The 72,089-nt window shown below is 36.5% G+C and overlaps 1 long non-coding RNA gene across 2 annotated transcripts; it reads left to right on the top strand.

Annotated features, from left to right (window-relative positions):
• The first annotated feature begins 31,950 nt into the window (after window positions 1–31,950).
• Window positions 31,951–51,129, top strand: LOC113843801 (uncharacterized). 2 transcript variants are annotated; one of them, XR_003497613.2, is made up of 3 exons: window positions 31,951–31,993; window positions 48,807–48,953; window positions 50,498–51,129. It is a non-coding gene; the product is annotated as an uncharacterized lncRNA (long non-coding RNA). The 2 variants fall into 2 exon arrangements; XR_011806600.1 differs by having other exon boundaries at window positions 31,954–31,993; window positions 48,737–48,953.
• Window positions 51,130–72,089: the final 20,960 nt, after the last annotated feature.

The following is a 72,089-nucleotide window of genomic DNA, read 5'->3' as shown; positions in this document are numbered from 1 at the left end:
TTTGTTTGTTTGATTTTTGGTGTTTGTTGTTGTTGTTTTGCTATGCATTTGGAGTAGAAGCTGAATGTCCAAGGATAGTTTGGCCTGTCTGTGCAGTTACCCAGAAGCAACATTATTATGAAAGTATGTGTGCATGTTTTTGCTGTGAATTCCATGCATTTCTGCCCTCTAATTCTCTAATTTGATTGTCAACTTTGAATAAATAGTAAAATGAAAATAGCTTATATCTAATTAGTTACTCCTTTGGGTAATAGAAGCTCACTGGAACAGGTGTGGTCCCCTACCATGTATGCATGTGGTAACATGCTCATCACACTGGAAGCCTCTAATCACTAATGTTTTACAATTAATGAGCAAGATTCAAGTGAGAGTTGAATCCAGGAAAACATCATCTATCCTTATCCCAACTCTGGATTTAATGGGTCTTAAACTGACTTCATATACAACAGCATACATCACTGTGTGGAGGTAAAGGTCCTGATTCTTCTGACTACATTCTCACTAACTTATGTTTTTAAATGAAATTCCAGTATTAAAATTATTGATCAAAGGTAGCAAAATTGTAATTTTAACCCCCAGATTAAAAAAAAATAAATACCTGAAATATCACGGAGAATGGGAAATCCATTGCTGCTATTCTGCTAAATCTGCTATTCATTCACTTTTAGTTGACTCAAATACTCTTCTACCTCCAATCGTTATTGGTTTTTGTCATCACATGTTTAAGAAAAATTCTTCTGGATTCAATGCACCAAATGGCTTATGATGAACATAAAATAAAATATAAATAATTGAAATATATATATATATAATATATATTATTTTTAATTTTTGTGATTTTATTGTGAAAATTGCATTTATTCATAAATATGAGTATTATATCCCTATGGTTATGACTTATTCTATGCTTATGACCATAGAAATCAGTAAGAACATTTTCAGAGGCTTCAGTGGTAAAACATTAGTCTGCTTCTCTTCCTTGGTTTCTGTAGACCTTTAACTTTTCTGTCAACTCTGAAAATACCTACTATTTAAGAAACCCCATCTCTTCAGAATTATTTCAAGCATCCAGTTTTATAAGTAGATTTCTCTTTATTTCGATTTTACCTCAGATATACATTCCTTAATTTCCTAATATGTGGTTTATTTTATATATAGTTCATTTTTCTTGTGTGCACATAAGATTCACTAGTGGATTTCCAAAATGCCTAGACAAGGTCATAGTTAGTCAGCAGCTCGTCAGCAAGAGGAAATCAAGTGGGGTTCTGGTGTTCAGATTATGGCATTCAACTGTCATAGCTGTCATATGGCATTCAACTGCAATAACCATGTTGGTTATTTCAGAAGCAAGGAAGGACTGCTGAAACTTAAGATAATGAATGACTCAAATCATGTCCAGAATCCCTCTGTTCCACTTTGGAAAGATTTAGATTTAGGAAGTCACTGCATACTAGATGTGAAAAAAAAAACAGAGCTTCCCTCTCCATCAACTCTTAAGATATCTTTTCTGAAGTGAGAGACTCTTCCTTCACGGATTGCAAAATTGTGAGGTGTGGTCTATTCCTATTCTACTGAAACACTTCTCATGCTACCACCCCAGAATAAACATAACAATGTAGCTGTATTTTTTCTAAATTCTATGCTTTGGTTAATGCTAGCATTAACCAAAAAGCATTTAATGAAATGGGGAAATGCAGAACAACAAAACATGAAACAAGCAAACAAACACAGAACAAGAATGTGAACATAAAAATACAGTATCTGTTAGCTAGACATCTACTTCTATCCAGCTATATAAAAGCTGCTGAAATTATAGATTAGAAAGACATTCCTCAGCATTTTTGAGTAATGCAAAACAGTAATATTAATAAAAACAATAACAGCAGTTAGAATCTGGCCTCCTATTATTCCCAAGGCTATTTTTACTTATGTTTAGGAAGCATTTGAGAATTTTTATTAACAGACTTTAGATTCCTAAAGGTTTAGATTGCCAATTCATTATATTAAGACAGTGAAAAAACAGAATGGTTCCTGGCTTCAGATTAATGTTTTGGGAATTCAGATCAGAGAAATGGGCAAGGCTGAGGAGCTATTATTTGATTTGTTATATGGTATATTTGCTAATGGCAGAAGTAATGCAGGAAACTTTCCCCACAATTCTGTGCAAAAGTAAAAAGTTATACAACTCTCTACATAGACTCATTTCAGCCTTTAAATTCTGACAAAGTTCATTTTGTTAGCTTTGAATACAGTCTCTTAGGACAGTTTGGTTTTGACTAGCAACAATATATGATCTCTCTTGCCAGAGCATTCAATTTGCCCTCAAATTAATTTAAATCTTCCCTTGTAATTTAAAATTTTTATTTGTCCTTGTCAATGTAACATCAATTATTTCTGGCTCTGCCCTCAATTTGGCTGCAAGAATCATTCTCTTGGTACTGTTTAAAATCTTGTTAGGAATTTTAGGAAGGGAGACTGAAGCAATCTAATGATAATTATTTTTGTCATTGTCAGCTTGAGTAATCATGTAGCATTTTTATTGAAGTCTGATAATAGCGCTTTTTTCTAGAGGAATATGGGTTGTATAAACTAAAAACATAAAATGTGAATTGGTTACAAGTCTCTAAATAAATACGGGACGTGAATTAACATATGTGGAAGTTCTACTTTGCAGGCAGGAGACTTAATTTTCATATCTTTGTTTTGTATCTCCTGAATATCAGAATATCAGAACCTCATCTTCTAATTTATCTTTTTTTTTTTTTTTTTTTTTTTTTTTTCCCCACGGATTGAATTTTCTTAATCATTTTCTTTCTTTCTCAGAATTTTTAATGCCATTGTAGTACATCATATTTTCATAACTATTTAGCAAGTGTTCTGATAACTCCAGTTCTCACTCTTGTCCACCCTTCAAACTCCATAACGTTGATGACCATATTCACTGCAGATTTACTACTCCCTTTGTCAGTTACTTTTCTTGAATATGGTTATGAGCACGACCATATATGCTAACTTAATAAATTATGGGCAGTATTATTATATGATTGCAGAATAAAATTTACGCTTAAATAATCTCAGACATATAACCAAACACAAGCTATGTACTAACTTGTACTAACACTCACTTGTACTAACAACCATACTAAAGAAAAGGTAAATGATTTCATTCTTTTCCATATGGAATAAATAAATAAATAAATAAATAAATAAATAAATAAATAAATAAAAAGTTAACATTGATGTATTCCTTGCTCAATGGGGACCAAAGTCTGTCAGCAAGTGCAGTCCTCCTGTAAACCCCACAAGTTTCCAATATTGCAAGATAAGGTCCCTGTGGTAAACAAGTTTACTGGTTGTTAATAAGCAGATTTTCAATGCTGAAAAACTAATGAGTTTACTCATTAACAATTAATAATACCTTTCCATTAAAGATAGATAGATAGATAGATAGATAGATAGATAGATAGATAGATAGATAGATAGATAGGAAGAAGAGGATAATAAAACAGTAACTTGTTCTGTATCATCAGGCCCATCTGTTTTTAAAACTGTTCAAATAGTCTCAAAAGGATTTCAGTCTAACTAATGGAATCATCAAAGAGGCTCGCCCTAAGAACTCAAGATCTTTCCAAACCGAGGACTTGAAGGTCATGCTCTTGTGGCATTGCTACATGAGAAGAAAGAGATTCTTTCTTAGTCCTTCTTTGGTGACAGGACTAAGTTTAAATTGCATCTCTTTTCTCAGTTCTTGCACAGATTTCTTCCAGTAAGCTTAAATAAGATAATCACACAAGGATTTAATGTTATTTTCCCACTTTTTCCATCAGTCTCCTAATTTGGCAGAGGAATTTTCTTTGTGAAGGTTTGTAATTGATGTATAACAAATTCAGAGCAGAGAAGAGAAACTTCCTAACAAGCATGAGTGATGAGATGGACAGATACTCATAATCTCTAGGTCTGGCCACTTTGCTCTAGTTTGGCACAAATCCTGTGTGATTTAAATTCTTGGCACATATATTCCCTTTACGTGGAAGTGCTGCTAACTCAGCAGTGTGCTTCTCTCCAATCAGTATTGAGCTGAGTGTGATTGTGGTTTAGGCATTCTGATAATTGTCTGGCTGGAAAGAAACTAAAACAGGTACTGCAATTTTCATTTAAATACATAAATGCTGGAGGACAATCAGAGGTCCTTTGCCAAGACTCCCTCTTTCAGAACTTTAAAGTAGATTTTTCTCTGTGATAGACTGCAGAAAATAGACTTTTTAAAAAGCCTTCTGGAAAAATGAAACCATTTAGATAAAAGTTAATTCTTCACGAGGTCATTCATGCGCCTCAGACAGTGTGAGAAGGAAAAAAGAGACTACTAGTGTTCAGAAAACAAACACTGTGAGGTAGGCTTTTGTGTAAGGTACAAGAGACTGTGGCATTAAAGGGGACTTACCAGAGTCCAGTGTTTGCCTGTTTCAGAGCTTTGCCAAGGACTTCACTGAGAGTTTCACAGCTGTCAGTTGTCAGTTTCACAGATATAACAGATTTGGAATTGCCATTGATAAACTTACTGCAATACCACTAATATATACTAACAGTGCTAACAAAATGCTATCCTGGATATTCCTCGCCAAAGGGTGAAGGTACAGATCTTACCAAGAAGGCATCCCTGTCTTGGTGAAGAAGAAAAGGAACAGCCTCTTCTAGGTTTCTAGGTTTCCAGTTTCTTCTACCCCCTTGCCCCCAGCTCTTATTTTTCCCTCATTCTAACTTCATTTTTTTTTTCCCTTTCTTCTTCTGCTATACATTTAAACTAGCTCCTAACACTCTATATCCTAACCTTATCTATTCCCTCCATGGGGTGATGTTTAGCATGATTTGGAGGAATAATTGAGTACTATAGTCCTATATATTTACAAAGTAAGCTCATTATCATATTCAAGGATGTGAACTTTGATAGGAACTTTAATATTCATTTTACACATAATGAAGCAAAAGGTTTCACTCGGGCACCGCAGTCCTCAAGATTCTGTTCTGCTGTCAAAACAGGGCTGTCCCATCAATATAAGGCTTCTTCCTCTCATTCTCCTCTCGTACCAACCTTATGGACCTCCATCCACAGATTTTGTATAATTTTTGATAAATGAAAACAACCTGCTCTGTTCTCCTTTGCCCAAGGCTCATGTTTCTCAGAACAAATCTGACTGTTCTCCACAGAGACAAAGACAGAAATAATTTGATGGGCATGCCAAGGGTAAGGAAGTCTGTAATATCATATCAAAATATTTTTCCGAGAACAAATATTGGTAGGTAAAAATGTAGCCCTGCTACATGATGACTACGCTCTCATCACTTGTATCAGGCCACAGAACCAGGAATAAGGCTTGCCATGTGTTTTCTGCAGATGCATTGGCTTACCAGGAGTTTTGTTTTAACTTCTTCAGGTATAACAGATATTTTCTAATGGGCGGGTTGCTGTTGGCTGATTAGTTTTAATTTTCCTTATATTAGTACAATTTTGCAATACTATTTAATGTATTTTTATAGTGTCTGTTCTGTGTAGAATGAAATATTATGCATAGAATGAAACACTTGTGACTCTAGAACAATGATTTAGTGTAGAAGACTACAGGCATGGTATGATAGTGGGGGTACAAGACATAGTGTTGGGGAGTAAAATGATAAGAGACATACAGATGACACTGGAGACCCTAGTGATATAAAAAACACACCTACAATCAGTTGAAGAAATAGAGATCTGGGAACAGCATAAGGCATTTTAGGGGTAACAAACAGAACAAAGAACAAATATCCAACATTCTTAAGACAGGCCATATTTAGTAAATTTAGATGTAACATGGAGGTGTGGGCCAATGAAGAAAGAGAATCATTAAATATGGAAGTAAATTTATTTTAAAAGCTCCATTTCTTTTTTATTCCTTCTCCCCCTTCTCCCCCCAAAAAAGAAACCAACAAACAAACAAACAAAAAATGTCATGCTCCTCCTGTCAAGGAGCTTGAGAAACTTATAGCTCACCCTTCCCCTCATGCCTGAAACCACAACCTTCGGATATACTCAGAAGCGTCAGAAGTGTGAACATAACAGAGAGAAAGGAGTAGGTACTGTAGGTACTAGGAAAAGGGAGTGTAACAATTGTAAATGCATTATTCATGAGACTTTCCACAATACTCTTCTTTCCTTCATCTTCTTTTTCTTTAATAATAAAATCTGTAGTAATAATACTTTGACTAGACCATTAGACCAAGATTTCACTTACACTAACAATGTATCTTGGCTTTACATATAAGATGTGTTTCATTTTGGCTCGAGATGATGGTTTGAATGTAACCTCAGTAAACAGTCTGAGTCAATGTTAGCACCTGGGATGAAATCTTTAACAGTAAAAATGATAGGTTAAAATACTTCAGTCAGGATCTCTGATTCTTGAAAGGTGCTAGTATAAATAGTTATGAGTAAGAGATCATTTTTAGAGTATTACAGGGTGTGTTATATATCAACATATGCCATGTTTATCAAGGGGAACTCCAAGGCACCTGCAAGACATCACATTATTCTGTTTTCAGAAGAGCTGTACAACATACTGCTTCAACAAGACTGAACATTTAATTACTCTGTTTTGAGCAATATGTATAGTAGTAAGTGGTAGCTCATTATCCTAATGCAAGCCCTAGCTCTGTGTCACTTCTTCCTTTTCTCTCACAGACAAATAATAAAACAGGTAAGTTAATGCAATATAATGAGCAAAATATGCATTACTGACAAAAATGTTTGAACATTCAAACAGAATATGAGGAACAGAGCTAAGAAACAAGAGAAACATTGCAGAAATATAAACATAGTTGCAAGAAAGCAAACTTCTAGCAGGCCACAAATGTAAAACATTTTTATTTTACAGCCCAATATGAGATAATAGCTCTTGGATTTTTCTGAAAGAAGAAAGGGAAATAGAACAGTGCTTAGAGAGAGCACTGCTCTCTTAGAGAGCTTATTCTGTGACTGTGCCTGAAATGTTCTACACTGTTGTTTGTTTAGTCCTAGAAGGAGAATATGTCACTTCCTATTTCTCTGTTGTTCTTTTTTGTAGGATGACATATTTCAGAAGAAGAATATTCCTGAGACCTGCAGGGTTCAATTATGTTCAGCATTAGCTAGGCTAGAAATAATGCTGCTGCCCAACACAAAAATTTTATGAGAGAGTTATATTGTTAACTGTCAAAACAATCTGCTGAAGTAAATGGAGATATACCATCAACCTCTTTAGAAACCCTGAACAATGCGAATTACAATGCTGTCTACTGAAAAGCATTCCATTATGTTAATCTTTATTATTAATATTTTATTTTTTGTCTTGAATAGTATTTTCCCATGTTCAGATTTCTTGCTGTTATCTCCTTATCACAGTTTCCTACCATGGGGAACAAATGCAATTTGACATAATGTGAAGCATTTAGAACATGGTTGGTGAAAACACCAAACTACTCGGAGCTGTTTTTTTTAGTTAAGCCATCTTTTGCTGAGTGGCTAATGTTTATTTCTTGGTTTTATGTTTTGTTTCTAATGATCTTGTTTATTTAATTACTCTGTTTACAATATTGTTGTTTAGTCTATGCTTGAGGCATTCATAACTAAAACTAAGATTCCTTCATAATCATTTCAATCACCATATACATCCTCGTCATAACACAGGTCTATAGGATCACAAATGAGTTAACTGACTTAGATAACCTACTGGTAGTTTTTCTGCCAACCACAATAAGGTGTACTAACTCCTCAGCCCTCAAGGTAGGAAAGAAGTGAAGAATGCTGTGACTAATGGAATTTAATAGATTTATATCTAACCCCAGTCTTCGGCTTCTCTGTCATCTTGTCTTCTCCCAAGCCCTCATGTCAGAGATGCTGCTTCTCGTTACATCTGTCACACTGGGCTCCTTGGCCTCTTCATAGTGGCTGTCACTGAAAGGACACACTATCAAACATGTTGAGAAAGGTTTTATTTCTGTTGCACAGCTCAGTGATTTAGCAGTTTTGGCAATGTGACATGGCTGAATCAGCTCTGCCACTGGTGTTAGGAGTATCTGACTATTTGTCAATTGGTTGAAAAGGTTATGCTACATCAAAAGGAAATTCAGGTAGTTAAGTAGCACCCCTCACAGTGAAGTGGTGTGAAAACACCAAACAATGTTAGTGCAATTCAATAGACATTTTTATCAAGCTGCATACAGTAACCCTTCCAGGGAAGCTTCCTTTTCAAATACTAATTGACCTCCTCAACAGGGCAGGGCAGGGGGAAATAAGATGATAAAGCTCCTGAGTCAAGATAAAGATAGGGCCATCACTTACTAATTACTGTAACGGACAAGACAGACTTGATATAGTAAGAATTAATTTAAGTTACTTCAAATTAAAATAGAGTTGGATGGTGAGCAACAAAGACACAAAATAATTCCCCTCCCAACTCCCATTTTTTCCCAGACTCAACCTCACTCCTTGATTCCCAGTTCCTCTATTTTTCCATTGCTCCCCTATCCAGCAGATCAGGGGGATGAGGAATAAGAGTTGTGGTCAGTCTATAACAACTCATCTCTGCCATTCCTTCTTCCTCACACTTTTCCCCTGCTCCAGCATTGGAGGACAGTCTAAAGTCCTTAAGAAAAAGAAAAAAAAATGAAAAAAAAAGCTCTAGTGTGGGCTGAGCTACATGGGCTGCAGTTCCTTCAGGGCATGCTCATCTGCTCCAGTGCTCTCCAAAAGATGCAAGGGAGTCTCTTCTCCAGTGCCTGGAGCACTTCCTCCCTATTGTTCTCTGACCTTGGTGCTCACAGGGCTGTTTCTAACTTTTTTTTTTATTATTATTATTTTTTTACTTTTTTTTTTTCCTCATTTCTCACTGCCTCTGTAGTGTTTTGCACTTTCCTAAATACGTTTTCTGCAAGGTGACACCAGTTTGTCTACGTAGCTCAGCTGTGGTAGGGCTGTTGGAGCTGACTGGAACTGGTTGTGTTTGGCCTGGGGGCCTTCCCACAGAAGGCCCCTTGGCATGCCCCCCATTGCCAAGAGCTGGACGTGGACATGCAGTACAGTAATGCACCACAAGGTAACATACTCACTAGTATGTTTCTGGTATACTGCAATATTATACTTTGAAAAATATGTTTGTACTCACATGAGATCTATATAATCATCACAAAACGGCTACCTGAGGCCAGGAACTCCAAAATCAGGAGTGATTCCTACAATAATCATACTTTTCTCAAGTGAGCTTCTATATTTAATGGTTGAATCATTGTGCAGACTGTGCTACTTAGAAGAAAAGGTGGTTCAAACTTTGCTGGAAAGGTAATAAAATATTAGAAAGTGCATTATCTGCAACCAGAATATCTTCGATTTTCATTCGTGTTGGTCTCTGGAGATGCATAAGATCACCAGCAAACTGAAAGTTGAAGGGTTTTTTAATTGCTTGTTGTCAGTTCATAGAGGTAGTATTCCAAACCAGGAATTTTAAGTTGTCCATCTTTCCTTTGTTTCCTAAATTATATGCATATACATGAGAAGGGAACAGAGTCAAACTGAGTTTAGAATCATGATAAAATCTACCTCAACTTATATACCATAAATTTATTTTTTTATTATTATTATTATGTTGTTTGTTTGTTTGTTTTCAGTTTTTCAACACTTGGCAGAGAATACTGCCTGTTATGCTACAGTTTCAGCCCAGTTCTCTCTTGGTGTGCTAATGGTGAACTAATATATCTTTTCTTTCTCTAGTCGTAATGAATCTTTTTGATGTACTGTAACACAGTTGAAAGCAAGTTCTAGCTCCCAGCTAGTGTCTTCTGGCATAAGTGAATTTAGTCAGCATAAACAGGTCTTAAAATAAACTTTTGACCTAAAAAGGGGGAAATTTCTGGTGGGTGCATTGTTTGTTTGTTTTTTCAGGGGTGGGAGTGGTACTAAAACAAAAGTTGCTTACTGTATTTCAGTCATCAAAAAAACAAACAAACAAACAAACAAAAAAAAAAAACAGCTGAGAGACAAATGAAAGCAATAACTAATAACTAAAACATGAATTTTCAGAGATAGATCAAATTCCCCAGATCTCTGGAAACAAGTACTATTCTCTCTGCTGCACTTACCTCTCCTGCGGTTCAAAGCTCAGAGCTATTGAATCCCCATGGAAACATGTTGGTCTTACTGTTCAATCAGGCTTCCTAACTTCTGAGAAAAAGAAAAAAAAAATAGGAGAAGTTGAAATAGTGTCCCAACTAATATCAGAACTCTGAAATCCATATTTTGGAAACAGCATTTCAAACACAGAATCCAGAGTTTTGTATACTAGTACATAGCTGTTTGAGTAACACTGAAGTGAACTCTCTGGAGACATCAAAAGGATAAAGGTTCCTAAGGCGAATCATTTATATATAATTTAAAATGAAACTAACATGTTAATTAAATAATTTCTAAATATTTTTGTTTCTTTTAGTCTGTTCTTAAACAACTTCATAAATAATGGGAGACTTAAATTAGGTGCAAGAATAAGAATCAAATTTATCTGTTTATTTCTTGGAGGGTTTTGGTCAAATTCTTATAAAAGTACATTCCCAGTACATGCTAGTTCAGGAAACTTACGAACAATAGGCAGCAAATCATAAAAAGTAACTCAGAGAAAGAAAGGCTCATATTTTAGTACATTTTCCAAAATTGAATGCCAAGTGCTGTTTGCTTTTTTAAGAGCTGTTTGAGTAATACAAAAAAAAAAAGTAACCCAATAAATAGTTTGATAAATATTGTGTTGACAGGTTCAGTATTAATGTACATATGCTTTATCAAAAACAGCAAGTATCTAGGGCATAAAGGAAAAAAAAATAAAGCTCAACAGGATCATAGCCTAAAATTCTGTGAAAGCCCAAGTGAAGATTTGATTATTCATAAACAATTCATAAACAATTTAATTTCAGCAAAAGCTGGTGTTTCACTTGCAATGCATATTCTGCTAGACCAAGTCAAAGCTGTAAACAATAGCCTTTCAATATTTCAACATGTAGAACTCCCAAAGATAAACACATTAGTGCTAAATACAAACCTCTCATTGGCAAGGTCATTTGCAGTCTCTTTTCTATTGCAAGCACAGTGCTAAGAATAATGAAAATACTGTCTTCCAAAATCAGTTTTTGGAAATTTGACATTTCACTGAAGATAATATTGGAATAATCTAAGTTGTTGTCATTAAAATTCAGCATATTTCTTTAGATCAAAAAATAATTTTTGCAAAGTCATCTTTTAGGATATGTTGATTGTTTCATAGAATTTTGTTAAATCTGCAGTTTCATGGGGGTGATTTCCCAAAAACTGGTATGACAGTCTTGCATAATTAATCACACCTAGATTCACATAGTAAATATTTTTGTTTGTTTGTTTTGGTTTGATTTGGTATTCCACCAATTTGAATGCCTTCTGTCTCATTCTTGGGGGAAAATAAGCAAGATCCCTTGGATCTGTTTATTGCACATGTAAATACTGGTGCATTTATGTTTATAATGCCCTGACTAGAATAGCCTGTATTTTTCTGTATGTGTAAGAAATGACAGAGAATTTATAGACATATGTTCCAGATTGCACAAACATAATTGCTAGAATGTACAACTGTAAGTAACATCAGTCATCGAAGAAACTGCTTGAATGTAAATGATTTTTTTTTTTAAAAAGGAAGAAAGTACATATTATTTGTGAATGGTTTTATGCTCCACTAGATGATTAGATTAGTTCCCCTTGAAACCAGTCTTCTAGTCAGGATATTACTTGCTAATACATGTTTTAAAAACTGGTATTAAAGTTAAGTGCTGTCCTTTCAGTAATTTTGACAACAAAAGAGAAAAAGACAGCATCCGTAAAATGTTCATATGTTCTCTTGTGCACTCAAGAATATATGTTACACAAGAAAAATAACCATTTGATTTTCATTATGGTGAAAGGAGAGTGTGTACTATTACTACATTCAGTAGTACCTGAGAAATCCAGGTACTTGTAAATCCATTATAAATCCAAACTATAGATTATAAATCCAAAACAGAGATCCAAATTAAAGATCCAGCTTTTCAAGTTCTATTTTTTACTTAGCTGAAATATCATGAAAGTTTACTTAACTTTCTTATTTTAAGTCTATTGGTCTCTAATGGGTGGAGGATAAGCAAAGAGAAATTATTTAGTGAGATACATTTGATAAGCAATGTTTTATGTACTTGCAAAATGTTTCTTTTGGCAGTATTCAGTGAAACTTTCAGTGGATGTAAACAAAAAATCATGCAAGATGAAGAGTAGGGCATCCTCTTTTGCAATAAATACTGTTTATTCCTTGTGGAATATGTTTCATTGCCTATATATAAGTGGGTCATCATGCCAGAATGTTGCATTTCTCAAAAAATATAGCTTAAAGGCAAGCCATCAAGCTATTTGATTTGTTGCTTGCCTAGCCATTGAGTTAGAATCTACATTACTTCACATACAAACTTAATATTCATATTCACCTTTTTGATAACTTCTTGAGTTTTACCTAAAAAGCCTACCTAACAAGTATAATTTTCCACATAAATTTTCTGCTGACTAGAAATAATGACGCAATTTCATGTAATTTCACTAAGTGAGCTACTATACACACTTTTTTATTTTATTCTCTACTGGAAACCCTATTTTACTGATACCTCCTGAGAGTTTTCTGTAAGAAAAATGATTACCCTGTTCCTACAAAAGTAAGAAAATTTCATAATTACGTGTACATTCACAGCTGTCATTATAGAACTACAGTTAAGTTCTGTTGTTAATGTTTATTGTTTTTTATCGACATTATTTTTTTTTTCTGTGACTACATTGAAAATTTACCTTACATAACCATTTTGTCATGGTACTCCTCTTTCAGTTTAGCAATATGTACATAAGTGTATATATACATATATATATAGTTTGCTTCCAGTGTATATTTCTCTCTTGACAAAATACAGTGTAAATAATTTATAGCCACAATTTATTTCAAGATAGAAATATGCTGATAAAAAGTACTGAGATTGCCTTCTATCCAGGGAAAAGGAATATAGTTCCCAGTGTTGTAATAAACTGTATATTTTGTTAGGATAGATATTTTATTGATTTATTTTTCACTTGTGCATTGTAAGTTTTCTATAATTCAAATCCTGATAATTATTTTTGATATAATAGCTTAAGTTACCAGAGGAGGAAATTAATTTTTCTTACTCTTATCTTTGCTGTGAGCTGTCCTTAAATGTGAGTAAAAAGTCTGTACTAACTGTGTAACAATCCTCCATTCATGCTGAGTTAGCGAAGAGAAACAGGGTATCTGTTCAGACATCAGCCTGCCTGATGCCCTTCTCAAAAGGAAATATGTACATAAATATACATATTTTATGTGTATGTAATATCCAAACTCATATATAATAAACATATATATAATGTTTGTGTGTGTATGTGTGTATATATACATATCTATATATATATTTATAGATATATATATAGATATATATATATATACACAGAAAATCACCTGCTTGATATTGACCTCCACATGCTAAATCCCTCTGCAGGCAGACCTTAAGAGCCATTTATCTCTGACAAGCCCCTGGTGACAACTTTCCTGGAGGGGAGAAAGAAACATTTAGCAATATGGGATGTTGCTTCCTCAGTAATTAGCAATCCCCTAGGCAGACTGGTTCAGCTTTCTCCCTCAGATATTCCTGGGCATGGTGACCTGCCTTCCAAGCCCCAGCAATTGCTAGCCCTGGAGGTATCCAAGCCAATGGCTGCCTTCCAGGCAAACATGAGCAGATACATACCTGTCTGAGAAATATTCCCTTGTGGGTGATTTGTCTACAATGCTGTTCTTAACAGTTACACACCTAGAATTCCTTGAAAGACATTCCATTCCTATTTTGTTTAATAAATTGTGCTATTAACAGTTATTATTGAATAATAACAATTGAATAAAGCACGGGTAAGAAATATATGTGCAATCTTAAACTTCAAATATTCTGAGAATACAAAAATACTAAAACTGCATTTAAAAATATCAAACCTGTATCAAACCTACTGCCCTACATAGGATTTACACTTGTATAGAAACAATTAATTTTAGTGAAAAACGATGATTTCCTATAGATTTAAAGAGTATCAGAGACAACATCTCATTTATATTTTACTAACTTGACTTGAATTATCACTCAGAAATGAAGTCAAAGTAGTAATGGAATAATATGTTCTCCAGTGGTTAGCTGAAAAGAAGTAAAGCATATATGCAATGGAAATCATATTTTTTCAGCATGCATAAAAATATAATATATAAAGAAATATCTTTGAAAAATAAAGTTGTACATATTTAATTGCTGATCAGAGACGTTTGGGTCAAAGATACATTGCAAAAGAAGAGAGGTAGTACTAGAGAGAAGAGAATCGTATTCTAGCTGGTCTCATATTCTGCCTTGCAAAAGAATGTGCTGTAAAGGTAAAGCACCATTTATGCCCTTTAGTCTCAATAAGAAAAAAATAAAATAATAATATAATTGTATATTTGGATTCAATTATGAATCACAGAATCACAGAATTTCTAGGTTGGAAGAGACCTCAAGATCATCAAGTCCAACCTCTGACCTAACACTAACAGTCCCCACTAAACCACATCCCTAAGCTCTACATCTAAACGTCTTTTAAAGACCTCCAGGGATGGTGACTCCACCACTTCCCTGGGCAGCCTGTTCCAATGGAAGCGTCATAACACCCTATGGTGTGTTGTGTTGTTGTTTTTAGCTGACTGCCCTAATGCCTCAAAAAAAAAAAAAAAAAAAAAAAAAAAAAAAAAGTCTACTTGGACTAGAACTCTCATGGTTGTCTCATTTTAAAAATCATTTTAAAAATATACTTGATATTCATAGGAACAGAGATTTCAGATGCTGCAGTTATATGTCCAAAGTATAAGGACATAGTATAAAGTAGTCATTCAAGAATGATGTCCATCTCTTTCTCACTCTTGATTTTCAAAATAGGCATTGGTTTCATTACCACCAAGGTAATGGCTGAAAATCTTCTGCAGGTGCCTGTCTTTGGAGGGAAAGGATGTCAGTTCAACTCATTCCCTTCTATTAATCTCTGTCTTGGCACTGCACCTTGTCTCTTCAGAAGTGCTTCCTGCAAACGTCAAGAGGAACAGAATATGGGGCCTTCAAGAGAGTTACCCTTTTAGACTCCCAAGAAAGGTGTTTTTATCTGGATTATGAATTCCAGTAATGAAAGTATTAAATGGTTAAGTATTGCTGTACTTAACACTGGATCAGCTATGCATACTAGAAGTTTTACTGCTGAACAAGCAATCTACATAATCATCCAATATTCTATAGAAGTATTGACTTCCATTTAGTTTGTACAGCACTTCACTCATTAAGAGTGCATGTTTTTTAAGGTTCATTCTTTTAACCACAAACATCTACATCTTTCTAAAATGTGAACTCTACACCGTGTTACAGATCTACTCTGTATGTTTCTTCTTCTGTTAATTTAAAACTTACTCTGAAGTAGAATCCTTCAGAGTCTGGAACTCTTCCAGGTTTCTCAAGTTTATGAACTATTAATGAGCATATAAGCAATTGGAAATGTATATATTTTCAGGGGATGAGTTTCCAAGCCTATTATATCTTCTCTCCTATCTGCAGTCTTGTGTCTAATTCTGAGTCTTTGAACAGATATTGCCATGCTAGGCAGATAGTCAAAATAGAACATTAGAAGTGCTTATAGGAAAATTAGAAGTTCAGGAGTAACTTTGTTTCACACCATTCCACCTTTGCAGAAGCTCTGGAGTATGCATTTTAAGTGCTAGACAGCTGTACAACTATATATCAGCCAGCTGCAAACACCATTTATATATAAAAATATGCAGGATAAAATTTAATTAGAAGTACAATATAAGTCAGAAAAATACCAATTGCCTAAATTAAAATTGTTTGTACCAGCTTAATTTGGCTGCTGTGTGCAAATGCATTATGATACAGACCTAAATTGCAGAATGGCAAACTAATTTTCACAGAACTCCCCCTACATTCACTGCTCTGAATATCTGCTCTGTTAATGAGCAAATAGTCAATATTTTGTTTTCTCCTTTTTGTTTACTTAGAGGATTCATTGCCCATTTATTGCTCACTGTCCAAACACTGCTTACTGTAGAATTTCTGATTCAGAAAAAGACTCTTCCTAGTTTCTTTGCAGACACTTCTTTCATAAACACAATTGTATCTCTGTAACATTCTCATAGAAAAGAAGGGACAGGATATAGAAAGTTTGGTGTAGTTGACATTTGACAGACCTTGAAACCTTTCTTTCAATTCCTACTGTCCTGTGAAATGTTACACACTTCCTAGCCTCCAACAGCAAAAGTTGTAGGGATTCTACAGTAAAGAGCCTTTACAGTAGTAAAGGCTTTACCAATGCAAAGTCAACCCTGCCACGGGTTCTGTTACATTTATGGAACAAATGGTTCAGGGATGTTACAAAACAGTGACCAGAACAGTGTAACAGTTATACAAACCACTGATATTACAACATATACTGGAACAAGACATGAATCACAGAATCACAGAACTGCAGGGGTTGGAAGGGACCTCGAAAGATCATCAGGTCCAACCCCCTTGCCAAAGCAGGTTCTTCAGAGCAGGCTGCCCAGGTAGGTGTCATTGTGTGGTGAAATCTTACTTGAGCATTATCCAACTTTTAAGGACATCTTTGCTATATAAAGAATGTATACTAATGCTGAATATATGTATACATACACTTTTCTACTATGTGAAATAACAAACCAAGGAAAAAGTGAACAGCATCACAATACATCATCATTTTAATTTTGTCCACACCAATACTGAAAACTTCTACTCTTAGGCTTCAGCTGCTTGAGCTAAGTGACATAACTCAATGACAATTGTAGGTTATCAGTGTTAAACTGGGACATTGCAGAATGAAACAGGAATGTTTTCCCATTTGCTGACAGCTGAAGAGTAATGTTACATGGATATTTGGGGCTCTGGAAGGAAAATTACTTTAGCAGATCTCCTGTTCACCTGGACTTCCTGAGTTAGTGTATTTGCAAACAGTTCCAGTCTTGATTATACTGCATCATTATCCAAATTATGCTTCAACATACAACTCCATGTATCAGCTTTTGTCAAGCCTGTTTCATTCAATTCCAGCTACCATTCCTCACCACCATGTTCTTTACTCTGACTTTATAGAAATAGAGCAATAGAAAAAGAAATGCAAAATCACTTATTTTAATAAGTGATCACTTATTTCATCATCTCCCGAGAAAAATTAACTCCTGATGTTAAAACCTGAAACATTTTAGTTTTAGCAAAACTGTTCTATTCTGTTTACTTATTTAAACCCCCAGACATATACAGGAAGTATATACAGCTGCAAGACTACAAGCTTGTTATATTATGTGTAAGCACATACAGCCTTGGAGGTTACAAGTAAGAGGTATATATTGAAGGTGGAATCTTCATTCAAAGTTTGGGTAAAACCCAGTTTATGACAGCTACTCATTACAATACTTACCTAGGTTATAGGAAGTACTAATCTAAATGCAGATGTGCACCAAAGTAGGTAGGTGTATATTTTTTGTTTGTTTGTTTGTTTTTTATTTATTTATTTCTACTTTAAAAACAAAGAAGCAAACAAAAATATCTGGCTTGTATTTCATTCAGCCTCACCTCTGTCATCTTTCTACTTCTTCCTTGCATACATATAACTTCCTCCTTCTACCTCTGAGCTAGCAACTCCCTGCCTGTTTAAGCATCAAGAATGTCTATGCACTGCTGTTCTTTCAAGTATCATTTCTTCTGTGAAGACTACAAGAAGAATAAGTTCAGATAGCCATAGTAAAAGGAGAAGGTGGGAACACCTTCTTACCTTCTGTAAGGAGGTAAGAATGATCACTGCACAGCACTAAATAGGAAAGAGCATTGACTAATGCTGCCTTTTGTGAACACAAGGAGGCTCACAGGAATGTCATCTAGAACACTTTCATCTTCTGACAGTGATGTATCACTAATGAAAGAGTCCCTGTTGTGAGAGAACTTCCTCTGAGGATGCTGTCAAAGGTCATTCCCCTTCAGCAAATGTGCCTGTGGATCTGCATCCATCACTGGAGTCCTTAAGTTTCAAATCCACAGAGGGAACTTCGTCTGTTTTAAACTGGTATCTCAGTTTCATCATTAAAGAAACTTGTTTCTCATTCCCTGCCAGCTGCTGCCATCATTTGGCTAGACCTTTGCCCATGAGAATCTGTAGGGAAGGGAGCATGATCAGACATAGACCTGATTGATTTTAAATTGCACATACTGTTATCTAGTAACTAAGTGGTCCGTTAAGGGTGATGTTGTTCTCTGTGGGACAGAGAACTATGATGAGAAAGGCAAAGTAGCAGCAAGAAAATAAATAGGGTATTTCTCTCAAGATTATTTATTTTATTTATTACCTCTCAAGATATCAGCTTTCACTTGCTTAACATCTTCCTTTGGGTGTCACAGCAGTGCATGTACACATGAATCCTATTTCTTCTGCTTTTGAGGATACAGTGCAGTTCAAAGTTCCTGAATTGCATAAATTAATCTTTTCCTCTGTCTGCATACCTGAGCTTCAAAAAGAGAATTGAGTATTATATAATGTTAAATGCTTACTCTCTTTTTATTCCTTAACCTGTGATTGTATTTCATTGTTGTATAAATATGCCTGAAATAAGGAAAAAAAAAAAAAAAAGTAAGATGAAAGAAAGAAGGAGAAAGAAAGAAAGAAAGAAAGAAAGAAAGAAAGAAAGAAAGAAAGAAAGAAAGAAAGAAAGAAAGAAAGAAAGAAAGAAAGAAAGAAAGAAAGAAAGAAAGAAAGAAAGAAAGAAAGAAAGAAAGAAAGAAAGAAAGAAAAAGAAAGAAAAGAGAGGAAAAAAAAAAGACATAGCATGAAGGTTAACCCAGTTGATTTAACTTGTGAAAACTGTTTGGGTAAGGAGGACTGACCAAGGAAAAAGGACAAGTAAGGCAAAACCAAGCAAATACGTTTAATTTGATTTACAGGTACTAAAATATTCTTTGCTGTAAAGTAATAGTGTTGTAAGTAAACACCATTTGTTTATTTGGCATTTGGATATACAAAAGACGTGACGATACTATGCCATTTTACTCCTAAGTATCAGACTCAGCATTCAGGTTTCGTAAAACATATCTTCCCTAAACTTTCCCCACTCACACTTTGATGACAGAACAAACCTGTTAAAATTTTGCAAATAAATTCAGCAATTAGCTGTCAAATTAGAACTAATTTAAAACTTTAAGTATCAAAATTTCTGTATTGTCAGCCCACTGTCTTTCCCAAGTAGTATTAACTATCAGTTAAAATCATCTGTTGATTTTTCCAAGGAGATAAAATTATTGTCATTATTTACCTTAACAATATTCCAAGAAAGTGGACTATAATAAAGCTAGCTATTGGTATTCATTATATTTAATGTCTGTAGGGATAGAAACTACATTTGAAACAAGACCTTGGCTAATTCTGAAGTGGTTACCTTTACAGAAAATTCATGCAATCAACTGACCTTGAGGATTACCTTGGATGTAGAGTACCCTTCTTGCAGTTTGCATATAAAAACATTCTGTTGCTTTTGATGATTCAAAGGAAATTGGTCCCATATGTTGGAAAGTTTTATTAGTGAGCAACTAACAGAATAGTAGCTGCATTTTAAAGTGCTTTTGTCTACACATTATTTTGGGAAGTATCCCCCTGGTACTGCATTTTTAAACAAAAACAGTGCTGGGAAAATAAAGCAGTAGATGAGACAGCCTGTATTGTTCCATAAGGGAATAATACATGTCTTTAGATATCAAATAAGAGTACAAGAGAAAATTCCATAATGCCTCTTATGTTGTTATTCTGTGACATCATGACTAAGCAGAGCTAAGGTCGAACCGATGGCTTAATTATACGTCATTCTTAAGATATTGGGGCTCTCCTTACATTTCAGATCATGAATTTAGGTTTAGCTATTCCTTTTATTGTTACTGCAATTTATATGGAAATGTTTCAAAATTAAGATACTAACTCCTTTTCTGATCCTTGACTTTTGAAACCACATTGCTTTGCACTGTTCTTGTTTGTAATATTAAGTTCTGAAACTCAACTACAACAATCAATACTTTAATAACTCCAGTAATGTCTGTCTGAGGTGTTCCTCTGGACTCTACGTACTGTGAGTAGTTGAGCTGGGCACATAAACCATTGTGGAGATTTTTCATTAGATTACTTGATAACAGTCCAATGTGGTACAAGGATCTCAGAAGTTTAGCAGTATTATTTGCATAAAAGCTTGAAAGGTCCAAGACACACAGCACTTCTGTGATCCCAGTGTTTTAGGATAGCAATGTGTTAGTATTTTCAGACTATATGAGTACAAATTTGTCTTAGCTGGAAGATTGAACAATATATGGATGCTTTGTACATATGACACTGACCTCCGTTGGTTGGAAGAATACCTTAGCTCTGCATTGAATAAGCTGAAAATTGTACCTTTATAGCTGTAAATTGTACCAAACAACACCTAAACTCAATTTTTATCTAAAACTGTAGAAGCATTCAAGGAAGAAATTTATGATTTTAACCTCTGCTGTTACTCTGAAAAGACGAACATATTTTTCATATTGGATATTAGGAAAAATTTCTTTGTTGAAAAGCTTGTGAAGTATTGCAACAGGCTGCCCAGTTGAGTCACCGTCAATGGAGGTTTTCAAAGATGTGTAGATGTGGTGCTTAGTGACATGATTTAATGGTGAATTTGTCAGTGCTAGGTTAAAGGTTGGACTAGATGATCTTGGAAGTCTTTTCCAACCTAAAAGATTCTGTGATTCCATGATTCTATACAGATACAGCTACTACTGAGTATCATTACAATTTTACTTTATGCTTCATATATGACATTATGCTTCATCATTAGCAATTCAGAAGAACAGTGAGAAATAAAAAGCAAAGCTGAGTTTCAAGATAGCAATTTTTGATTCTGAGAGCTTAGTTTAGAAAATGATATAGCACATTGTTCAAGTTCAATGTCGATAAACTTTTTAGAGTTTTTACTATGTGAAAATTGCAAGAAGAAATAGTTAACAGGACCAGCATCACTTGAAAATTATAAAAGAATGCTGAAAATGTTTTCACTTAAATTAATTATGTAACGCAAAGTATAGAAATTCAGTGGGAAATTAGACACAAACAAATCATAGAATCATAGAAACACAAGGTTGGAAAGGACCTACAAGATCATCTAGTCCAACCACTCTCCTATAACCAATACTACCCACAAATCATAACTCAAAAGAAACAAGCAATTAACTGTTCAAAGTTAGTGTGATTTTTGTAATAGAAAACAATATTTTTTTTCTGTATATATTTTCTTTAAAAGGCCAAAAATTTTTAGTAATTATCTAAGCAAGCATGATTAGATAAACCCCGTAGATTAGATAAGCCCCTGTAGAGGATACAAATGCATGGAAATCATTGCAAATATGAAAAATGATTGTGTCCATTATTCAAAGTACAGGTGTATGCAGTGTTGTACTTCATCTTCAAAATATTTTTAAAATAAATCCTTTATTCACAGATGAATATAATAATAGTAATAACTTGTTAAATAAATAAATAAATAAATAAATAAGTGAACATTTTTCACTTCTTAAAATGTGATGAATTTTTATACTTCCAGAAACTTAACCTATATATTTACAGGAACTACTTTCAGTTCTTGTAAGCTTGTAATTAGACCAAGCCGCTTTGTTTGGCTAGTGCCTTTATGTAAGTCATACTCTCCTTTTGCTCAACCTGCTGCTCTGCTGTTGTAAGCCAGCAGGGCATTCGAACATGTGAACCATGCACACAGAAGACATCAATAGCAAGCACTGGACAGCAGCTGTTTTGAAGGAGAAAAGACTGGCTTCTAAAAGTTTCTGTGACCTATTAATGTTGTTTTATTTAGTTTTTATTTCTTGGCAATTGTTTCCAGGTGAAGAAATAAAAATATTCTGAAAAATAAACAAGGAGCCATTGCAGGTGCTGTGGTGGAAAACAAAGCTCTATGTTCTGACTTTTTGTTTTGTTTTGTTTTGTACTTATGGTGTATCTTTATTAGAATAAAAGGAACATAGAGGGCAGTAGCTTTTGAGGAAGTGTAGACATTACCTGTTTCTTTTCAGAGCTTGTTTAAAGGGCATAGCCAGAGGTTTCAAAGAAATCAGTCAGCTGAGAAAGGGCATGGGGTGAATATTATAGGTCTCTGCCATTATTTCTGTTTATCCTGATTTTACTTACATGGAAATGAGAAAAAAAGAGAAGTTTGAGTGATCCCAAACAATTTCAGGCATGAGAAGGAGCAATTCAACCATACAGAGATTTTGATTAATTTAACCACCTCGATGTGAAGAACATGTTATAAAAACATAGACTTGTATTTCTCATCTTCTGCAATGTTAGGGCATATACTAATACTATTTTGATTTATGAAAAATCTCATTCATTTTCCTATGTGTTATCATTAGTTTTAAGACCTAGAATTTTACAGTCCAAAAATATTTCCATCCAGACATAACATTACAATGTATTACACTGTCTGGTGAATCAGGCCAAACTTTATGAAAGTAACAAATCTCAAGGATCCTACTTCTGCAGCTGTTTTATAGCTCAGATGGATTCTTTTTTATTATTGTGTACCTGTAAAATAACATGTTGTATATCTAGGGATGTTAACACTCTTCAAACTTGTCCTCAGAGCACCATGAGATATTGCCTTACCTTTCCCTCCTCACCTACACTAGGGGTTCTTAAAAGCAACCTTAGTTAAGTGCTGAACCCAGACTGGAAGGCATAGCTGACAATTTTTTCCCAAAGGGCAATATGTGTCTTTGACAAAGCAATCAGTAAACCTGGGGCATTGTTGGCATTGTTCTTCTATTTTTTCAAACATCTGTGGACTCCTTTCGCTTACAATTTCATGTAATTTAAATTTTTATATATTTTATAAAACACCTAGGGCCCAATACCATTCCTTTAAAAACACCTCAGTGATTTATTTAGGAGGTAGATGCCTTCCTTGATAGTGTAAAGAATCATAAATATAATTTTGATCTGAAGAAATATCCACTTTGTCATCTCATATAAGCCAAAGGTGGAATTCATAAGAAATATATGTAGATAAATGAATTATAATTCGGTGCAAAACATATTTCTCAATACTACTTTCCTCAAATTTGTCTCTGAGCATGTCTGTATTATACTGAGTTATACCAATCTAATAAAAATATTTTGGAACGGCTCTTGTGCTAGTGAACCAGGAGCAGCGTGTTTGTATTAGGTTCATTTGCTAAATGTAAAATCTATCTAGCAAAGTTTAGAAATTCTTTGGATAATAATTGAGCTAGGGTTTGTGTTAACCTTATCTTTTAACATGGGGGAGATATAAAACTGGTCCCAAATTTAGTTTCATATTTTCAATAAAGCTCAAACTTTGTTACTGACTTTACATTACTCTTTGTAAGGTAATTCACACCTGTGTGAAGTGATTGTCACCACTCCTTTTAATCCCACTTTGGACAAGTGCATAATAGATCAAGGCACTACAGGAATTGGTTGATGATATTCTGGAATCCTGAAGATAAAAAAGAAAGGTGTGACCTTTTTCTCTTTATCACAGTAACAGGTATGTTTGACCATGTTTTTTTTTGTTTTTCATGAAAGAAAAAAGTTTTGGGTGCCTTCAGTTTACAGTGAACTAACTTGAAATGAAGGAAAAATAATACAGACCTTGCACTGTCCGAGGAATTAGGGGAAAAATATGAAATTATGTTATGTCTTCAATGTGTAAAGTACAAGTCCTTGGCCTAAAACCTAAAATAAATCACAAATTATATTCTATTGAAAACTACAAGTGAATCTTCTGCTTCAAGCACAAATGAAATTCTTTCTTTTTTTCAAAATAAAATCTTGTGCTGGTCCATATGAATTAACACCACATTGCCCAGAAGAAAATTTTACCCCTCAAGCAACTGAGGATTAGGAAAAGAATAACTACTGCAAATCACCTTAAGGCCTAAGATCACATAAAAGAATAATAGCACTTGACTTTGTGTTTTCTATTGAGGAAAGACAATAATTTTGAAAAACACCCAGGCTCTACTGAGAAGTGTTACCAAATCACTGTAACATGTTTTCCAGTCCTGGATGTACCAAACACACCAAAAATACTTACACAAGTAAAGCAGCTCCTCTTCCCCAGTTTAGTGGACAGGTTAACAACAGGAAATCTTCAGACTCATATTCCCTGCAAAATGGTTTCCTTCATTGCTCCGCTAGGTATGCCATCTCCCAGAGATTTGTTTCATTTTTCATGAAAAGTAAAATCCACTCTCTGGTAGTCTGCTAAACATTCATCGGTGTACCACACATGAAGTAATGAAACGATTCTCTGAAGGAGTATTTCTCTCAACAGGAGTAAACGGCATGACAATGAAACCCAAAGCAAACATATTTATACTTTAACCTTGTCAGATTTCAGACCATATTAATAGAAGTGACACTGTTCTGAGAGTTACAGGTCACATTTCATATTAGGAATGTCTTTTATTTATTTATTTATTTATTTATTTATTTTTTCCCCATGATATGAAGATATTTTTTCCATGATATATTTTTTATGATATGAAGTATCATACTCTGCTCCTGGTAACCACCTTATCTCTTAGTATGCATCAGAAGATGAATACAACAAAATTGAGGATATTTGGCAAACAGAAAGGTTTCTCCCAACTTAAGAGTAACAACCTGTGAGCGTGATTCATACTTCCTGAAAGTATGCTGTCAAATTGTGAGAGACCTTTTCATTTCACAACTGATTATGCAGGTGGAGGAGTGCTTGCAAATTCTCCTTAAGAATCCAGCCGCAGCTTTTACAAGAGTTTGGTCACCAAAATGCTTCACAACTGAGGAAAAATCAGTCTTCAGAATAATTCCACTTAGTATCAAGGACTCAAGGCATAAGGATTGAAAGACATGGCCTCAAGTTACACCAGGGGAGTTTCAGGTTGGAAACTAGGATACATTTCTTCTCAGAAGGAGCAGTCAGGCATTGAAACAGGTTGCCCAGGGAGGTGGTGGAGTCACCGTCCTGGGGGTGTTCAAAGAAAGTTTGGACATGGTGCTTAGGGACACGGTTTAGTGGGTGACATTGTCAGTAGGGTTGGACCAGATGACCTTAAAGGTCTTTTCCAACCTTGATGATTCTATGATTCTATATACCACTGGGAGAGTAAGGCAGGTGCTCTTCAGTGGGCTGGTCAGAGAAGAGACATAATATGAGTCCTCTGTTTTAGGGTCCTCTGCTTTGGGGTTTCTGTTGACTACAGAATCAGGTCTACGCTATTATCTTCCTCTTTTGGTAGGTCCAGGTAGTTCAGTGTTAATGAATGCTTCTGTGTCATTGGATGTCTGTGTCCAGTGTTGCAGGGTGTTTTGTGTGAGAAGAGGCCAGGGCCTGTCTTGTGCTTGACACAGACAGTTCCAGCCAGCTGCAAGGCCCCACCACAGCAAACAGCTGAGCTTATCAGTCAAGCTGGATGGTCCTCTGTTAATAAGTAGTTAAGAAAGGACAAAAATGTTGGAGACAAAAAAAAAAAAAAAAAAAAAAAGGTAGGAGACACAACCTTATGGACACCAAGGTCAGAAAAGAAAAGGAGAGGGGAGGTGTTCCAGGCATCAAAGCATAGATTTCCCTACAGCCCAGTGGAAAGAATCACACTGAAGCACATATCCACACTGCAGCCCACGAAGGACCCCATGCCAGAGGAGGTGGACATTTCCTGAGGGAACTGAAGACCACAGAGCCCATAGTGGAGCAGGTTTATTCTGAAGGACTGCATCCCATGAGAAGGACTTATGCAGTGGGGGGATACTGTGAGGAAAAAGGAACAGCAGAGCAGAGTTCTTACAGACTGATAACCACCATTTCCCTATTTCCCTGCACCCTTTCCCCATTCTCCTGAGCCACTTGGACTGTGGGAGGTAAAGAATTTGAGAATAGAGTGTAACTTAGCCTGGGAAAAAGCCTGGGAAGGCGTTTTAGTTTTTGTATTTATTTCTTGTCAAAATCCATTCTAATTAGCTTTTCCATCTTTTTTTTCTCCCCCTGTACTGTTGAGAAGAGGGAGTAGGAGAGAAGCTGGGTGGGCAGCTGGCAGCTGTCCAAGGTCAACCCATAGCTAATAACTGTAGCTTCTGCAAATTTTAGTATTATTTTTCTTGTTTCAGCATGATGGTATTTAAAAGCCTGGACTAATACCAGTTAAAAAGACTATAATAACAAAATTCTTAATAAAAATATAAGTAAAGAGAGGAATTCATCAGACCTTGCCATTCCTCTAGCTCAGACCAACCCCTTCAACCAAATTTCCGGGAGGTGAAAATCTATTTTTAAAAAGAGATATAGTATGTATGAGTATGTAGGATTCATGAGTATGAGGATTCACTTAACAATTATAGGTCTTTTTTTCTTTTTTTTTAATTTCAGTAACTTGCATCAAAAGATATTGTTGTCTGTCCTGTCCAGAGGCTATACTTTTTTTTTTTTTTTTTTTTTGGTAATTATTTAATGTGTTTAATCTAAATTGGGATTAATATTATGCATCCATAATTCTCAAGGTCTTTCATTAACTTTCTTCTTGACAAATTTTTTAAGCTAGATTACTTTCTCTCGAAAACAGAGGTTGGACTCGATGATCTTGAGGTCTCTTCCAACCTAGAAATTCTGTGTGATTCTGTGAACTTTGATTTTTGATACTGCTGAAACCTGTCACAGCAGCTTATTGCTGTATTACTTAGACACAGTGAACTCCATGGTCTAGACTCCTGTTTAAGACACAAATTGGAAGCAGGAAGAAACAATTTGTCAAAGCTGTATGCTAAACTATTGATTGCTGAATCTGTACTGTATAGTGATTTTACTATTGCACTGAAATGTATAACGGAACTTAAATACTATTCAGGTCTTACATGAAGATATATTTCAATCATAAGAAGAGGACAATTTCTTAACTCTTTTATAGACTTTTTTTTTTTAATAGTCTCTCATTCACTTTTGCTGTTTTTGACAATTGCATCTATAACACAAAGAAAAAGCAGAAAAGGCTTTGCAAGAGTATGACTGAAGAAAAGTGACTAAAACTTTACCAAGAGAAGTTGTTGAAGATGCTGAACATTAATCTGTAGAATACTAAAGGAAGGCTTTGATACAGTGAGGAATAACCTGCCATGTTGATTTTGCCACACAGTTGTGCTGAGAACTAAGTAGAGAAATACTGAAGATTGTACAAAGTTGAGTCCCATGGTTTCCTGTGCCAAAAGAAAAACAAACAAACAAACAAACAAAAAACTCCCCTGTGGTGTAGCCTCTGTGGAGAATGCTGCGTGGAGTTATAATTCAGTGGAGTTATAATGCAGTGGAATTATAATGGTTTTGTTTAAACAGTGTGATGATGTATAAACACTTTCCTGATGATGATGCCTAAACACTTTCTTGATTCTTTTGTGGTATGACATGGCTAGAAAGGAGGAAATTACATTAATGATAAGAAGGAAGATGTTAAAACATCTTTTTGGTACTGTTTCAAGTTGATACATACATTCCAACGTATAAATAAAAATACAGTTTAATAATTTAATGTATTTTTTTATTATTATAATGCAATCAGCAGTGACTTTTAACATATCTTGTACATGAACTGAACTGAACTGACTGTAGATCAAGAGAACGTCCAGATCAGGAGCTAGGTCTTAGATGCCTTAGTGACTTAGATGTTTTACTGCTTAGTTTCACGTGTTTTAGTTGTTTTAGAAAACCATGAGTTTTAACTAAAACTAACTAAAGCTTCACTTACAGAAATTTTAATTAAATTTGTAAAAATGTAGCACTCTATGCTACAACGTGGCCTTGGCTAGGCTGTTAATGATGCAGAAAAAGAAACCTCAGCCAGATTGAAATATACAGTCTATATCTGTTCCTTCCACAAATATTCAGATTTCTGTGTCAAACTTTCACAGTTTTGGAAAAAAAAAAAAGAAAAAAAAAAAAAAGAAAAAAAAAAAAAAGGATGACCACTCTATTTTGTACAGAATTCCCTTTTTTGCTTTATCCTTATGCAATGAGCACTAGATTAGATGTCTCAATAGATTTTTTGGATTACTTTCCAAGAACTGTTTTGATGATGTTACATGATGGCATGTTTAAAGTCTTCCCTATGAGTTTCATAAAATTCCCATGAAATTCTGAGTGTCCCTGAGTTACTTTACAACAAAAATGAGAGAAAATAGTACCAAAAATCTGTTTACTTGGGTGAGGTAAATCAGTACATTCAGTGAAACAGTGAGAAAAAATCTCTATAGATATACAGCATCTAAAGACATTTGAATCCATATTTTTACCTCTGCTTACAAGCATTACAGATCTTTTAGTAGCAATGAAGACCTATAGGGGAAATGTTTTTTTCAAGGACATATGCTAAACATACATCATTTCAAATGATCTTCCAAACAATTTACCAACCAAGAATTATTCAAATAAATTATCTGAATAATAATTTCAAATACTGAATAAATTAGAGAAAAATCATAGTCACTTCATAGAAAAATCATGCATGGAAGAGAATAAAATTTGCCAGATAAATAGCTAACTGTGAATTAATTGTTCAGCTCAAGGCCTAAGTAATATTTAAGCCCTGTAACCAGACTCCTGAACAATGCAGTTAAAAACAGCAACATTTGCATCAAATGCAACTCAACATCTTTCTCACTTGAAGCTAGAAATAAGTTCTATTTCTTGAGTGCTTACAAAAAACACATTTTGGGAAACCTATAGGTTATTGAGCTCATCCAAACTCTATTCTATTGCTGTGTTCTTTTTGCCTCAAGACACTATTTAATTAATCTTGAATTATCTTATTTGGGATATGGCAGTCATTTCCTCCAGGTTCATTTTCCCTAATTTTATTTCTGTCCCCTTATCCTGAACCACAGGTAGTGAGTGGAAAATAGCACCTTGAGTTAAAATCATTGTTAGTGTTAAAGATTTTACATGCAATTAAATCTTTTCTTAATATCTCATTCGACATTCAGTATTGTTCTAATTTGCTAATTTGATCTTTTACCTTCTTTTTCTTATTTAAACTTATTCTTTTTTTTTTCTTTTTTTTTTTTTTTTTTCTTTTTTTTTTTCTTCTCATTTTTCATATATTTATTTTCTCTCTGAGCCAGGTTTCATGCAGTTTTCCAAAGAAATATAATTTAGAGGTAGGAAGATATAAGAGTTAGGAGGCAAAAGACCAGACTCCTCTGTAACATTAAATGGCTGGAAGTGTATGTGCTCTTAATAATCCAACCCCCAAAATGAACAACTAATAAAGTGTTTAGTTAGGTCATATACAAAACTTTTCTCATTTATGGTAAGGTCTAAAATGTTTTGGTATGTGCCTTCACACTTTTTCCCCAACTATATAAACTAGGAATTAATTCCTAGCTCGTGAAGTTCAAACACAAGCCCAGTTGCCAAACTTGTGTTATCTCTGTGCTGGACCACCTCAGGTTCATCTGCCTCATCTTCCTGCTACACAAAGAGCTGGGTGGAGACTGTAATAATGTAAGTTACTCTAAACTCTATCAAGCTATCAGTCAGATATAGTTGGATTTATGAGCTTGGTTTCAGTGTCTGAATTGACATTAGATTAAAGAGAAACTAATGGCAGTTCGGCAGTTCAGAGTGAAAAACACCAGAAATCTAGGAACACCCATAGGTCTGAAGGGAAAAGGAAGAGAGAAGGAGGTGACATGGATTCTGATGCACAAAGATGGAACAAGGAACTGAAGCTGGGGAGGGACAAAATACTGACAGATATCAGAACTGACAGACTCAGCAGGTGTGAGCTGGAAGTCAAAAATACCATCCGAAAAATTTAGATTTATTCTGGTTGCGTTTGCAACTTAGAAAAACTTGCTAAGTGAACCATGCATGTTCATATAGTTTTGGTCAACCCCATCCCTTGATAAAGAATTTCATCTCTTCCTTTTACTCAGACAATTTGAAACTCATTTCATAGTGTAGTTAAACATATTTTTAACATATATTAAAATCCTATATGCTTCTTTCTTGCCAGAGAACAACACACCAACTCAATGTGAGCTATTAAGCTAAAGCAAAAGTTATCTTTCAATAATATAGCATGAAAGAAGCAGAAGCATAGACTTGTTCATGTTGAAAGGGACCTTAGGATATCTCTTGTACAACTGCCTGCTTTAAGCTCTGAGGTCAGACCAGGCAGTTCAGGGTTGTATCTGACTGGGTCTAGAAAACCTCCAGGGATGCAGAGAGATTAGACAACCTCCCTGGGCTGCCTGCTTGTCTTCAGAATTTTTGGCAGAGCCAAGATACTTCTCTTCTCCAGGCTAAACAAGCCCAGCTCCCTATTCCTCTCTTCAAAAGGAAGAAGAGAACTCCTGACCATCATGGAGGTCATCTGCTGAACTGTCTAATCACTTCCTTTGACATTTTGGTTATGCTTTCATTACCATGTTACTGAAAGAAAAAAAAATAATAATACAGGTATTGAGAGGCTTTGATGATGCAAGACACACATACTTCACATGCTGCTTTCCCAAGTGTTTTTAATAAAACAGAGATACATTTGTGATGTAAGTGCAAAGTTCTTTACTGTTGTATGTTGTAATGGAGGAAATGATTATATGGTACACTGGCATTGCAGTGTGAGAAATTCAGTACTAAACCTTTTCCCAACATCAGTTGACAAGTATTTTTTCCAAAAGTCTGAAATAGCAAGATGTATTCCTTATAATGGTTTATATACATATAAAAAATGTTAATTTACCTTTCACAGTTACACAATTAAATGCTTTTTTTTTTTTTTTTTTTTTTCCTATACAAGCATTTACAGATAATGTTGCCATGGCATTCTCTATTTTTAGAACTGGGAATATTATATACAACCACTTCTTCATTGTTTTACAGACAGTAGTCTCAAAATTCATCTGCTCTTTAATACTTTCTTTAATAAACTGGTTTTGGGGGAGGCTTTTCAAACACCTTCCAAAATCTGTTGAACAAAGTTGTAACATAAAGCCAATCATATTTCTGTTAAGTTTAGCATACATACCCTAGGGAAAATTCTCAAATATTAAATAAAGGGATATTAATCCATTTCATTGTATGCAATATGTTTCCACATCTGCAGCTTGAAGGAAGTAACAGGCCTTATTTTTTCAATCTCACATAAGATATTTATAAAACTCAGTCAGGAAATATTACTTACACATTACATTACACTACATTAGTTTCTAAAAGTAGATTACTAAAAAATGTAGTCTGAAATTTTGGAATAAAAAATACAAAGTTAATTATTTTTATTTATGTTTATTTAATATTATTCAAATATTAAAATGCTTTTGAAGAGTTATGGATTTTTTAATTCTTTGAATCTTCTAATAAGAGTAAACAGAATTCTAGAAGATGAGCTGTCCTGGTTTCAGTTAGAACAGAATTTTCTTCCTAGTAGCTGGTGGAATGCTGTGTTTTGGCTTGGGATGAGAAGAGTGCTGATAACACCCCGATGTTTTAATTGTTGCAGAGCAGTGCTTATACCAAGCCAAGGACATCTCAGCCTTTTGCTCTGTCCTGCCAACAGGCAGGCTGGGGGTGCAGTAAGAGCTGGGAGGGGACAGACCCAGGACAGGTGACCCAAACTAGCCAAAGGGGTATTCCATCCCATCTGACGTCATGCTAAACAATATATAGGGGTGGCTAGCCGGGGGGAGGGGGCCGGACTGCTCGGGGTTAGGCTGGGCATCGGTCATCGGGTGGTGAGCAATTGCATTGTGCATCACTTGTTTGTACATATTAGTAGTAGTAGTACTATTATCACCATTGTATTATTATTATTATTATTATTGTTATTGTTATTGTTATTATTTTTATTATTATTTTCCTGTCTTATTAAACTGTCTTTATCTCAACTCACGGGCTTCACTTTCCATTTCTCTCCCCCGTCCCAGAGAGGGAGGGGGAGGGGGAGTGAACGGCTGTGTGGTGTTTAGCTGCTGGCCGGGTTAAACCACATCATGAGCGCTGCACAGAGTTTGAAAAAAGGAGTTGCTTTTAGGTAAAAACTAAACCATTTCCAGTGTGCAGTCATCGGTGAAGGCTTGAACTTTCTAAAATCACACTAGTTCCATAACAGCTGAATAATAAACAACAAATATAAGACTGGAAGAAATGAGGAATATTTTACTAAAGAACGCTGCATGTAGTGCTTTTTGAGTCAAAAAAGTTTTGAGAAAATGGTTTAATACAACAGTGGCAGTGTAATGAAGAGAGGCTATGGAAAACTGTCATTGAACTTTTATATCAATGCCTTGTGTATGAAGAAGAGACATAATCTGACAAAATTGAATGTCAAAAGATACTAGATTTTAAATTACTGCAATTTATGGTCTTTCTTCAAATAATACTTTTTGTTGTTTTTAAAAATAATTATATATATTTTCCAGATTCAGTTAAAGAACTGAAATCAAAAGCAAAAATGGGATAAGTCAGTTTTTGCTTTATTTTCATGTCATAGGATTTTTTTCTTGTTAAGACATGAATTATTTAAACAATGCACAGAGCACCTTTAAATTCTTTTAAAGCAAAAAAGTTCTCCCCGTTGCTCATGGAGGAGGGGGAGTGAGAGAACGGTTGTGGTGGAGATCGGCCGCCCACCCGAGTAAAACTACCACAACTTCAATAAAAGAGACTTGGAGCTTGATTTTCCATCTTATTAGTAAACCTTGGAAATGAGTTTAAAGCATGAAAGGCATATTTCTAGGTTGCTATTAATTAATTAATTAATTAATTAATTAAAAGAGAATTGTTATAAAAACCAGTGACTCACTAGTGTTGGGAAATTGTGAGTATTAACAGCAAAATTTAAAGTGTTCTCTGTTATTTCTCCACATTCCAGTAAAAAGTTAGACTTTTAATAAAAAACAAAAAACAAAAAACAAAAAAAAAAAAACAAAAAAAACATATTTTGAATAGGAGAAAAAATTTATAGCAAAGGAAGAGAAGTAAAATATATACTTTGCAGTGTACCTGGGGTACATTTACATCAGTCAATGATTCAGATTGCTTTTGTTTGTAGGTTTTGTTTTTAATCTGCTTGCTTATTAATCTGACAAAAGTTTAGTGTTGACATACTCTTAGAAGTCCATGACAAATCAACTCAGCAGCTTTCTGGAGAAAAGCTCTTTTCTGTTGCTGTGTTGTCTTTCAGATTGCTCAGATCCTTACAAGTTTGACTCAAAATCTAACTCAAAATCTAACTATCCCTTGCCAGATTTTCAGTAAGATATTTTCACTCTACCAATCAAAGCAGTAGTGTTTTGTAACTACTGCACAAGTGAGGAACAAGGGGACAATAAATTAGGTTACCTGTTGCATAGGTAAAATAACTATTAATGCATAAAAGTGATATTCTTTCTATACTATTTGCATGAACATTTTTACTTACAAGTAAAATAAATGTTACAAGAGTAAAGTACTGCATTGACTGTCATGCCCGACCCTCTTGTGGATCAGGGGCTTACACATCTTTTAGGCAATTAGAGCTGAGTTACAACATGCGAGCATATCCAAGAATCTGACCCAACAGATTTTCTAATTTCTGCTGGAAAGTTTTATTTCTAACAGCTAAAGCAATAACTTAAAGTTTCTGTCTCCAGATTAGTCTATATACCATTATTATTTTATATATATGTTTACCTCTTTACCAGTCCAGTGACCTTGGATCAAACATTATTTCTTTTCTTTTAAATGGTAAATTGTTTTCTCGTATCATTGGAAAATAAGATGCTAAGGTAGCTTAAAAAGAATTTAGGTAGTTTTCACCCTTTTTATGCTAGCTTATTGAACCTTCAGACACAGGTAACTAGATGAATGATGGAGGAATAGTATGATTTTCCAAAGCATTCCACATGGGCCTAATTTGTTGCCAAACCCATGAACAATCCTGATGCAATTCAGTGGAAGGAAGGTCAAATTAAGAATTTCATACCATTTCGTTCATTAACGTCACAGTCCTATAAACCTTAAGAAGAAATAAATTTGCTGTTGGTTCTGATGGAAGTAATATCAGGAGTTCAGTGAAAGCTTTCACTTTTTTCCACAAATTTATCACTGAGATGATAAAGCTTAATTTCAACATTAGAAATAGGTAGTTTACCCTATAAATACAGTTAAAACACTAGCAGAATCTTAACTGTATGTAATTTTAGCAAGAGTGAACTGATAGATCATTTCCCATTTAAATTTTTGCTTAATCATAAACATACAGTATTTACCAATGAAATGCTTGATGTCTTCCAATCCTGTTATTATACCTTCCTTGGTTTTCTTATGGAGACATCAACATAAATAATGAGATTCTTATCTTGCATTGGTCAAGATTAATTGATGACTGACTGTTATGGATTAACAAGCATCTCATTAATTCTGTAATATTGCAGTATTGCTTCAAATTATGGGAAACAAACAAATAAACAAAAAACGCTTGATTTATTATTTCTCTCTTAGGAAAAAAAAACTTCCAAAGAAGGGAAAATACACACACCATGCAATCAAGCTGAAATTATATTGCAGTTATAATTTACAATTCCTGTAAACACAATAACATATTTGGAGTATCTCAGTAAAATTACAAACAAATAAGTAATCATCAGTCACTAATATTCCTATTCCAAACCAAGTCCAAAAAAAAAAAAAAAAAAAAAAAAAGTAATCTCATATAACTTCTACTAAAAATATATGACTCTTTGTCATATGCCCCTAAATGCCTTCTTGTCTCAAAAGCTTTATCTGGTCTTCATTTTCAAAAAGAAAGGTATGTCATTCACAAAACATGAAAACATGATTGCATAAATATTTTAAAATCTCCATGTCTTCAAAGATTTATGTTGTTTGAATATGAAAGAAATTATTTAAAAGAGGTCTGAGTAAAAATACAAATTAAAGAAAAAAAAAATGCACTATTTTTTTATTAATCTTGAGTTCCATAAGTCTTAGAATATACTACTTTTCTTGGGACTTTCTGACAAGAAAAAACAAGTTTTATTTTTATTTATTTTTATTTTTATTTCTATTTTCATTTCTATTTTTATTTATTTATTTATGTCATTATTAGCAATTTATTTTAAATGCCAATTTAACTGATCATAACCCATACATATCCTTTCTGGGTAGCCGTAAGTCTGAATGCAACAGTTCTCCAAAAATCCATTATGTAACCTATCTTCTGTGGTACTAAGAATAAACTGAGCCTCTGAAAAACGGACATTTGTAAAAGCTGATACTTCCAATCTTCTTCTTGAAGATTATTCTCCACACATAATTCTACAATACTGATCCAAAATGTAAAGTATAAAATGTATATCCTCCTCTGCAAGGACCACTTTGTGGTCTTTTGTCTTTCTTATGTGCCCCTATCTTATCAAACATTACCATTTACAAGTTTGGTTGTTTATTTTGTTGTCGTAAGTAATGAATGTGCCCAAGTAGTTGGAGCATATACCTTGTAGATGTTTGTGGTTGATTCCTGCATAAAGTTCATTCACACTTCCCAGCATTAGAATATCCCAAGCAATCCCAATGAGGTAAACAGCTATTCTAACTTGCTGCCTGGATATTATTTTATGTTATTCTACTATATAATATAAAATATTATATAGTTCTCTGTTATATAATATAAAATATTATATAGTATTTATTTATGTTTAATTAAAATATACCCAAACCTGAGAGCATAATACTCCAACTAATACTCTTTTTTATTTGGTACCTAGTAGATCAAAAATATTTGTTAAGTAGATCAGAGAAAGACAGAAAGACAGAAAGAAAGAAAGAAAGACAGAAAGAAAGAAAGAAAGAAAGAAAGAAAGAAAGAAAGAAAGAAAGAAAGAAAGAAAGAAAGAAAGAAAGAAAGAAAGAAAGAAAGAGAGAAAGAAAGAAAGAAAAAAAAAAAGAAAGAAAGAAAAAAAGAATTCCATCTGACAATTGCTCCTGTTATTTTTATTTTTATACTCATAAGCACAGAAAAAAATGACTATAAGGGGTTTTGGTGAAGTGAAAATTCTTGTATGTCTTTATGTCAATGTAGTGAGTAGGAAATGAGTAACTGTTGAGGAATAAGCTGACAGAAAAACAAACAAAGAAACAAAAAAATACACTAGGGTGAGATTACAAGTGTAAACAATGAAGGGATTCTGTCTAGGGCATTGTTGTGCTTTTATTGAGTTGTGTGGTTATGCAGATAATTTTCGTTGTGATTAAAAGTTTTTTAGTTATTTAAGGGCTAGAGCAAGTAGTGTTCTTGTTCTTATAATGCTTGTTTTAGGCCAATCAGTGTATTTTAAAGGAAGGATGCTGTATTATTTATTCAGGAAGGTAAATGTTTTGTAACTTTTTATCAGAATTTGCTAAATTATAATCTCAAAAATAGGGTAATTTAAATTATAACTTTTCCTTGTGCTACACGTTTTGGCATATGCACTTCACAATGTAACCCATAAACAGTCTTTATATATCTTGATTTAAAGTACCAAAACTCCCTTACTGACTAATTATATATAAAAGAATGAAAGAATCTGTAAAACACAGAGGGACACATTCCCTGTGTGAGCTGAGAAAAACTAGGTGCAAAACTGGATGTAAAGACTGAGTGACTGAATGAGTGACTGAAGCTATCATTGTTCTTCAGACATTATAAGGGAAGGGATAAATTAAGGGAAATCACATTGGGCAGTGGAATTAAAAAAAAAAAAAAAAAAAAGTACAGTGACATGAAATATGAATATAAAGATGTGTAAAACTTTATTAATTCTGTTCCTCTGGTTCCTCTTACAAATTTAAAAGAAAAAAAAAAAAAGTATAGGAAGTATTTATGTGTGGACTAAATAAGTGGACAGTGGGGTGGACTGAAAATTTGAAAACTGGCCAAATTGTCATGCTCAAAGGGTTTTGATTGCCACAATGTCCAGGCAGAGGCCAGTCATTCGTAGTGTACCCCAGGGATTAAGACCAGTAATAACACTGTTTAACATCTTCATTAATAAGCTGGGCAATTGGATGCCAAGCACACCCTCACCAAGTTCTTAGGTGACACCAGAAGATTCTGTTGCCATTCAAAGGTACCTAGACAGGCTGAAGAACCAGACAGCAAGGAATTTCATGAAGTTCAACAAAGGGAAATGTTGAAAAGTTCTACACATGGCATACCCCCATGCACCAGAACAGTCTGGGGGACTATATGACTGGAAAACAGGTTGGAAGAAAAGTCCTTGGGGGTTCTGGTGAATGCTGAATTGAAAGTGATTCATAAATATGTTCTTTTGTATACGAAGGTGACCAGCCTGCTAGGGTAAAATAGGCAGAGCATTGTGAGGTGGTCAAGGTAATTCTTCTCCTTTGCTCATCACTACTGAAACACATCTAGGGTGTTGTGCCTAATGCCAGGCTCCCTAATACATGGGAAGACATGGACACTGGACAAACTCCAGCCAAGGGCCGTGAGAGTGATACTGGAGTGTCTTACATACCAGGGGAAGCTGAGAGCTGGAGACGAGAAGGCTCAGGGATCTAGGTAATGTGTATAAATACCTGATGGAGGGGCAGAAAGAAGATGAGGCCAGACTCATTGATAACCAGTGATAGAGCAAGAGGCAATAGGTACATATAAGAACATTATAAGACATATAAGACATAAGAAATATAAGACATTCCATCTGAACACAAGAAAACGCTTTTTTTCTATGAGGTTTTTCAAACACTTGATCAATTTGCCAGGAGAGATTGTGGAGTCTCAGTCCTTGGAGATGAGTAAAACCTAAGCGGACAATGTGCTCTGGTGGTCCCTAGTTTGATGAAGAGAATGCAATGAGTTGTTTTCTAGATTTCTCTGCCAACCTCAGCTGTTCTGTGATTGTGTGATTCTATGCATTTGAACACTTATATATGTATTCTTTGGAAACAGTATGGAAGAGCATTGTTGTTTAGGGACCCTTGCTTTAATCTGAAGGCTTTTTATATTCTTGAATTTCCTTGCAGTCTGTAAAGAACTTTTGACTAACAGAAACAACTTCAGCCATATAAAATCTGCAATATTTTTAGATCATGTTTCATTGTCTCTCCAAATCTTTATTTTTCTAATGGATTTTTTCTCCTTTAGATTTATGGAATGCCATCTGTGGAGTAGCAATAATCTAGAACTTTAATTCTGGAAATCAAATTACTCTTCATTGTTTTGCATAATGATGTTATTGAGACATTGTATAACTGAAAAATGTTTGGTGTTTCAGTTAATCCAGGCCTTTCAGCACACGATCTTGAAACAGTTATTTATCTGTGAGAATTCTGGAGTTGGTAGACTAAGGAAACATCTGTTATCTGACAAATAAAATGTCATGATATATTAAAAAAAAAAAAAAAAGTAGCATAAACCGTAGCATAAACCACAAGAAATATAAAGAGGAGGGGAGGGGGCTATTTTTGTTGTTGTTGTTGTTAGGAAATTATGGACCGTGTAAGGTTACTGAAGAAAGAATTTGAGAGAAGGCAGTGAGATTTTACTTATTCTCCACTATGAATAAATCACCATACTCCAAAATCAAACATTTATTCTGTGATTGGCACTGCACATCCATTGCCTATGTATTATTACTATTGTTCATTCACACATTTTTTTTAATATATTTTTTTTCTTAATTTAAGGCTGAACTGCAGGTTTGGTGAAGAATTTCTCAATGAGACATAGCATTTGATAGAACTGTTTACTACAGTGATGAAGCAGTGGGCTGACATTGTACAGTGGGCTGATAGGAGGCTCCAATTAATCCATGCCCCAATTGCTTGAAAGCCAAAAGTCATTAAAAATGTTAAATTTGTACAAACAAACCAATTATTGAAAGCAGTTAAATACTGACTTTGCTTCTACTCTGTGCTTATAAGGGTTGCTAAATTGAAACAGACATATGGTTTTCTGTATCTGATCACAAAAGTCTTACATTTTCTGCACATACTTTATTTATTTTGTTTCTGTAATAAAGAACATTTTGGAGAATTCTGGTTTCACTATCTCTTTCCACCAAGGGAAACCTTTCTCCCAGCAGAAAGGCAGTAAATATGTATGTATGTATCTATCTATCTATCTATCTAAAGAAACCAGTTATAGTTCCTGTACAAGTTATTGTTTGTTGTTGTTGTTGTTGTTTTTTAACTTCCATTTTAATGCTTATCTTCTCTATCTAGATGATTTTTCTTATCTCTAGCTGCCTGTTCAGCAGCTGTTGGTATCCTGTCACTTTCTGTTCACTTTTTGATGAGACGCTTAATTCTGAATATTCACGAGTTCCATCCAAATGTTTACATAATATTTTGCTACTAATTAAACTTCCCCCTCTTGGACTCTGCACTCTGACAGTGTCTCTTTATTTTCACATCCCTCTTGGTTCTCTCTTCTGCCATTCTTTGTCTTGGCTATATGCCTGGAATATATTTTCTGCTCAGATAGAAGCTATCTCCAAACTCAACGAAACACTGTGGTGCAGTATTTGAGTCCTCCGTTTTTTCACCAAAGTCATCAGTGTAGCACATGCTCACACATACCCATAGCTTCACAGCCCACCCATTAACTTTGCAGCTTTGTCCTCTTCTGATCATCAATATCTCTATAAAAGCCTCTTCAGCAGTGGTCTTAGGTTTATGAATAAACATGCTGAAGGATGTGGAAACTGCTTTTAATCCCATATAGTGTTTATGTAAATTGAAAGCTCTTAGTGGTGAGAAATAAAATTTTGGATTTTCTTTTTCTTTGAAAGAAAATCCAGAATCATCTTAAGCAGTTGGTAAGATACTGCTTAAGGATCTTATATAATATAGTTTTAAAATAAGAACTAACAAATTTGTTTATGATGTTTGTGAGGATGGAGAAGAACTGTTTTCTGTTCCATTCTTACAGGAGCTTCAAAAATATATCTTCTATGAACTGTAACTTTTAGTACAGCTCAGAAATGATTCAGTATTTCCCATTAGTCAAATTAAAAGACCATTCAGCTAATTCTTCAGTGCACTTGCTGTATTTCTCGTTTGGATGTCAGGGGAATAACTGGATTTGCCACCCCAAGAAGGAAAAGTCCAGTTTCTTCAAGTCTGTGGGAAAGCATCACAACAGTGTTTCAGTGTTACTATGATGTTACTCAGTTCTTCCTGGTACAGTTTCCTGGGCTTTTCCCTTCAGAAGCCATGTTTTGCAGTTGACTTTTACTGAAAATTGTCTCCTATGACAGCAGATCAGGCCTAAATCTCTTCTAGGGCTGAAAAGTACAGTACCCATTACAATTAGAGTGCCATAGCACACAATTTCCTCGTTAACTTTGGATGATAAAATTATTTTTACATGTACCATACACTTTTGAATACATTTTCAGGATTTTAATATTTAAAGAGCACTTTCACTATGACACATTAATATACTCTGAATTAGAAACTCATACAAGTTTCATTAACTCTTCTCTTGTCAAAATTTTATCAACAGTTATCTATTCTTTGGTGTATGAGAAAGAGAAAACTTGTATATAAACTTTTTTTCTCTAATGTTGTACTTTTACACAAGCATATGAATTGCCCCTTCAATGTCCATTTACAGTAAAGACAAGAGAAAATTAATGTAATCATCATATAATTAATCTTGAGACAGCAACATAAGTACTGAAACTGCTATTAGTGAACTGCAATGAAATATTACAGCCTTAATTCCTCTTCCCCTCCTTCTCCTCCTCCCCCCCCCCCCAGTGCCAGAGTGTACTTAACATTTGTCTTACGCAAGCATTTCTAAATTCTGTGCTGTAGCTTTGCTCTTACTCAAATTACGCTGAAACTAAACGTAGTACAGCAAATATGTGCTTTACATACAAATAATTCTGAAAAAAAAAAAAAAAAAAAAAAAGGAAAACTGGAAAACTTCAATTTGTAATGTAAGGAGGATACTTCTGCTAGTTTTGTAATAAGCATTAAGAGCAATTGTTACTCTCTCTACTTTTGTGGAAAGAGAAGATAATATTCCAGGTAACAATTAACAGTAGGTCTATTTGAATAAAAAACATTTTGTCTTACTCTAAGACCATAGCTGGCAGGGAAAACAAGTGAGAGATACTGGCTTAAGGAGGTATTGTCTCCTCTGAACTTAAAACCTCTAAGTCTCTGGATCTGTCCTTCCTTGTTTTTACTGTGTGTAAAAATGTTGTACATTTAATTTTTTTTTTTTTGCTGTATCAGTTGCTGATACAGCAGAAAAAAAGTGAGCCATAATTTTTCTAAAAGGACTGTGTGTTCTGTGGAGAGTCAAGGGAGGAGAATATATGTGCCTAATGTGTATTTTAAATAGAGACATATTCTTCTTTAGCATGGCTACCTAATATATGGTATCATATTGCATGTCTTCCAAAAAAGCAGGCAAACTGAAATGGCAAATTTTCTGATTCTTCCTTACTGAGGTTATTAAGGAAAACAGCAGAGCTGACATCAAGGACCAATGCCTCCAAGACAGGAGTTTAAGAACCTGAGAGAACTGAGCAAAATGAATAGTAGAATCACAGATGTGGACTCCAGGAGTGCAGATTTCAGCTTACGCAGGGATACATTTGGCAGTACCTTACTGGGAATTCCTCTGAAGGGAAAAGAAGTTTGGGAGAGATGAATGATAAAAAAAAAAAAAAAGACGACTCCTCAAAGCATAAGAATCATCAGTTTTGATATCCAGTAAGTAAATCAGCGATACCAAAAGGCCATTACCAATTTACTGATGAACAAGGAAATCATGATTAAGCTAAAGTTCAAAAAGAAAATATGCAGAAGAAGGAAGCAAGGACATGCTTCCTAGGACATCCCCCTGCAGGGAAGGGGTTAGGAAAGGCAAAGTTCAGTTGAAGTTCAAACTAGGAAGAGATGGGAAAGACATAAAAGGGCTTCTAAAAGTACCTTATCAGCAAAAGACAGGCTAGGGAAAATGACAGTGTGAAGGATGTATCACCCACAGGAGTGATAAAAGAGTTAGGAGCACTTAGCGAAACTGGACATATTACATGGCCATGGGATCAGAAATGTTGTATCTGAGTGTACCGAGGAAAGTGACTGATAATACAGGGCTGTGCTTTGTCATTGTTAAAAAATTGAGACAATCAGGAGAGGTTCTTGATGTCTGTTAAAATGCAAATATCATATTCATCTTTCAGAAGAAGATCTAGGAAACTATAGGCTTCATTCTGTAGGAAGATTGTTGTAAATGTTATTTACAGAATTAAGTCTGTGAATGACATCAGCCTAAGGAGGTGGGAAAGGGGATCAGTAGCCTGGGAGGGAGGAGTACTATTCAAAGGGATCTTGACAGGTGGAGAAATGAGTGGACAGAATTCTCATGAAGTTCAACAAGGCAAATGTAAAATCTTGCATCTAGGGTAGAATAACGTCGTGACAGTATTGATCGGGGACTGACTGGCTAGGTCAGAGCTCTTCAGAGAAGTATTTGGACTAATCACTTAGGGGGTTGTATTAAGATGAATGTGACCAACAGGCTGAAGGATATAATTATCTGCTACTCTTGAACACTCATGAGATGACATCTAGAGTACTGTATCTAGCTTCGCATTTCTCAATAAAAGAAAGTTATTCATATACTGGTGTGAGTTCAACAGAGGGCTACCAAGTGGAAGATCACCTCCCTTGACCTGCTGGCAACACTATTCCAAATGCACCCCAGGCTACTGTTGGCCTTCTTGGCCACAAGGGCACATTGCTGACTTGTGGTCAGCCTGCTGTCCTTCAGGACTCCCATGTCTCTTTCTGCAGAGCTGCTCTTCAGCAGGTCAGCCCCCAGCCTGTACTTCTGTTTTGGGTTATTCCTTCCCAGGTGCAGGACCCCACACTTGTCTTTGTTGAACTTCATAAGGTTCCTCTTGGCCCATCCCTTCAGCCTGTCAAGGTCCTTCTGAATAGCAGCACAGCCTTCTTGGGTATCAGCCACTCTAAGCTTTGTGTCATCAGCCAACTTGCTGAGTGTGCACTCTGTTCCATCACCAAGATTATTGATGAATAAGTTGAACAACACTGGACCCAGCACTGACCCCTGGGGGACACCGCTAGCTACAGGCCTCCAACTAGACTGCATCACTCAGCACAACCCCCTGAGCTCTGCCATCCTCACTCATCAATCCACCCACTCATTCATCTAGCCCACACTTTTATGGTTTGGGGATTTGGTTGATAAGAAGGTCAACATGAGCTGGCAATGTGTACTTGCAGCCCAGAACGCCAACTATATCTTGGGCTGCATTAAAAGGAGAATGGCGAGCAGGTTGAGGGAAGTGATTGTCCCCCTCTACTCTGCTCTCATGAGACTACACCTGGAGTACTGCATTCAGCTCTGGGTCTCCCAGCACAGGAAGAACATGGGCATATTAGAATGAGTTCAGAGGAGGTCCATGAAGATGATCAAAATGCTGGAACACATCTCTTATGAAGAGAGGCTGAGGGAGTTGAGGTTGTTCAGCCTGGAGAAGAGAAGGCTCTGGAGAGATCTCATTGTGCCCTTCAAATACCTAAAGCAGGGTCTACAAGAAAGCAGGAGAGGGCCTCTGTAAGGGAGTGTAGTGATAGAACATCGAGTAATGTTTTTAAACTAAAAAAGAGTAGGGTTAGATTAGATATTAGGAAAAAAAATCTTTACTCAGACGGTGGTGAGGCACTGGATCAGGTTGCCTAAAGAAGTTGTGGATACCCCCTCCCTGGAAGTCTCCATGGCCATGCTGCATGGAGCTTTTAGCAACCTGGTCTAGTGGAGGTGTCCCTGCTCATGGCAGGGGGTTGGAATTAGATTATCTTTAAGGTTCCTTCCAACCCAAAGTATTCTGTGATTTTATGATTCTATGTATTTCTCAGAAAAATCTGACTTGCTCAACAGGAATCAGTATCTAGATAGTGCACGGATGTCTTAAGTCTAATAAAGTTACTATCTGTATTTCCAACTGCAGTACTACCCTGGGCTAATTTTGGAGTGTGTTTTTTTGTTCTGTTTTGTTTTTGTTTGTTTGTGTGTTGTTGTTGTTGTTTGTTTCTGTTGTTGTGTGTGTGTTTTTTGTTGTTGTTGTTGTTTGGTTGGTTGGTTGGTTTGTTTTGTGTATGGTGCTTTTAGAGGGAAAGTTAGATGCACCCAATATTTAATGATTTCATTTATTTTCCAACATGTGCTTTCCACTATCATATCTACATTAACTAGGTTGATACTGGTTAGGAAAGGAAAGTGAGGCCCTTCTTTGCAAAACCCATGGTATTTTTTGCTCTAAGATATTTTGTTACCATAGCAGAATGTTTATGCAGGCTGCTGATGTGATAGGGATCCCAGAGATACCAACAACATTCAGAATGCTTTTAGGACCTCTGTAATATGTCCTCTCATTTGAGGAGTGAGAAATAGAACTGATGGTACACTGCACATTCAGAGTCCACCTTACAGTACATTAATTTCCTTGTGCAAATGAGCCTTTAATTTCTCCTTAATTTTCAACCCCTTGTAGCCTGCAGATGAATGACACCACCAACTAACAAAACATTCTAAATTAAGAAACATAGCTGCCTTTGCATTGTCACTAAGAAAAAATATCACCCTTATTTTCAGACAAGATGGAATAGCAGATAATGTTGCTCAAATGGGACTATGGCACTTGTCTTGTATTTAGGAGTTTAAGTCATTAAATTATGCCATGTCAAGTAGCATAAATATGACAACCATGCTAATTAATAACTTCGTTTTCTTTTTCCCTTAAGGAAACACAAAACCTTTAATAAAGCAAAATAAGTATGTGTTCCTCAAATGATATAAATGTGCATATTACTATAAGGGTAGTGGGTTAAGGTAAGTAGAGTTGGGTTTCTTGACATTTTTTGCTATAAGATCCTATATTCAACTTTGCAACACTTTAACCATTTGGTTACATTTTTGCATCTGCTGATATATAACTCCTATATAACAGAACACTTCAGAACATTTTATCTGGCATGGTCCAACAGGATCAAAGAAGAGATAGTATGTTACTCTATCCTCTTAGAAATATATTGTTATTGTTATTGTTGTTGTTATTGTTATTGTTATTGTTTGTTATTATTTACTATTAGGTGATAAATGTGAAGAACAGTTGTTCTGTCTGGATATACATTTATGGAAATAGATCAGGCAGCCCACCTGAGTTTCTACAAGTGATTTTCTGTCATTGTGAAAACAAAAAGAGGAATAAAAATAAAGAAAGGAAATCTGAGGAATGTGGACAGGCAGTTAAAATTCAGAGAATAAGGATGTGTCCTAACAGGCAGTTTTTGTGCTCAGGCAGAAACGACATGGGCAACGGGATAAACCAAGCAGCCCCTTCCTAGAAGACAGACTATGACATTGTCCTCAGTGGACAATTAAGAATGGATATAGTATCAATTCTGAGTTTTGAAAAGACAATATTCTAGGGAAGTTTATTGGCTTTTCAAGTGAGAAGTGTAATGATAATGTACTAACAGGTTGCCTATGGTACAATTTTTTCATATGATATGTACACTGAAAATGGTGCTTAACACATCAGGAACTATCAGACTGCAATGCCTGTACTGGTCCCTGATAATCAGGGTAGAATTTGAAAAAGTAATTTAGAAATGAATAGCTTTGTAACTCATTAGCATATATTTTCAACCTATGCTTATTTTTAAGATTTGTGGACTAACCTGGTACTTCTAAAGCAACCTGCATAATTGACAAACCTCTATCAATCAAGAGGCTATGCCTTGATTTCATTACAGCTTCTAACAGGAACTTGAAAAAGACCTGAACATGAAGTGCTCATATGTCATCAGCCAAGTATACAATACCAGTCTAATATTCAATGAAATAAAACAAATATATAATCAATCAAGCAAAAAATGTTACTCAAAGATTTAGGCAGAGGACACTGGAAATGACTTTGTGAGGAAATGAACTATGATTTTGCAGAAGTAATACATGGAAAAAGAAAAGCCTTGTTCTTCAGAAAGCACACACAAACTTTCCCAGTGCCAGCTAGCCATGTATAGAAGCAAAATAAGCTCCTTGCAAGAACACCACACTTTATCTACACTTTATCAACACTTTATCTACAGATAGAGGTCTACTGAGGGAACCCCTACCAAAGTTTTCAAACTTTTTTATACTGACTTTAAGTACCTAATCTCTTTGCCTTATGTGAAGCATCTTTTATTGAATTGTAATTCATTTGCTTGGAATTGTAATTCATTTGCTTGGAAATAAAGGTTTACCTTTTAGGTATTTCTTCTCTGTACTTTTATATATTTCAAAGAACCTCAAAATAGTCATAGAATCATAGAATATCCCAAGTTGGAAGCGACCCAGAAGAATCATCAAGTCCAGCTCCTAGCTCCACACAGGACCACACAAAAATCATACCATGAGAGCATTGTCCATGTGCTTCTTGAAAGCTTGGCCACATTTCTTGGAACCTGCTCCAGTTACTAACCACCTTCTCAGTGAAGAACCTTTTCCTAGCATCCAGTTCAAGCTTCCCCTTATGAAGCTTCATGTTATTTCCTTGGGTTCTATTGCTGATCACCGGAGAGAAGAGAACAGCACCTCCTTCTCCATCACCCATCATGAAGAAGCTGTAGTTAACAATAAGGTCACCTCTTCATCTCTTTTTCTCTAGTAGAACTCTTCAGATTTTATTTCACTATGGTTATTTTACAGGTTCAGAAAAAAAGGCACACATTCTGGAAATAGGCAAAGATTCTGATTGAAGATAAATGATTTAGAGTCCTGAGACATGAGAATATTATTAATCCAAAACTAGCAAGCTGATCTGTGTTATCATCTGTTTTGGACCTTTAACAGGATGCACTATGTCAAATTATGTCAAACACTGAAATGGAAAAATGGTTTTGTCTGTCAAATGCACCTTAAGTGCCATTATTTTTACTTACTTTCAAATCAGTAAGAAACTGGACATATCATCTCCTGGAGTATTATCGGGGTAGTATAATGGTGCTAAACTCCTGTGCTATTCCTGAAGTATCAGTTGACTGAGAGTAACATCCCAAAGAATTATGCTTGGTCAACAACCTAAGTGTTTATTTTTTTGAAAATATTGTGTGAGGCCACCTTGTCCTTTACTAGCCAACGCGATACTTCCATGATCAATATCTGTTAACACTGAGCTTCTGGTTTCCTAAGCAACAGTAACCAGGTGAAAGCTTTCAAAACCTTCTTCCTACTTGCTTGATGTTTTCATGTAAATTACATATATTTATATATTTATTGTAAAGAACAGAAGTCGGGATGTTGCTTTTTGACTGCACTCATTTTGTAGTTGCAAAAGAGTTGGAGGTTTCAGGATAGAGATACTGAAAATGTTTTCAGTTTTGGTCAATATTAGTGCTTGTTGACCACTCTGATAAAAATAAATACCCTGACACAAGTCTGAGTGCAAAAACACTGAATTTGGCGTGTTTTTGTTTTTGTTTTCGTTTTGTTTTGTTTTGTTTTGTTTGTTTGTTTTTGTTTTTTTGTTTTTTTTTTTCAGTTCAATGAAAAATCAAAAGGTACTTTGCAGAAATTGAATACTCCATATGGTTGAATTACCATTACTAAAAAAAGATCTGAGTTAGGTTCCGATCAGTACTGAAGGGATAATCAGGTTTGGATCCTTGCTTTACCTCCCTCAGACAAAGCAGTAAGCTGAAAATAGATCTACTACTACCAAAACTGCCACTCTGTTCTCTAGCCTATAAAAGGAGACACACATTATAATTTGTTCCCATAGTTTGATTTTTATTTTTTCATATTGCAGTTAAGACGAAGTGGATTATTATTTAGTAAGTAAAAAGTAGAGTTTTGCCTTAGTCATAACAAATAGAGAAAATCAATTTTTGGATCAGAGGAAAACATAAACTTCAACTGTAAATATTTGTCTATGTTGCCTAATGCTTTTCCATATTTTTTAAATGTTATTTTTATTTCTTATATTTAATTTATAGCAATTTCAATACAAACAACAAAAAAAAGATTGCTCAGAATTGAATGCAAATACTTTCTTTAAACTTTTTAAGACAAAAATATTGACACAAGTGTTTTCAATTTTATAGTGTCACACAAAATATCATGAAGACTGGCTGAGTTTTTTCATTTTATTTGAAAGATTTGGTCTTTGGTCAAGTTTATCAAGTACATCTTTATCAAGTTTATCTTTAAGTATATTTTTATCAAGTTTAACAAGTTTATCTTGTTAACACTGTAAAATTATCAATGAAGAAAAGAACAACTATAAAAGGTTTGAAAGGCTAGAAAATAGAAACAAACATTAAAACTATAAACCAACTCATAATTTTTGATCAGTATATAAGAGATCAGTATGGGTATATATATATATTATCTACAGTGTCAAATGCTTAGGAACTAAAATATGGAGTAATTTTATGTCTGGCTGATCTATTTGTGGTAGATTAAAATCTCAACATGAGCTGGCAATGTGCGCTTGCAGCCCGAAAAGCCTACCATATCCTTGTCTGCAGGACCAGCAGGCCGAAGGAAATGATTATCCCCCTCTACACTGCTCTTAAGAGGCTCCACCTGGAGTACTGCCTTCAGCTCTGTGGCCCACAAGACCTGGTCGACTGGGTCCAGACAGCCACAAGTTGACTGAGTCCAGACGGCCACAGGTTGGTTGGAGTTTTAAGCAATTTGGTCTAGTGGAAGGCGTTACTGCCTATGGCAACAGGGTTGGAACTGGGTTATCTTTAAGGTTGCTTCCAATCCACACCATCCTATGATTTAGGACAGTGGTAAAGATAAACAGAGACATCATTTCTTCTCATTTTGCTCCAAACAAAATTATAAAGAAAACCTCTATTTGTAATCTTTTTGGACAATTTGTCCAAAATGATGAAAATAATTGTTATTTTTGTGGAAGTAAAGAAAAAGGAGATGTGATGAAAGAGTCGAGCACGGTGATTTTGAGTCTGATTTGACCCATCTGAAAATGTAAGAAGGCAAGCATATCCAAAACCCAGACTGTATGTTTGTATCCAAAACCCAGTGTGTTTGGAATGGAGTTTTGTTGTTGTTGTTGTTTTGTTTTTTTTTTTTTTTTTTTTTTATATAGAAACCCATATGGTGTTGTGCTTTTCATTTGTGGCTAAAACAGTGTTGATAGTACACCAACATTTTGGCTGTTGCTGAGCAGTAATTGCACAGCATCAGGGTTTTCTCTTTCTCCCACTCTGCTCTGCCTTCCTGACTCCCAGAGAGTAGCCTGGGGAGGATACAACAAGAGGTTGGAAGGATACACAGTCAGGGCAGTTTACCCAAACTGACCAAAAGGATATCCCGTACCCTAAGATGTTGTGCACAGAAGTGAAAATTCAGGGAAAGGAGGAGGAAGGGGAGATGTTCACGGTGATAATGTTTGTCTTCCAAAGAAACTGTTATACATGCTGAGGCACAACTTTCTGCAAAGTGGCTAAGCATCTGTTTGCTAATGCAAAATGGTCAATGAACTCCTCTTTTCTTTTTTTTTGTTGTTGTTGTTGTTGTTGTTGTTGTTGTTTTTGTTTTGTTCACATAGCTCTTGCTTTTCCTTTAAAACTATCATTATCGTAATCTGTGAGTCTTTGCACCTTGCTTCAATTTTCTCCTGCAGGACAGGGGAGTGAGTGAGCAGCTGAGTCCCTGTTTGACTGTTTTCTGCGGTTAATCCACCACACAGGCAAAACATGTCATTAAAAAGTATTTCTCATATATACTTGCTTCTTACAGAGAGATTGACAGTCTCTGACAAATTGGCTACAGAGACTTGACAAAGTTTCATAAGGAATTAACTATTTAAAGTGGGGAGATATGTTACCTGATTTCTGGCCATAGATCACAGCAATGCTGACATATTTAGAGACAGATTTAATGGGGAATGCTATGCAAATGCTTATTTTACAACTCATTATGGGCCTTGGACACCTAGATCTGAATAGCACATTATGTGCCTCCATGAAATTGGAATCCAGAGCCTGAGTGTCTGAAAGACAGAGCCACTCTAGACAGAGCATGCAACATTTCATATCCAATCATTCTGAAAAATAAGATAATGAATTTTGTCAGTGTGGAGTTCTTTGTTGCAAATGTAAATATTATATGATCTTGGAGGAGTATATTTCACAGTATTGCAATGATGTTACTAATGGAAATTCCACAATGCTTTTGCTTTTTTTAGAAGACGGAACCAAAGGACATAAATGTGTGCATGCTAGGAGCTGAACTGCAGACTTAAAACAAGATGATAACACTGAAGGCTGTGACTTACATTACTGGATTGATGGGAAAGTATATGACTATATAGGAGACTGTATTATCTTCAGAACTTTTCACAAGTAGAAGCAAAATAAAAAGAACTGTAGAAAATGTGAGCTCAAGAAACTAATTATGAGATTTAAAACTATAACATCCATGTATTAGGCTGAGGTGGACAGGTCACTTAAGTAGGAGTTTAAGAAGTATACTTTTCTCTCCCCATTAAGATACTTTATAGCATTTATCACATAATCAAAATAAGAATATATTTTGCAAAAGGTGCATGTCCAACACAACTGGCTGACAATGCTATCATATTCATGATTTCCCTTTAGCTTTTAATCAATTATCATATTCATATTTTTAAATGTATGTAGTTTTAAGTTTATATGGACAATTGATTTCATCTACTTCTGCAGTGTGTTTTTTGATCAAAAGTGAATGTATTTTTTAAGTAATCAGAAGATAGAAGATAATTATCAAAATTAGAATGTATGAAGTCTTTGCTATAGAATGTCTGAAAAAAAAAAAATTCTTTCTGTGTCCCAGATACTCCTACAATCAATAATTTTAGAAAAAAATAAAAATGAAACATAAGCATTTCTCTCTCTCTCTCTTTTTTTTTTTTTTTTCCATTTTTGATGTCATTCATGCACTCAATATTTCTCATTATTTATATAAAATAAAAACTCCTGGAGATGAGAAAATAGTCTGTAGATTAAAACTCACAGTTCTGTCACTAGAATCAAATACATTTGACAGGAATTTTGGCAAGATTTTGAAGCTGATAAAAGAGTACGTTTTACATTCTTTTGTGAAAAGTCATGAGGATAAAAAAAATAAAAAGAAGGAAAGGAAAGGAAAGGAAAGGAAAGGAAAGGAAAGGAAAGGAAAGGAAAGGAAAGGAAAGGAAAGGAAAGGAAAGGAAAGGAAAGGAAAGGAAAGGAAAGGAAAAAGGAAAAAGGAAAAAGGAAAAAGGAAAAAGAAATGAAGAATACTGAAATTTACCTTAAATTGATATTGTCATTAATGGTCTTCACCACCAAGAAAATTTGTATTACAATCATGCTTCCAAGTACTTAATAAGTCTTACTGAAAAAGTTTAATGTGAGTGCCTTTTCAGCTGGGCTAGCAGTCCTTAAATGATTGAATGAAGATTTAATTATAAATAGTCTCCTTGTACTGCCTGCACAGGTGACACAACAAGAATTAAAGGTTGCCATGTAAAGCTGTTCCCCACAGATGTGTCTTCCCAGAGTCAAAATGTGATCAGAAGAGAAAGATCTGTTTTAATTTCCAGAAATAAATTCATTTCATTATGTCCTTGTAAATAATAATAATAATAGTAATAATAATAATAAACAGTAGTAGTGGTAGTAGTTATAAACCATTGTTTATGTACTATTCAGAATTTCTGGTTGATTGGAGCAACACTGTGGACTTCTACCTTAGGGAATTGGCCTTTACAGAGTAAATTTATTTATTTATTTATCATTTTTGAAAAGGAAGAAAACTTCACAAATTATAGAAGAGATATACTTGTTTTTTAAGATACGGGTCAACATCAACAAGAAAATTTACTTGTTGTTCCCAGTCACAGAGGAAAGATTCTTATGCACATTCTACATATCTGGTAGCAGGGCAGTGTGGTTTGCATCTAAATGTGTGAAATTCTGTTTCATGTTTTGCAATTATTGGTCACACAGGAGAATCTCTTCAGAATTGTACACTGGGGTTTGGTTGAACATTGGGCCCTTTGAGATGTTACCAAAGTGATAGGGGAAGTTATTAAGGGCTTCATACATTGTCAGACAATACTTTACTCATAAAAGAAAGACCGTTAAAGTTAGAATGTAATTAAATTTATTTTTTTTTATGAAATGACAACAAAAACTCAATTCCACAGAGTAAAGAGCTGCACATTATTTGTATATTAAATACTGCAACTGCCAAAAGTGTTAAAAAGAAAATCTTAGAAGGATTCTACAACTGAAATTGTTAAGGACATGGTTTAAACCAAAAGTACTTTTTTAAAAAATATCTAAATTAAGTTCTAGTTAATTAATGGCTATTAATAAGAAAGTGTTGCTGTTGTTGTTTTCTTGTTTGTTTATTTGTTTGTTCCCCTTAAAGGCAGAGAATGTAGAGTTAGAAACTGTATTTTTTTCTGTGTAAGAACTCAGCCTGATATTTTTATTAGGCCTGAAAAGCTGATATTGGCTGTAGTGTATCTTCAAGAGGACAACGTAGTAAATCTTTAGTTGAAGTAAACTTTTAGTGAAATTTGTTGTGAGTCAGCACTTTTCTGATAGACATCTCTGTTGCTTTGTCATCTGTTCAAAGTCTAATAAAAATATTTTCATTTCACTTCGTGAACCCAAGGGCAAGCTAGGGAAGAGTGCTATAGAAGCTGGGATTTCTGTGTAGTCTTATTATACAAGTTTTGACAACAGTTGGCGTAATCATGTCTTCTGTACTCTCCATGATTTTTACCTTTTATGCCACTGGGATTATAGCCCTCCATGGAGGGTATGACACCTGACACAAAGGAATCATGACATAAGGCAAGGCTGAATATCAAGATACCAATAGTGTCTGCCAACCTCTAAGTGGTTATATATCTCCAAGAACATCAGGAAGGATTTGGGATAAATGCAAAGAAAGAAGTCATGACAGTGCTGTGGGAGCAGTATGCTTGGCTTTTTGAAAATATACCCCAAAATGTGTGTGTTTTTGATATTTAATGAGTATACAGAACTGTGTTGTATAAATTAGGAATGATAAAGAAATGGCTAGTAATGGCGTAAGTGCTCAATGAGAGATCTAGGCATGAATATGATAATACTACTGTTGAAATTCCAACCAGCCAATTGGAAAATGGATTTTGAAAAACAGCATTCTGTCTGTGATAATTGCAGTTTAAATCCTTAATGCTCCAGGAAAATTCATACTTCATTAAATTAAGTGCTCTATAGAAGCAGACTTCAGAAGCCCAAGCTGTATGAAAAATAAGCAAAGTGGAGACTGGACATAAATATGGGAGTTTCCAAACGCTGTCACAATGGGGAAATGAAAAACAAGTGCAATTGTCAAACTCTCTACAAACCCAATTCTGGCTGCATGAATTACCTGAACATTCAAGGACAGCACACAAACTTTCTGAAAAGTCTGTCTCCTGTGTAATATCTGTTTGCACACAACCGCTGATTGTGATGGCTGTTTTTTGTTTTTTTTTTTTTCACATTTTCTCAACATCAAATCCTTTCTAATACTGATACTCAAATGAAAATAATTCAGTTTTAATAAGTATAATGAACATATATGAATGAACTGAACAGTTTTCGGTTTGAGGATTATAGTTTCAGGCTCTACAGACTCACATAGTGAAAAAAAAAATGGTTTGCCTATTTGCCTTTGTAGAAATAAAAATGAGAAAGTGCATGTTTATTTTCTGGTTTCTTCTTTTTGGATGTTATTCCAAATATTGTCTTAGGCTGAAGAGTACAAGATGTCAGGTTCAGAAAATTAGCTGCTTTTTGCACAGGTGGTAGTCTCCCCAATATCACGTCAAATCCTCAACTTCTGTTATCTGCTTCTGCCCAGACTTTGTATTTTTATTTTAAATTCTACTTATTCTTTATTATTTATTTATTTATTTATTTTAAGCAGATATGCCATGATGGGGTCTATTTACAAACTGTAACTCAGAGCTTTTTTAGTTTGAAAACTCTACCCGCTATTTAATTCCTTCTCCTTTAAACCACATCAAACCTATTAGTCTAAAAAAGCACTAATTAAAATTCCTTGTGTCTTCAATCAGGCTAGGATATTTTGAATAATGTTTTTCTATGGATTGCTTATAAATTAGTTTATTTCCTGTCAAAACTTTGACTCTTTTTTTTATGTCTTCAGGCATAGTCCATACAGGCAAGACCATATCTTACTAAGACTGCATTAATCTTTTAAAAATATATGGTTTGAGTTATTAAAGAAATATGTATGTGCTACATGTGTGGGGAAAAAAAAAAAAAAAAGTATTTGAGAAACACTTGGGAGAAGTATAATTTATCTTTTTATTATATGTCTACAAGTTAGATATCCACATCTGAGCTACTTCTCTGAAGTCGTCTCTTTATAGTCAACACACACACATACACAAAGGCACTTTTGAGATGTTACTCCTCTTATCATGATGAAGACATTTAAACTGGGTCAGATTAATTACACCTTAAAAGTTCCTGTTTCTCAATATGGATAATAAAAGGAGTCTAGACTGCTGGCTCAGAGTTAAATGTCTACAAATGTCTAAATTTAGGCACCAGTGTGACATATACACAAAAAGGAGGACTAAGGAGAATCACCATCCTTTACTGGATGTGGGGGGAAACTTAGTGACAAGAGATGAGGAAAAGGATGAGGTGCTTAATGCCTTCTTTGGCTCAGTCTTTAACGGCAAGACCAGTTGTTCTCTAGATACCCAGTACCATGAACTGTTGAAAGGGGATGGTGTATTGGGTCTGGCTGGAATGTTAACTTTCCCAGCAGCAGCCCATACAGTGCCGTACTCTGCAGTTGTAGCTGGAACAGCAGTGTTATCACACCAGTGTTGTGTCTGCTGCTGAGCAGCAGTGGCACAGTATTAGGCCTTTCTCTAACCCTCTTAGGGGGTGGGCAAAAGGTGAGGAGAGAAACATCACTAGGGCAGCTGGCCTAAACCAATCAAAGGGATATTCCATACCATGTGATGTCACACTCAGCAATAAAAGGTGGAAACAGGAAGAAGAGGGGAGGGGTGGGCTCTCGTTTGGAAGACGTCGGTCCTCCTCTCGAACACCGGCTGCGTGCGTTGAGGCCTTGCTTCAAGGACGTGGTCAATCATCGCTCATTTGTGGGAAGTAGAGAGTAATTTCTTTCCTCTGCACTTCCATATAGCCTTCATTTATTTTGTTTGTTTGTTTTCCTCCCTTCTTTTTATTTTCCTTTTTCCCCTCCCTTTCCCCTTTCCCTTTTTATTTCCCCTTAGTTAAATTGTTAGTTCATGGTAGTCTTTATTTAATTATTATAATTATTTCCCTTTAATTAAACTATCCTTATCTCAACCCGTGAGTTGTTCTTTGCTTTACTTCTCCCCCTCCTCATCTAAAGGAGGGGGAGTGAGAGAGCGGTTGTGGGGTTTAGTTGCCCAGTACGGTAAAACCACCACAGTCCTTTTTGGCGCCCAACGTGGGGCTCGAAGGGTTGAGATAACAATAGAATTGATTAAACGCATATAACTAACACGCTTGCTTGCTAGTAACCATGTACATTGCCCTGTTAATAATAATAGCTTTGTTCCTATGTCATGCAATCCGTGTCATATTCTCCTTTCTCCTATATATCCGATCCGACAAAGTGCTACAATCTGTGTTCACTTTTTTTAATTCGCTGTGCTGCCAAGCACTGACCTTGGTTTTAATCTGGAATTCAGGCTCTGCACTGTTATCATTTGGGTCCCATGGAAACTATCTTTCAGAGAATATTCAGAACTACACTGCCTTCCTTTTCTCATCTGGACACCAGTTTATTAATAATATTAAGAATGGTACCTTTCCCTCCTTTCATAGTGGGCTAATTACAACCGTTTGGGAGTATTTTGAAGATCCATCTGTAACCCATGTATTGCTATTTCTAATTCTGAACAACCAGTTTCATTTTCTCTCTAAGATTAGTCGATTGTTTAGAAAACTTACTTGGGAATCTGTCCCGAAACAGTCTTGTGGTGAGTGGCTAGGTATGTGGGATGATGTTAGCAGATACCTGTCACGAGTGTCTCCTCCAATAGTTTTGAACTTCACCCCTGAGCAAGTGCTAAATCCTAAAAAATTAGTAGAATGTTTGAGAGTTGTATGTCCTGACCCTGATAATGCCGGAGAACGACAGCTTGCAGCATTGTGCTGGGTCCTGGCTTATTCCTATCAAACACTGTTTAACATCATCCAGCAACTTGAAGAGAGGGAGGAAGTCTCTGAATCTGATGACCAAGTAACACACGATGTGGCTGACCCAAAAGACCAACCAACTATGGTATCAGTCGCCCCCATAGTCAAGTCAAAAAAATGGAAACGGAGGTCAGCTCGTTTAGTAAGGGAAGAAGGCTCTCCTAAGGAGGAGGAAGAAGGGGAAATGGCAAGCACCTCTAAAGCAGGGCCATCACAAAAACAGCAGGAAGACGAGACAGAAATCATAAAGGAATCAGAAATCACTCGATCCTTATCCCTGAGTGAGATGCGAGAAATACGAAAGGATTATGGTCGACGCCCAGGTGAACACATCCTCACTTGGCTGCTTCGATGCTGGGATGCTGGGGCCAATAGCCTACAATTAGAAGGCAATGAAGCCAAGCAGCTGGGATCCCTCTCTAGAGAAAGGGTAATCGACAAAGTAATCGGGAGAGGAGCACAGGCCCTCAGCCTCTGGAGACGACTCCTGGTGGCTGTGAGAGAAAGATATCCCCATAAGGAAGATATTGTATATCAAATAGGCAAGTGGACCACTATAGATAAAGGTCTCCAGCATCTGCGGGAATTAGCTGTGCGGGAGATGATTTATAGTGATTTGGACAATGCCCAGACACCTCAAGACCCCGATGAAGTCCAGTGCACAACATCCATGTGGCGTAGATTTGTGCGGAGTGCACCACCAGCACATGCCAGTACCCTGGCATCAATTAACTGGGATGAGGGGAGGGGACCAACATTGTATGATATGTCCTGCCAGCTTCAAAAATATGAAGACAATCTCTCTGCTCCGCTACAGTCCAGTGTCTCAGCTGTGGAGAAACTGTCTAAAGGACTTGACAAGCTCGTGGAACGAGTGGAACGAGCATATTCCCCCTCATTTAGACAGAGTGATACTTCAGCCACTAAGAATCAGCATTCGCGCGCTCAAGAGAGAGAGTACCCAAGACGTACACCACGTGGCACCTTGTGGTTTTTTCTGCGTGACCATGGGGAAGATATGAGGAAATGGGATGGTGTACCTACTTCAACCCTAGCTGCTCGGGTACGTGAACTGAAAGGAAATACAGCAGCAAGAAGAGGGGTTCCTAAGAGAAATGCTGCTCCAGTTTCCATGGGGCAGTACCCCAGAGGCAGTAGAAGAGCTGATGTTATTCTTGACCCTGATGAAGAGACCTCTACCTCTCATTTGCAAGAATTAAGTGGCAGACGCTCCAGCCAGGACTAGAGGGGCCCTGCCTCTGGCCAGGTAGAGGAGAGGGATAACCGGATTTATTGGACTGTGTGGATCCGATGGCCTGGAACATCAGAACCACAAGAATACAAAGCTTTAGTGGACACTGGCGCACAATGTACCATAATGCCATCAGGCTACCAAGGGACAGAACTCACCTGTATCTCCGGAGTGACAGGGGGATCCCAACAACTATCTGTACTGGAAGCTGAAGTGAGTCTAACTGGGAATGAGTGGCAAAAGCATCCCATTGTGACTGGCCCAGAGGCTCCATGTATCCTTGGCATAGACTATCTCAAGAGAGGGTACTTCAAGGATCCAAAAGGATACCGGTGGGCTTTTGGCATAGCTGCTTTGAGCACAGAAAAGATTAGGCAGCTGTCTACCTTGCCTGGCCTTTCAGAAGACCCTTCTGTTGTAGGATTGCTGAAGGTTGAAGAACAACAGGTACCAATTGCTACTACAACGGTGCACCGACGGCAATATCGCACCAACCGAGACTCCCTGATTCCCATCCATGAGTTGATTCACCGACTGGAGAGTCAGGGAGCAATCAGCAAGACTCGCTCACCCTTTAATAGTCCTATATGGCCAGTACGAAAGTCTAATGGCGAGTGGAGGCTAACAGTGGACTACCGCGGCCTGAATGAAGTCACGCCACCACTGAGTGCTGCAGTGCCGGACATGCTGGAACTTCAGTACGAACTAGAGTCAAAGGCAGCCAAGTGGTATGCCACAATTGATATTGCTAATGCATTTTTCTCCATCCCTTTGGCAGCAGCATGCAGGCCGCAGTTTGCTTTCACTTGGAGGGGCATCCAATACACCTGGAATCGGCTGCCTCAGGGGTGGAAACACAGCCCTACCATTTGCCATGGACTGATCCAGTCTGCACTGGAGCAAGGGGGAGCCCCTGAGCACCTTCAGTACATTGACGACATCCTCGTGTGGGGCAACACAGCAGAAGAAGTTTTCGAGAAAGGGAAGAAAATAATCCAAATTCTCCTGAAAGCTGGTTTTGCCATTAAACAGAGCAAGGTCAAGGGGCCTGCACAGGAAATCCAGTTCTTGGGGGTAAAATGGCAGGATGGACGTCGCCATATTCCAATGGATGTGATCAATAAAATAACAGCAATGTCTCCGCCAACTAGCAAAAAAGAAACGCAAGCTTTCCTAGGCCTCGTGGGATTCTGGAGAATGCATGTGCCAGGCTATAGTCAGCTTGTGAATCCTCTATATCGAGTGACTCGAAAGAGAAACTATTTCGAGTGGGGCCCTGAGCAACAACAGGCATTTGAACAAATCAAACAAGAAATAGCTCGTGCAGTAGCCCTTGGGCCTGTCCGTACTGGACCAGCTGTGCAAAATATACTGTACACTGCAGCTGGGGAGCATGGCCTCACCTGGAGCCTTTGGCAGAAAACCCCAGAAGAAACTCGAGGCCGACCTCTGGGCTTCTGGAGTCGGGGCTATCGAGGATCAGAAGCCAATTACACCCCAACTGAAAAAGAAATACTCACAGCATATGAGGGTGTTCGAGCTGCTTCAGAAGTTGTGGGTACAGAGGCACAGCTCCTCTTGGCACCGCGGTTACCTGTGTTACATTGGATGTTCAAAGAGAAAATTCCCACTACACACCATGCAACTGATGCTACATGGAGTAAGTGGATAGCGCTAATTACACAGCGGGCTCGAATGGGAAAACCCAATCGCCCAGGAATCCTGGAAGAGATTATGGACTGGCCGGAAGGTAGAGATTTCGGAGTACCAACAGAAGAGGTAACCCGTGCTGAAGAGGCACCACCATACAATGAGTTGCCAGAGGACAGAAAGCGGTATGCGTTGTTTACTGACGGATCCTGCCGTGTGATAGGGAGTCATCGGAAATGGAAAGCTGCTGTGTGGAATCCCATACGACGAGTTGTGGAGGCCATGGAAGGGGAAGGTGAGTCGAGTCAGTATGCAGAAGTAAAAGCCATACAACTAGCCCTAGGTATCGCCGAAAGAGAAAATTGGCCAGTATTGTATCTTTATACTGACTCATGGATGGTGGCAAATGCTCTGTGGGGGTGGCTGCAGCAATGGAAAGAGAACAACTGGCAGCGCAGAGGTAAACCTATCTGGGCTGCTACCCTGTGGCAAGATATTGCTGCCCGGGTAGGAAACCTGGATGTTAAAGTACGTCATGTAGATGCCCACATGCCCAAGAGTCGCGCTACTGTAGAACATCGGAACAACGAAGAAGTGGATCGAGCTTCGAAAATTGAAGTGGCTCAGGTGGACCTAGACTGGGAACGTAAGGGTGAGCTGTTTGTAGCTCGATGGGCCCATGAAACATCAGGACATCTGGGGAGGGATGCCACTTACAGATGGGCTCGTGATCGAGGGGTGGACTTGACCATTGAAGCCATCACACAAGTTACCCATGAGTGTGAGACCTGTGCTGCAATCAAGAAAGCCATGAAGGTAAAATCTCCCTGGAACAGGGGGAGATGGCTAGGGTTTCAATATGGTGAGGCCTGGCAAATTGACTATATTGGACCACTTCCAAAAACCCGCCAAGGCAAACGGTACATACTCACCATGGTAGAAGCAACTACTGGGTGGTTGGAAACATACCCTGTAAACCATGCCACGGCCCGAAATACTATCTTGGGCCTGGAAAGACAAGTATTGTGGCGTCATGGTACACCAGAGAGAATTGAGTCTGACAATGGGAGTCATTTTCGAAACAATCTTATTACCTCCTGGGCAAAGAGGCATGGTATTGAGTGGGTATACCACATCCCTTATCACCCACAAGCCTCTGGGAAGGTTGAGAGGTACAATGGACTGTTAAAGACTATGTTACGAGCATTAGGTGCTGGGACATGGAAACAATGGGACACAAATCTACCAGAAGCCACTTGGCTAGTTAACAATAGGGGGTCTGACAGCCGTGCTGGTCCTGCCGAAACAAAACCCCTACACACTGTGAAAGGAGCTAAAGTTCCCGTAGTGCATGTAGGAAGGTGGATGGGGAAGGCAGTGTGGGTTGCTCCTGCCTCGGGAAAAGGCAAACCCACTCGTGGGATTGTCTTCGCCCAAGGACCAGGGTATACCTGGTGGGTCATGCAAAGGAATGGGGATATCAAGTGTGTGCCTCAAGGAGATTTGACACTGAGAGAAAACTAATCTGTAATCTAAGTTATATGTTGTAGGAAGATGCTGTAGGATCAACGACAGGTCAACGTTGCAAGGAGCCGGGCAGTGCAACAAGGACTTGAGCTAAGCTGGTGCTCGCGTCCAGACATCCAACTCCACCTGCCTTGAGTGGCCACTTTGGCAGATGAAGACCTAATCATCAACAGTTCTTATGAACGTTTTCCAAGAAAGACCTATGGAATGAGAAGATACACCTGCCTATCAATCTTGTCCTATTAAATCCTTGTCCTGTTAAAAGACAAGGAATAATGATGAGGATGCTTGTATGCTAAAGTATGGGGATCTGAGTGTGACACAAATGTTATGGAATAAGGGGTGGAGGTTGTATTGGGTCTGGCTGGAATGTTAACTTTCCCAGCAGCAGCCCATACAGTGCCGTACTCTGCAGTTGTAGCTGGAACAGCAGTGTTATCACACCAGTGTTGTGTCTGCTGCTGAGCAGCAGTGGCACAGTATTAGGCCTTTCTCTAACCCTCTTAGGGGGTGGGCAAAAGGTGAGGAGAGAAACATCACTAGGGCAGCTGGCCTAAACCAATCAAAGGGATATTCCATACCATGTGATGTCACACTCAGCAATAAAAGGTGGAAACAGGAAGAAGAGGGGAGGGGTGGGCTCTCGTTTGGAAGACGTCGGTCCTCCTCTCGAACACCGGCTGCGTGCGTTGAGGCCTTGCTTCAAGGACGTGGTCAATCATCGCTCATTTGTGGGAAGTAGAGAGTAATTTCTTTCCTCTGCACTTCCATATAGCCTTCATTTATTTTGTTTGTTTGTTTTCCTCCCTTCTTTTTATTTTCCTTTTTCCCCTCCCTTTCCCCTTTCCCTTTTTATTTCCCCTTAGTTAAATTGTTAGTTCATGGTAGTCTTTATTTAATTATTATAATTATTTCCCTTTAATTAAACTATCCTTATCTCAACCCGTGAGTTGTTCTTTGCTTTACTTCTCCCCCTCCTCATCTAAAGGAGGGGGAGTGAGAGAGCGGTTGTGGGGTTTAGTTGCCCAGTACGGTAAAACCACCACAGATGGGAAGCAGGATGTGGCACTCACAATCCACGAGGAAATGTTTGGCAACATCCTACAGCACTTAGACGTACACAAGTTGATGGGGCCAGACGGGACCCACCCGAGGGTACTGCGAGAACTGGCGGAAGAACTGGCCAAATCGCTTTCCATCATTTATCAGCAAGCCTGGCTATTGGGGGAGGTCCCAGTCAACTGGTGACTAACAAATGTGACACCCATCTACAAGAAGGGCCAGGAGGCAGACCTGGGCAACTTTAGGCCTGTTAGTTTGACATCAGTGCCAGGGAAGCTCACAGAGCAGATTATCTTGAGCGTCATCATGCAGGGCAAGCAGGCGATCAGGCCCAGTCAGTGTGGGTTTATGAAAGGCAAGTCCTACTTGACAAACCTGATCTCCTTCTATGAAAAAGTGACGCGCTTGGTGGACGAGGGAAAAGCTGTGGATGTGGTCTACCTTGACTTCAGCAAGGCTTTTGACACCGTTTCCCACAGCATTCTCTTCAAGAAACTGGCTGCTCTTTGCTTGGACCGGCGTATGTTTCATTGGGTTAGAAACTGGCTGGGTAGCCAGGCCCAAAGAGTTGTGGTAAATGGAGTTAAATCCAGTTGGAGGCTGGTCACTAGTGGCATCCCCCAGGGCTCAGTACGAGGGTAAGTTCTCTTTAATATATTTATCTATATAAATGTATATTTCTAATAACTGAAAATGTTTACTAATGACCAAAATGTACAAACAACCTTGAGAATTTTTTTTTTTTATTATGAAATGTCTGTAGCATATGAAAAGTCCTGAATGAAAACACAATGCTGTCAACCTTGGGTGAAAAGAAACAATCACAGTTATACAAGTATTCAAAATATGCTTTCTGCAAAATATGATTTCTGAAGATGACAATGTTGCTGAGCAAAAGGTTTACATATTGATGAAACCAAAGTAAGCAGAAAAAACCTGTCATATAAAGGACAATAGTTTAAGAAGACCAGAGACATGCAGTTTATGTGATTATAATACATAATCCAGATAACAAAATAAAATGTTTGATTAAATGATAAGAAACTCATCTGCACATACATAGAAGACACAGAGAAACAATGGCAGAAAGAGTAAGGCTACTTGCTGTTTAGGAGTGTGGGACACATTATAAAAGGAAAAGGAAAAACATCTTGGAATTGAAAAGAAATTATTAGGATGTTTATGGGAGGAACCGAAGTTGAGGAAAGGGAGTAGTTTAGGTGATTTGGAGAGGGACAAGTATGGGACACAGCAGGATAAAGGATTATGAGGGTGCATTTACATGTAAACAGGGATGTGCTTGTCAGGCCATGCCTTGCACCTGGTCACTGCAGTGTGCTTTCTAAACTCCATCTTCAAATATTTTGCAGTAAGCAGCTCTTCACTGGGATGTGCTTGGGATCTGTAGTACCAGTGACTGGAGCAAATGTGGGTGTGCAAGTGAGTGTGTGATCACTAGTGAAGGTTAAGCTGGACAAGCTAACAGGAAGGTGCTAGCTAGTACTAGCACAAGTGCTAGTAACTGGGGTTACTGGAATCTCGGGACAGCTACTGGGTAGACTGTATATGTGCCCACTACTTTACTGCAGATTATGTGCAAATGTGTATACATGTTTCCAGTAACAGACTTCAAGCTCAGCCTGAAAGGGAAGCAGGGTGAGGCCATTGATGCTGCTTTTGTTTATGTGAGGACTCTTCTCCTATCCATCCACTCTGTTTTATTTGAGTGGATGGATAGGAGAAGAAGGGCAAAATCTCACTTGATATTGATTGTATTGATAAGAGTATGAATATAGACTGTGAAAATGGAGCCTCATGATCATTCTGACTTTTGGAGTTCTGCATATATACATATGTATATATCCTATATAGTGTAAATTACCGGTCTGGAATATGTGCTCAGCAACACTACTGGAGAGAGCGGGATGGAGACAGACTAGGAGGAACCTCTGCCCCAGAGAAGGCTGCGGAAGACCTGAGCAGCACGAGGTAGGTTCCCAACCCCATCCAAATGAGTAATCCAAACAGTAAGAATTATCTGAAACTAGAAACATTTTCAGTGTGAATAGCTGTCACTGAAAAGTCATTGTTGAACAGTCAATAGAATTTATGTTTGGTGAGTAAGTGTAACCACTTAGTTACACAAGAAGACTGTTAGTCAAAAGTCCCATTTTCGTTCACTTAATGACCCTAGGGGGTGTTTTTGAAACTGTGATTTGAGTTTAGCCATTTATTAGGTAGCTACTGACCTATCTTGTGATAGGTCTGAGCTGAACTGATCTTGATAAAGAAGTTGGTAATCCTTATAGGAAGGTGACATCTCTATATTGGATTAGAACAAAAGACAACGAGATTAGGTCTAATACTTTCAATAGCGGTTAACCACAAAACGCCCTCAGAATTTAAATAGGCTTTGGCTGGATAGCAGCATTAAAGTTATTTGAAAATATTTTTGAGTGGTGAAGGATAACATAAGAGAATTTGAGAAATTTCACTGACTTTGGTACTGAAAGCTTATAAAAATGTTATGTTGATTCTAATAGTTGTCTCATTGTAACAGAATCATTTTAAACTAAAAACATTGAAAACTGCAGCATGCAAAAAAGCATGTAGTCTGTACTTTACAATGTCTGAATAAACAAACAAAAAGGAGATACCACAGTAACATGTCTGAGCCAGTACATTATGGATTGCATATTGGCATGGAAACTTTTCTGGATGGCCTTTTCTCTCTCTTCATTCACTTATTTATTTATTTTTCCTGCTGTGATACAGCTTTCAGTGAGTTTGAGATACATTTCAAAGAGGAAAAAGAAGTCCGAGATGGGGAATTTGAAGTATCTATTCCCATGCTTAGCACAGATTTTCAGAGTAACTTTGCATTAGTTATTTGTTATAGAAATGCCTCTGTTTCCTCAGACCTAATTAAGTCTTTATTTATGCAACTATTATTTATGTAAGCACTACTAGCATAAAAGTAATATTGCATTGTTGCATAAACTTGTGTGAAAAATCTCAATTTTTATTTATTTATTTTTCAGATGGAATCTTCTGTGAAGCTATTTTATTCATCATTGCAATGATGGGTGTCCTGCAAGCAGGAGCACACACTAAAAGTATATCATAACATTATACTCCCTATTACCCAACACCTGATTTCTCCCCTGTTTCCTCATTGGCTGAGTACTACAAGTTCAGAACCTACTCAACGCACTTCTATATCATATATGTACAATTTTATTTGACCAACCATTAATTTCTCCTTTTCCTTTTTTTATCCTTCTCTTGTGACCAGAGGGCCCATGATTTTTGTTTTCACTGGTTTCGTACTGCTCATCCTGTTTTTGTTAGCTATCCTCCTTTTTTGGGGACAGTGGGATCTTCCCCTTATCTGCTTAACATACTCCGCACTGCTATGCAGCAAAATTGCTTTTGAATACGCAAGGTTAGTGGAATTTTCCACTGCAAAAACTCCTTGTATTGCAAAAACACAACTTTGTTTCTCACAGGCTTATATTTTCTTTAAAGCATTTTTGAAATTGTATATATTTTATATTTTAGAATATATTTTAGACCCCTACTGTCCAGTATTCTAATATGAAATCATTTTAAATTGATATGATACGTATACAATTTTATTATTATTAAAAAAAAATAAATAAATAAAAATGAACTTTTCTGTTTCCTTCTGTGACAGATTGTGAGTCTCTTTGTATCATAAAAGGGACTGCCAGAAAGCAGATGGATTAAAATCCAAAACTGAAAGTTGCTTACACAATATAAAGGAAAGGGTTGGCAGGTCCTCAAGACTGATTACATAAAATCTATTTTCCAGAGGATCTGATAAACTGAATTTCCACAACCTGAAATGGACTGTAACATAGATATATCCCCAGACATCGTTCATAGTGAAAAAATCAAGCAGCAATTTTTTCAAATTTGATCAAAAAGCTGTAATCACTTTATTTTTTTTTTCCAAATATATTTAAGCATTTTTACAAGCCTTGTGTAGTCTTACAGAACATGACCTTCTCTTTCTCTCTTTTTTCTTTGTGAAGAATTTAATTCAATTTGTCTACTTAAACGGACAATGTTGTAGTTCACAATTACATCCCAAATTGGGAGGTTTAGGGGACTCTAGTATTTGGAATCACTAGCTGCAAGAGACAGTCAAATGATGAATGTCATGCAGAAAAGAAATTGCCAACTGTCAAATTACCTTCTAGCTCTCTTTTGTACTCAGTTGTACAGTATTTTTGCCCACCTGTCGCATGATCACATTGACCATCTGTCAGTCTAACTTGTGGTAATTTCCAATTAAATTTTAAACAGAAGTAAATGCATTCTCTAAGTGCTTGAGAGAGTCTCAGCTTAAGGAGAAGGCAAGGAAAACTTGGACATTTTCAGTCCTCACTGGAAACATCACTAAGCAAGTGGAAATTGCTATTGGCTGATCAACCAGCACATCTAGGTCAGACCTAGACATGCTGTGCTCTGCCTCTTTCCCAGGTGACAGACCAAAACACTATGAAGGATGACTTGGGAAGAAGAGTGAACATGGAGAGTAAATGCACTAGGGGCACAGGGGACTAAAAGTACTGCTTAGAATCAGTGGTTTGGGGCATTATGAGAATCTTTGTCTGGGTAAAAAAAAAAATATTACTAATAATCAGTTATGCCAAAGAAAAGATTGGCTTAGTGTGAGTGTATCAGGCAGCATACTGAAGAGACCCTGAAGCTGATACAACTGCATGTAACAGCACAATCCAGAAACAATACCTTATGTTTCAAAAGCTGCTACTTTGGAGGCTCCTGAACCATACCATATAATGAGGCATAAACAAGTAGCATATTTTGAATCACATTTCTTCAGCTTCTGGTGCTCTGGCTCAAATTTTCATCAAAATCATGCCACTGAAGACAATATTGAGGGCAATTTTCCACTGTGATGAACAATACTCAACTAAAAGTTTTGGAAATAGAATTAGAACTTACTTCTGGTGTATTATACAATAAACACTTTTTATATAAACCCTTCAGGTGGACAGCTCCTTCTTTATAATCTTACTTTTCAGCAGATGCTATACTCCCTTCCTTCTGCAATTTTAGGATTGCTATGCAATGAACTCATAAAATGCAGTTTTACAGTCTATTATAGTGTACAATACAAATATTAGCAGAATCACAAAGAATCACAGATTCATCTGGGCTGGAAGAGACCTCAAGATCACCTAGTCCAGCCTCTGACCTAACACTAATAAGTCCTCCACTAAACCATATCACTAAGTTCAACATCTAAACATCTTTTAAAGACCTCCAGGGGTGGTGACTCAACCACCTCCCTGGGCAGCCCATTCCAATGCCTAACAACCCTCTCAGTAAAGAAGTTCTTCCTAATATCCAACCTAAACCTCCCCTGGTGCAACTTTAGCCCATCCCCTTCATCCTGTCACCAGATACGTGGGAGAACAGACCAACCCCTACCTCGCTACAGCCTCCTTTAAGGTACCTGTTGGTCGCCCCATTGCCTCCTCTTCTCCAGGCTGAACAAACCCAGCTCCCTCAGCCACTCCTCATAAGACTTGTTCTCCAGAGCCATCACCAGCTTCGTCGCCCTTCTCTGGACTCGCTCGAGCACCTCGATGTCCTTCTTGTAGTGAGGGGCCCAAAACTAAACGCAGTACTTGAGGTGCGACCTCAACAGAGCTGAGTACAGGGGGTCAATCACTTCCCTAGCCCTGCTGGCCACACTGCTTCTTCTACAAGCCAGGATGCTGTTGGCCTTCTTGGCCACCTGAGCACACTGCTGGCTTATATTCAGCCGACTATCAACCATCACTCCCAGGTCCTTCTCTGCCTGGCAGCTTTCCAACCACTCATCTCCCATCCTGTAGCTCTGCTTGGGGTTGTTGCGCTCCAGGTGCAGGACCTGTCACTTGGTCTAGTTGAACCTCATACAGTTGACTTCAGCCCATCAGTCCAGCCTATCCAGATCCTCCTGCAGAGCCTTCCTACCCTCGAGCAAATCAACACATGCACCTAACTTGGTGTTGTCTGCAAACTTACTGAGGGTGCACTCAGTCCCCTCATCCAGATCATCGATAAAGATATTAAAGCATCTCATAATTAATATATGGTTTAGGAAACAGAGCTCTGCTTCAATATGAACATATCATCTGGTCTGTATCCACTAATTAAGCATTTCAGCTGGACAAAATTGTCTACCACCAAAGAAATTCCTTCGCAGCAGTAGAAATGCTGATTATTCCTGCCAAAACTGATGGTGAGGTCTACTGTTTTGGTCACTGTACTGCTACTGCCAAGGCTACAAAATATTTCAAATTCATTATGCATAGACTTACATCTTGATTAGGTTTGTATGAAATGCATTTGGACATTTTTGGTCAGCCCAGCATTTACTATTCATTATCAAGAAAAATGTTGCATCCTTTCAGGCAGTCTAGAAGTATTATAAACGTGTTTTGACATTACAAATCAACATATTCTTCCCAGGAAAATTATTCCACGAACACAAACAAGTGTTCAACAGAATAGATGCTGTATTTTTTATAACCTAGATTTACCTACCTTCTCAGTCTCATGATGATAAGGACCTTAATGGTAGCTCATCTTTGCAGCGGACCAACCATTTGCTATAGCTGTTGGTGTGTTGGCTGTTATTTCAGTTTGACTGCTCTGCTTTTGTGCTCCACAGACATCTAGCTGAGAAAAGTGAAAATACAACAACTCTTCCCTTTTAGGTTTTGATACTAAGAAATAATTTAATTAAAATATTGTAAAGGATGAGACTATTACTGTCCTAGTCTTTGGCTATAACTCTGTTTCAGCAGTGCAAATCTAATAATATCCTTTTACAATATGAAGTTTTGAAAAGTTTTGTGCGATTTGTGTTCTGGCAATAGATTTTAAGCGTTATAGATTATCTACTCTGTCTCTTTCTTTAACTTTTCATGATAAATATTTTTATCAATGCAGGCAAACTTCAGTTCTAAGCAGTTCACCTAGATAAGGGCTAGAGAGGAAATATTTGAAATATCATTGTATTACAATCTAGCCAGCACACTGAAAGCTAGACAAATCTCTGACTGAGTCATACACATTTCATGGAGATTTTCACTCTATGCCTCCCTCAGACACAAACTTATGGACCACGGTTTTTTTAGATTTGAGAATTAGTCTGCCAGTGACATTTGCTAGCTTGCTTTGCCTTACTGAAAATACAGGAAAATAATTCCTTATTGGAGCAGAACCAGTGGCAGGAAAGATCATTAACTATCAGTGATTGCATTCCTTTTTCCTTTTTACATATTGTTTTCTTAAAGGCAGATGAATCTGCCTTGATTGATATTGTTACAGTGTAAGCAAACTGCTAAAACATAACACAAAAAAAAAAAAAAAAAAAATTGACAGATTCAAAGGCCATGATAGAAAGATCAAGCAATTTGATTGACATTTGTTGCATAATCCTATCACTGGTATTAAAATTTGTCATGAATAGCTTTTCACTTTAAACTTATGATGCTGAGAAACCAAGGACTTACTGAAGAACTTTAGGCATTATTATATCTAATAACAGAATAGAGAAGTGATCTCATGGCCCATTTTAGGCAGCTCTGGAAAAGCTGGTTTCTCTCTATTAACTATACAGGGAACCTTCAGGAATTATACAGGTAATTTGCAGTTCTCTCCCAAACTGTAGAAGTAGCAGCCACCCTAGATCCCATGAAGAAAATGCTAAGCTTTTTCTTACTTCATTGGGCAGCATAGTGGATCTGTAATTCATGAAATATTAAGATCTTAGGAAAATTTCATGAATGTTAATCCATACATAAGGAAAACTGAAGAAGAGAAAGGTAATTGAGAAATAAGTGAGTATAAAGAACTGTCTTGTTTAGCAGATAGACGAAGACTGTAGTAATGTACAGAATAAATCTCTGGTGGATAAGAAAGTCAAAGGTCTTTCAACACACAAGGAAATACTTATTTTTCAATGAGTTTTTGCATTTGCAGATGACTGTGCAAGTATCTGAAATATCTGGTATGTTATGAAGTTATATTTATCAGGTCCATAAACTGTTCAAACAAATGTTTACAAGTTGTTTTCATATACTAATAATGTGTCCACATGCACATCAAAATGAATAAAAATCATTTTAATAGCTCATTAATTTGATGAAAAAAAATATTTTAAAGCTAATCAGCGTGAGGGGGAAGAAAAGTAAATAAAATAAAATAAAACAAACAAACAAACAACTCAAACAGTTTTTAATGAAGTCAGAGATTCTCAATCTAAGGTTAGAAACTCATTGTATGGATCTTCTAGGCAAAGGTTTTTCCGTCTGCTGTTCCATATCTCCCATCCAGCCATGTGAGAGACTACAGATAGATGTCTAGCACAGAATTAATTAGATCCTAGTACAGACTGATTCCCAGAATATATGAATATATGAATAAGTCCATTGCTGTGACATTTAGAAAAGCTGAAAGACCACTGCAAAGTCTGTCCCCATGAATTATACAGGGAATATCAAGTTCTTTTTAACTTGAAATTGAGATGCATCTTACCTAAGCTTTTATTGGATATCATGCAGTTGTGGAAATCTGATCATTTTACTGGGTAAAAAAAAAATAAATAATAATAATAATAGTAATAATAATAATAGTAACAAAGTAATAAAAAAGTTTAAATAAATTACACATAGTTTATGTATAATGAAGTATTACTACAAGAATTACTTAAGTTTATACTTAAGTTTACAGATTCAAGAGAAAGCATTTTCACACTTTAGTCCATCAATGCAGTACAAATTGGAGGTAAATACTGTGTTTTAAAATTATTGGCCATCAGGACAAGATGGGGAATAATTACGTATTTTGATTTTTCATAATCCACAACTAATCTTTGGTGTCTATGATATAGTCTCTAATAATCTATGATTATGATTATTATTATTATTGTAAATCAGCTATCCTACACTTTAAAACACATAGGAGAGATGATATATCTCTGTCAAACTAAATCTCTTGAAGTACAGTAGGAAATAATGCATTTGCAAAATAAATTAACACGAGGAACTCCATAAAGATGGATGCTCTTCTGCTATGTACAGATGGTCAGATGCAATTTATTTTGAAATCCATCATGTATGAGCTGGTATGATTCAGCTTGTCAAATTACATTCTTGACAGGCTTAGTCTTTAAAGAAGTGTTAAAGCTTATATAACAACAATAATTGGTCAGCACGGGTCTATTTTCAGAAACATCTGATGCTAACAAACTTTGAATAAGGGAGCATTTTGGCAGAATATGATTGATCTCAGAAACCAGACTTAAAGACATATGTCTCTCTGAATTTAACTTTATGGGAAGAAGGGAAGGGAAGGGAAGGGAAGGGAAGGGAAGGGAAGGGAAGGGAAGGGAAGGGAAGGGAAGGGAAGGGAAGGGAAGGGAAGGGAAGGGAAGGGAAGGGAAGGGAAGGGAAGGGAAGGGAAGGGAAGGGAAGGGAAGGGAAGGGAAGGGAAGGGAAGGGAAGGGAAGGGAAGGGAAGGGAAGGGAAGGGAAGGGAAGGGAAGGGAAGGGAAGGGAAGGGAAGGGAAGGGAGTATTAATATTTATTTATAAAGGTATACATATGCATTTTGTGAAAAAAATATTCAATCCTAACAATCCACAATCCTAACTACTTGTAAGGTGAATACAAAAAATTGATAAAACTACTCTGCTTCCACCATAAATAAACAATTCAAGGAAACCTTAAAAAAATAAATAATAAGTGGTTAAATATATTACTACTTCCTACCATAGATTTTAAAACCTCATAAATATACTTGGATACATTATTCAAGTTATTAGAAGTTTCTTGGAAGTTTCTACACATGGACGGGAGATTATCTCCGTAATTAAGTACAATATTCAACACTGCATTGTGGAAAAACAGATGGTGGTCCCCGTAAAACATACAGCACAGACAGACAATAAAATTCAAAGCCAAGACATTCTGGGAAATTTGCATATCATTTTTTGTT

The sequence above is a fragment of the Anas platyrhynchos genome, chromosome 1 (assembly GCF_047663525.1).
Source record: "Anas platyrhynchos isolate ZD024472 breed Pekin duck chromosome 1, IASCAAS_PekinDuck_T2T, whole genome shotgun sequence".
Classification (NCBI taxonomy): Eukaryota; Metazoa; Chordata; class Aves; order Anseriformes; family Anatidae; genus Anas; species Anas platyrhynchos.
This window is presented reverse-complemented; position numbering and strand designations above follow the sequence as displayed.